Genomic DNA, 72,089 nt, shown 5'->3' on the forward strand with positions numbered 1-72,089 from the left:
TCCCAAAGCGCATGACTCCCTTCATAGGAGACACTTTGAGTAGAACCTGATCTCTAACCTGAAACTCTAAAGCACGAGTGTGACGATCAGCATAACTCTTCTACCTACTCTGAGCAGTATGCATGCGATCTCAAATAAGAGCTATCTTCTCGGAAGTATCCTTGATGAACTTAGGACCCAAGAATCTGCTCTCACTAACCTCCATCCAACAAATAGGCGATCGACACAGTCGGCCATATAACGCCTCAAATGGTGCCATCCCAATAGTCTTCTGGAAACTATTGTTATAAGCAAACTCCACAAGTGGCAAATAATCCTCAGTGGCCCTTGAAATCAAGAACACACGACCGAAGCATATCCTCCATGATCTAATTCACCCGCTCAGTCTGTCCATCAGTCTGAGGATGATAAGTAGTACTAAGGTGCAACTTTGTACCTAAAGCCTGCTGAAAACTCTTCTAGAATCCCAACACAAAGCTTGAATCCCTGTTTGATATAATAGACAATGGAATGCGGTGCAACTTCACAATCTCTGAGATGTAAAGCCTTGCCAACTGCTCCGAAGTGAAGTCAGTATGAATAGGCAAAAAGTGAGCTGATTTCATCAGTCTGTCCACGATGACCCAAATAGAATTGTGATCCTTGAAGGAATTCGGCAATCCTTCCACAAAATCCATAGAAATGCTCTCCCATTTTCACTCCGGTATCGGTAATGGCTGTAGATCTCCTGGCGGCCTCTAATGATCAATCTTGACCATCTGATAAGTACTACAATGTGAGACAAATAGAGCAATGTCCCTCTTCATACCTACCCACCAAAACTGCCGCTTCATATCTTGATACATTTTGTCGCCTCTTGGATGAATAGAAAACTCAGAGTGGTGAGTCTCGGTCATCACATCCTTCCCCAAATCATCAGCAGAAGGTACCACTAACCGTCCCTTGTACCTTAAACCTCCATCAGTCCCAACATAGTAGAATGGAACCTCTCCGGAAGCTATCTCTGCAACTTTATCGATACACTGCTGATCGGTGAGTTGGGTTGGCAAAACCTTGCGAATGATAGAAGGTGTAACTACCATACAAGCCATGAACGCATCCGAAAATTCATCCACCTTATTCAACGCATTCCACTCAGTAATGAATAGAGCAAAAAGACTTCCAACAGGTCGGTGACTGAGTGCATCTACCACCACATTCGCTTTCCCTAGATGGTACTATATAGAAAAATGAAAGTCTTTCACAAACTCCAACCGTCTGCGCTGTCTCATATTCAACTCCCGCTGAGTGACCTAATACTGCAGACTCTTGTGATCACTAAATAATCTGAAGGATTCACCCAACAGATAATGCCTCCAAATACGTAAGGCAAAGACCACAACTGCCAACTCCAAATCATACGGCAGATAATTAAGCACATGAGGCTTAAGCTTTCGAGATCCATAAGAAATCGGTCGCTCCTCCTGCATCAAAACACATCCAAGACCCTACAACGAAGCATCCGTGTAGACAAGATACTCTATCCCGCTCTGTGGAGTAGATAAAACAGGTGCAGAAGTGAACTTAGTCTTCAGCTCATCAAAAGCTTTCTGACAATGTTCATCCTACATGAACCGTACACCCTTCTTAGTCAGATGAGTGAGTGGTCCTGCTATCTTTGAGAACTCCTGGATGAACCACCTGTAATACCCTGCCAGACCGAGAAAACTCCAAATCTCAGTAGCTGAAGTAGGCTGTCCCTACTCAACCACAGCTGAAACCTTGGCTGGATCCACCGCTATTCCTTTTTCTGACACTACGTGACCCAGAAACTTCACTTCCCGCTGCCAAAATTCACACTTCTCAAACTTGGCATATAACTGGTGCTCACGAAGCGTCTGCAACACCATCCAAAGATGTCTCGTATGGTCGTCCTCTGACCTCAAGTAAATCAAAATGTCATCTATGAAAACAATGAAAAATTGATCCAAATAAGCCCGAAAGACTCTGTTCATTAAATCCATGAACACTGCAGGTGCATTAGTCATCCCAAACGGCATGACACGGAACTCATAAGATCCATATCTCGTAAGAAATGCTGTCTTAGGAACATCCTGCTCCCTAACCCTTAACTGATGATATCCAGAATGCAGATCAATCTTGGAGAAGTATGTGGCTCCCCTTAACTGATTAAACAAATCATTGATCCTGGGTAGAGGGTACTTGTTACTAATAGTAACCTTATTCAACTCCCTGTAATCTATGCATAGGCGAAGCGAACCATCCTTCTTCTTCACAAATAGAACCGGTGTTCCCCAAGGTGATGTACTCCTATGAATAAAACCCTAGCTGAGTAACTGCTGAATCTGATCCCTCAGCTCTTTTATCTCCACCGGTGCCATCCTATAGGGTGCCCTAGCCATAGGCGCAGTGCCTAGAGCTAAGTCTATCACAAAATCGATCTCGCGACTAGGTGGCAACCCTGGAATCTCTTGAAATACATCTGGGAAATCTTGTACAATCGGAATGTTATCCAATGATACAGTAGTCCCCTCCTCCGTTTCCTCCTCCACATGGAACAAATAGGTGCTAGTGACTCCACTAGTACGCGGCATAGCGATGACATACATGTCCTGACCAGGTATGATAAACATAATAGACCTATCAAAATAACTAACTTGGGTATGGTAGTGAGACAACCTATCCATCCCAAGTATCACATCATAAGTGTGCATGTCCAGGACCAATAGGTTGGCTAGAAATCTGAGTCTGCCAATATCTAGTGTCACAGGCCCATCACTCTCATGTATAATAGCTGTATCGCTCAATGGTGTAGAAATACCCTGAGGTCTAATGCATACCCTTGTCCCTGAATCTGAGGAACCTGTGGAGCTGGTGGAGGCATTGGTGCCCTCTGCCCCTGCTGCACATGCTGTCCCTGCCCCTGTCTCTGTCCCTATCCCTGTCTAACTATAAGACACTACCTAGAAGTGTGACCATACTCTCCACAAGTATAACAACTACCCTAGAAAGTACCAAATGGCCTCCTCTGTCGATTAGCCTGTGGCTGACCTTGTCCTGCCTGCAGTCCCCCATTCTTCTGATGCTGAATAGGTGCCACATCCTTGGGAGCATCTGAACCACCCTTGTGCTTCTTCCAAGGCTGCTATCCCTAGAATCTGCCCTTGTCATTCTGTCGGTGTCCATTTCCATTCCCTTTCTCAGCTGACTGATTAGCAGAGTCTCTGTCACCCCGCTTCTCACCCTTGGCCTGTCTGATACCCACAGTCAACTGATACTACTGTAGAGCGGTGTCTAACACTTGAGCATAGGTAGTATAGGCTGGACTACCTGTAATAGCTCCCTTGATAGACCACATCAGTACCTTGACGAAACTGTTGCACTTCTTCTCCTTTGTATCCACCTCCTCCAGTGCAAAGAGAGACAAACGTGTAAACTGCTGCTCATACTCTGCCACTGTCATGTTTCCTTATTGCAGATTAAGAAACTCAGTCTTTATGGTTGCCCTGACTATATAAGGAAAAAAAATTTCTTCAAAGCGTGCACTGAACTCATCATAAGTCAAAGCCATCCTCTCCTCTATGGTGGTAACTGACTCCCACCACTGCATTACATCCCCCACTAGCTTGAAAGTAGCAAGCATCTGCTTCTGAACCTCCGTGCACTGAACCAAGCGAAGATGTCGCTCGATGTCCTGTTTCCACTGGTGAGCTGCTCTCGCATCGGTGGAGCCTGTGAACTCAGGTGGGCTCCTCATAGTGAAAGAACTCCTAGCTTTCTCCCAAGTATCAGTCTGAATAACCGGTGCTGGTACCAGTGCTAGTAACGGTGCCGGTTGTACCTGAGGCTGATTCCGAAGTATAGCCGTTACCCCTGCTTCTATAGCCTGAGCAATAAAGTCATTAAGGTGAGGAGGATACTCTAGATCTCCTCCCTGATCCTGAGCCTGCGGAACCTCCTCCTGCTCCTCATAGTACTGACCTTCATCCTCCTGACGCTGCCAATGGGCCGCTTCCCTTCGTTGCCAATTGTTCCGTCTGGTTCTTGCGTTAGCCATTACGTCAACACAGATAGACAGACATCAGTACGATTAAACCAAACCGTAAAGAATACAAAGAATCCTAAACTTACGCTCTAAACAATAGAGAACGCTACGCGGAAGTCTTATACGATAGAATCCTAGAGACACTTGAACCTGGAGTGCTCTGATAGCAACTGTGATACCCCTCGGATCTAAGACACGGGTTGATCAGGCCCAGGCCCAAACCCAAGGGAAATATCAAACAATCAATATGTAATTGAACACATAATACAAGATGAAATAAATAATAATAATAATAAGCTCGAAGAATGTTAATTGAAATCCTCAAAATATAATTATTGAAATCTGCTAAAACCAAACCCCAAAACTTCATAAGTTATAACTCGGGAATTCATTTAGGGGACCCCTTAATAAAATCCCAAAAACTAAAACATCTGAAATAAAAGCTAAAGGTAAACATAACAAAGATTCCGACGTAGTCAAAGGAATGAATATCTGTATCTGCTCTGCACGTCCAAGCTCTAACCCTGGAACTGACTAACACTTGAAAAATAAAGGAGTGGGTCAGGCCCACATGCAAGTCCTGATCTACTACAATCCAAACAGTAATCTGATACGCAGATACATCCTAAGAAGACTCAACAATATCTAGAGTAGTCCATATATGTATATAGTACACACTATAGGACGCTCGCTAGTCCAATAGGTCTGTCTCAGCCTGAATAGAAGGCAACATGCAAATACGCACCCTAAGGTGGGCATGAGTACCTAGACTTACCAGGGAACAACACCTATGTCTAGTTATCCAACCTAGGCGATATACGTACCCTAACCATGGTCCTAAGACTCAAACTCATACCATGGTATCATATATTATATTTAAAATCCTTGTACTCCTAATACAAAATACCAACCATCTGTATTGTGGTTTGATATATGTATAACCAATCCATCTTGAAACCACCACAGGTCATTCAAGCGTTTTATTGATATGACACAAATATGAGATGGACTTAACCTTTTTGGTTAATCCATCATTAAATCTAGATTAGGTAGAACACTATGTTTGAATTAGTTCATACCTAGTATGCCACCGTCCCATACCGGTGCACACAATCCTCCATCCAACACAGTTAACAAACATAACATAATATACATTTATTAACCATACTCCAGAACCAACATACAAACAATCTAGTATGTGTATGATTCAATTATATATCTAATATCAGATATAGAAATCCTATTCCAGTCCTTCAAATTTACAAAGAAAGACTACACACATAACTCCTCCAAAACAGTACATTAACTGATGAAATTTATAGTAGATTTAACCATCTATTATTTCCAACTAAGCATACTTATTTATTTTTTTCTAGATAAATAATTATATGCTTACAACATAAGGAAGACATGATTAATAATTTTGAAAACATGCAAAGTATCCAAAATTTCTCAAAGCAGGAAGCAGTTTTAATTAATTAATTAATTAACCTTCCATATACAGATTTCCTGTTTAACCTTAGAATATGTCATGCTTCAACATAATATCATTGAAATGCTTCCCAACAGTTTATACATCTCTGGAATAATTATACAGATCATCCACATTCCCTGAACCAACCTAGAAACCTTCCTACAGGCCAAACTGAAGTCAGAACGTGGAAAAATCACAAAAACAAAGGAGGAGCCGCCTCCACAAAGTGGAGCCGCCTTTCCCCTTGGTGGAGCCGCCTCCACCCTTTATTGGAGTTGGCTCTACCCTTGTGGAGCAAGCTCCACCCCTGTGTGGAGCCGCCTCTCCTCCGTTGAGAGCCGTATCCCACTATTTTGTGCATCTTCTTCGCCCCCAGCGAAGTGTAGCGACTCTGTACAATTTTTATAGCTTATTTAAGGGTTCAATTGAAGTCCTAGAGTCAAATAAAATCATGCATTTAATCCCAAATACATAAGGTTAAGCAAAATTAAAACTCACGCAAACAGTTTGTTTTTTTTTTAAACAGAGCAACTGCCTACAAAATAGATTAATGCAACGATTTAACAGTCGATTCAAACATGCTTTCAATATTAATATTAACTTTAACTTAGTCTGTTTAATGCTTGATAAAACCCTGGAGTCTATTAGGCATGCACAGAACACGAATTAACGGGAAAGAGAAGAACAGAGACTTGCCTGTAGTTTCAGATTTTGAAACTATAATCCACCGTCTCTAAAGTTTCCGACAACGTCCTAGACTATCGTTCTACTTCTCCATTGCTTTTGGTTCAACCCAGAAGCACTCCACTCCTTCCACCTTAAGCCTCTATGTAAAATACTCAAACTCCCTCTCTGTTTCTCTGCCCTCACAACTCTCTGTATGACTCTATTCTTACCGAAAATCTATGTTTTGTTTTGTGTTGTTTTAAACCCTAAGCCACTGTAACCTACATATTTATAGACCTAACATTTAACCCTAATCCATATACAACTCGGCCCATTGAACAACCTAGGTTTAAAACAATGACGGCTATGAGAACTTACGTAAGTTTATAAGTACCCGAAGTATAATAACAATGAATTAAATAAATAAATAGAAACAACCATTAACAATTAATTAATAATTAACAATTAATCAAATAATTGAAACAAATAAATAATTAACAATTAGGCAAATAATTAATAAATAAAGAATTAACAATTAAACAAAATACATGCCATTTAATCAACACAATAAACAAGTAAACAATTAATCAAATAAAAAGACAATTAAATCAAAAATTAACTACCAGAAATATCCTTTTAAAATTAGGGGTATTACAATTAGAGAGTTCACTTCATATGTGGAGCTTTCAATGTCAAAACCACATCTCTCATACATTTTCGAAAGGCACTCTACAAGAAGGCCCTTGGAGAGAATAAAAGGAAGGTTTTCTTCAAGTTTTCTCTCCTTTACCTCTATAGTGGTCAACATCTCCTCACTCTCAAAAGTATTAATGGCCGGAATTAAATTATGATCAAAATAAGGAAAGTCCTCATAAGTCATGTTGGCTCTATTTGATTAGCCATTGGTGGACTCATCAACTCCTCAAATTGCTCACTTGTTACTTCTTCCTCACTCTCCTCATCCTCATCTATATAAATTGGAGTTCTTGCCATTTGTTCATTTGCCTCTTCCTCCTCCTCTTGAGGAGAAAGAGTACTTGCAATTTGCTCAATTTAAGCTTCAAACTTAGCTAAGATACGAGAATGAGAATTAATAAGTTGAGTTTATGAAATATGCATATTAAGTAAAGCTAACATTTTTTCTTGAAACTCGAGTGAATAAGGTGATGGAGGTGGTTTATTCATAAAATGGTGGGGGAAAGTAATAGTCATAGGCAGGATTAAAAGAGTGATTAAGTCCATAAAATGATGCATATTGAACATTGGACTCAATCTCATAAGGATTAAAATATGATGGAGGGGCATAAGGTGAAGGGATGTAATTTCCCCCCAAACTTGGATCAAACAATTCCTCCTTTCATAATTAAAATCCAAATGCAAGAAAAAAATTTTAGCCTCCACACGGGCCAATAATATTGCAATAAAAATAAGGCCTCCACACGGGCCAATGTTTGGACAAAAATAGAGCAATTTAATTAGCCTCAACAAGGGCTCTCTCAAGCATGCAAAGAAGTGAAACAATTAAACTACAAGATTTTCAAGAAATGCAAGCAACTTCAAATTCCAATACTAGCTTTAAGCTCCAATGAATGCGTTAAGATCCAATGTTTGCCTTCCATGTAGTCAAATACCTAATTGACAAATAATATCAAGAATGAGAAAAGAATATATTAAACAAAATAAAATAAAAATAGAAGCAATCAACTGAACACTATTGTCTAGTCTAACTCCAACAAAATCGTTAATCCTCGGCAACAGTGCCAAAACTATAATGCGACCCGAGCGTGTGCATGAAATAATGCATTACACTTTGAGTTTGGAAATTAGTATCACGTGGACATCATACTTTAAATTTATAAACCGCTTAACACTTATACTATGTAATATGAGTGAGAAGGGATTGTCCCAAGAGATTATAAACTAATGAAAGATAGGGCATAGACTAATGAAAGATAGGTATTTAAGAGATATGAAGAGGAGTCTTAGGGTGTTGGAATCACCACTAAGCTCATGTAATTAACCACTGGCTTTCCATTAATGGGGAATACATTGTTGCAATCTAGATATGGCCACAAATATAAACACAATTTGTATGTAAAAGTGTGAAACCAACAAGTAAACTAAGTGTAGAACAACCCACCAAAACAAAGGCATAATCCATCAATTATTAACAAATGTATCTAATGAGAGTACACATCAATCTAGAGAATCATGGAATTTGCAATAATAAGTGTGGAGTATCAAATCAAGCATAAATTGTTTACTTACCTACAAACATGAATTAAATTGTTGAACAACCCATCAAGTGTAAGCATAATCCATCAAATTAATTTACAAACGCATTCAATGAAAACCATGCTTAGCCATCACTATATCCTTAATTAATCACGTATAGACATGCAACCTGTTGGGATTATATGCCCTACAAGCCAATTATTTCTTTGATATTTTATTAATAAATGTGATATTCATGCATTGGGCCTTACATATTTTTGTATGAGATGCATTCTAGTCCTCAAGTTGCATTATAGGTGACTTAAGTATGTAAATGAGATTTACATGCAGGAGATTTGGGCTCACCGGTTTCTTGCACTTTGGCATTGTTCGCAGTCAGTGATAAAAGTTGGGCACTTTTATCTATAAGACTGTAACACACTTGACCTCTATAAGATAGGATGATTTGTCTCTACCATTAGGGTAGTTGACTCTAAGGCAGTGTGTTAGTGTGCTTGGAGTATACTGAACTGGATCACCATAAGATCACACCATACAATGTACTGTCATTATTTTGGTGTGTTTCTTATCTACTAAATTCATAGGCTCTAAATCTTGAGGGATTTAGTGAACTCAAGTTTTAGTGTTAGTCACTTTGACTTACCAATGTGTAAGATCTTTTTAAGGTCAATACCACGGTATCTTGGGTGGCTAATGTTGGAGCTCTAGGAAAAAAAATGCTCAACATGGAATCCACACTTGTTATAAGAATTAGAATATCCCCTTGATACAATTTAATAATTTTGATCACTGGAACCTAGCCAGGGCATTTTAGTAAAATATTTACTAAATTATTTTTCTATTATTTATTTAGAAAAATATTTCTTTTGAAAAATTCTTTTATAAAAGAAATTCAGTGATCATAAGGATTAAATTGGTTACTCAAGGAATATAAGAAGTAAGCATGTCTTAGGTGGGACAATATTTATTTTCCTTAGGGCTACTTATGGATATTCGGTAGTGGAGGGATTTATATGTAGTTATTTAGTATGACAGAGCCCTGTTATAATTTCTGAATCCTAGAGTGCAATTACAATATTATTATGGTGCTTATTGTAATTAATTAGATAGGATAGAGTTATGGGATAACTCTATCTCTATCTAATTGGAGCTAGGATAAGAATCCCTTTTGATCCTCATCTCTAGCCCCATCTATATACGTAATATCTCTCAGGTTGATTGTTATATTATTTTTACGCACAAACTTACAGTGTAATAACCCGGTCATTTTCCTCCCTTTCATTTTTCTCAAATTTTTTGGATAATTTTTTTTCGTTTAATTTTCTTTTTTCAAGTTTTGTTTCTTGTCACTGTGTGTCATCTTGAGTGCTTGGAAATGGTTTCTGAGACTCTTTCATTTGGATTGACAACTTCCTTTAAGGACCGAGTCATTTCCACATTTTCATTTTTTCTGACACTATTCACTTTTCGTCTTTTTCCCGTATGTCACTTTGTTAGCACAACCTCACTTTTCGTGTTTGGTCTTGCTTCCACTTTTGCATGCACTCATGATTTATGATTTCTTAGAAATGTGTATTTTTACTTTCCTAGAAATACATGTCATTTGTTCACTTTCTTCCTTAGGGGTGTGGATGCACAATTTCTTTGGAAACTTTCTTGTTTTTGGGGTTACTTGTGTAATAACTTAAAGTAATTATTTTTCATCTTAGGGACCATTTTACAATTTAATTTGGAAGATATTTTCAAAAAGGACCTTTTTATAATTTTCGGAAAGTGTGACAAGTGTAGGCTTGAGATTAAGCCTATGAAGGAGCCTTGGATTTGTGACAAGTGTAGGCTCACAATGTAGTCTTGTAATTATTTTTTTAGGCCACTTTGGGATTATGTTGTTAAAGAAAGATTTTGTGCAATTGACCAAACTTGTGTGTGTTGACCTTGGTGTAAGACCACATAGTAAGTGGAGGATTTCTATTTCCTCCACTCACATTCTTTCACACACACATTTCATCATCTCCCTCTCTTGTAAAGAAAACCCTAGCCTCTATGGATGAAGCTTAGAGCCTTAAGCTTTGACCTTGATTTTTGAGAGCTTTCCATTGATTTCCAAGCTTAACCTTGGGAATACTTTTTGTTCCTCTCACTTTCCTCTTCATAACCCTAGAAGGATTTACTATTTTGTGCTTTCTAGCCTTGGATTCAAGAGGAACAATCCTCTTGTGAGGTAGGGGGTGTTATAATTTATTTTTCCAAGTGGTTTTACTTGCTTTTGTATGAAATACAAGTTATATGCATGTTTTATATCAATTTGAGAAATTAATGATGTATCATAACTTGCATATAACTCATTTTAGACTTGATGTATCGCATGACCTTGACTTAATCTTTGTTATATAATTATTTGGAGCCATTTGAATGAGTTTTCAAATCTATAGATTTAATGGATTTAATTTGATTTAAATTTTACTTAATTGTACCTTACTTGTATTCTATTTTTGACTTGATAAATGGCATGGCCATAACTTAATCCTTGTTATATAATTATTTGGAGCCATTTGAATGAGTTTTCAAATATAGAGATTTAATGGATTCAATTTGATTTAAATTCTACTTAATTGTACCTTGCTTGTATTCCATTTTTGACTTGATAAATGGCATGGCCATGACTTAATCCTTGCTATATATTTATTTGGGATCATTTGAACAACTTTTGAAATCTAGAGATTTATTTACTTTTAATTAATTAAATTCCACATGATTATATTTTGCTTACTTTGTGAAATTGATGTGATATTTGCAATCACCATGGAATGGACATTCACATATATTATTTTGAGAATTTTTGGACAACTTTGATTTCTAAAAAAATTAATTAATTAGGTTAATTAATTTCTACTTAGTGTTCTAATGAATTAGACTTGTATTTCATGGGGCTTTTACCTTTTTATCATGTATCGTGACTTATTGCAACTTAGCTTCATTAATGTAGTTAATGAACTTGCACCCTTACATTAGAATGATTTTATTGTTCAAGTGTTGTTAAACAAATAATTAAATCGTTAATCTTATACTTGCGGTATATTTACATCAATGGATTCCTTGTACTTTAAATCTTAATTTGTAGTCTTTGTAGATGCACACTATGATTTCTTGACATTTCATATGCCATCATAGTTGAGAACTTAGGGCATGACTTGTGTGTTTCCAAAATCATGGTTGTGCATGAAATGTGGTTAATGCATTATTTGTATCTTGATACTATCTTGACTTGCACAACTTGTTGATTTTGGAACTTGGGATATCAATCAAGAATTGACATGGTTAGGACTTAGTTCTAGTACGGGAGATAGAAAGCTCCCTACACCATAGTGCGCACTAGGGGAAGGTACCCATGGGTTAGTAGCCCTAAAGTGATCCTAAGAGTACGGTTTTAATCCGGGTGACATCCGAGTATCCATATTGGTTGATTTCACTCTTTAAATTTCAAGTTGTTATTCCTTGAAGATTTAAACGTTGTCGTTTACGTGAAATGCTCAAATCTTGTTAATTGCATAAATTTTATGCTTCATCCGTGATTTCACTCCTTAAATTTCAAGTGTTGTATTCCTTGAAGATTTAAGACATTTCCGTGTTAATTGGAATGTTCCAATCTTGTTTAATTGCATAGATATTATGTATTGTTCTTGATTTCATGTATTAAACTTGTCGTATTGTGTGGAATGTTCCATTCTTGTTTAATTGCATAGATATTATGCATTATCCTAGATTTCACGCCTTGTCCTTGTCGTGTTAATTGAATTGTTTCAATCTTGTTAATTTTCTTAGTTATCTCGTTTCATGTTATTTTATGCTATCATGACTTAGGAATGATCTTATACATGTAACTTGACTTAGATTCTAGGTGGCATGGACCACATGTAATAATTTATATCAACATACAAAATCTCTAAACCCTTAGATTTCAAGTGTAATCTTTTGAAGATCTAAGAAACTTGTCGTGATATATGGAGTATTTCCTACCTTGTTTAATTGCATAGACATTATGCTTATTTCGTATATTTAGACCTCATTCAGCATACTTGAAACTGTACACTTGCTTCTTGTATCTAGATTTCATTTAGTATACTCGTGTCTCGTATACTTGCCTTTTCGTGTTTTATGGAATATTTTATCCTTGTTTAATTGCATAGATATTTTGCCTTGTTCTTGATTTCATGTATAACTCTTATCATGTTAATTGGAATGTTCCAATCATGCTAATTGCATTGATAATGTAATTCTTGTTAATTTACATCCGAGTATTCTTCTCATCATGTTGTATAGATTATTCCAAACATTACTTAATTGTATTGATAATGCAATTCATGTTAATCTATATTCAAGTATCCTTCTTATCATGCTCTTTGGATTATCCCAACCTTGATTCATTTCATATATGTCTATATATCATGATTCTTGTTGATTTATACTCTTAGGTAGTTTAGGATACTCCCTGAGTCTCACCTTGACATAGACGTTAGGTGGCATGACCCTTTTGTATTGTTTCAAGTTAATGCAAAAATCTATAAAGAAATCGAGTCTATATATGCTCATTCCCTATGAGTAAACTTGTTTACTCCCCCCCAAGTTACTGGGGGTTTTGTTCATGTACAAAGACTTGGTTCGTGATGTTTATCATTGCTTGAATGATTGTAGACTTGAAGGTTTTATTCCTTGTAAAGGTTGGCTTGAAATGCCACTTATAGCTCTTTATGTCAAAATGTGTATATTTGATTCTATTTATGTAATGTGTACATAAATACACCTTTTGTATTGTATTTGACATGTATGAGATGAGGCCGGAGGCTAATGACATGTATCTTGTATCCTATGTAACTTTTAACTTTTTAGAATATTATGAAAATATTAAAAAATCACAGGTCATTGTATCACCATGTTTGCATCGGGTGTGGGAATTCTATTTCTATTCCCTCATAGAGTCTCATTAATCATGAATGAAGTGTGGCCAAGGGCCAAATAGTCATTCGACTCCATTTTATAATTTTGGATTTCAAAAATTTCCATTTCAAGTTCATTTTAGCCTTTTTGGCCGTCGGGGGGTTGGATTTTGACTCGGCCAGATCCAGGAGCTGTGGACCATTCCAGTGTGCTCAAAATCACTATTTATGTCTATGTACATGATTGTTTTCATGAAAAACCTCTTCCTTGGTGAAATGAGCCTCCAGTGGACTCGTTTCACACTTTTTTTGAAAAATCTTGTTCAAGGTAATTTTGGGGATTTTCTTCAAGAAATAAATTTTGTTCTCAACTTTGTTACATAGAAAATGTTGTTTTAGGGGGAGTTTCTTCATGACATTTTTCCAAAAAATGTCATCTTGATATCGAAAACCGCATTCCAAACTCATTTTTTTGTATTTTTACTGTTTCTGCTGCATTTTTTGTGTTCTGGTGCAGTTGAACCGGTTCAAGAATTGTTGAACCGGTTTAAGGTGTCAAATTGGTCCAACATGGATGTTCTTCCCATGTTGAACCGGTTCAAGTTGTCCAGATCCTGTTTGTAGGTTCAACTTTGGTCTTCCAACTTTGAACTGACGTAACTTCTTCGTTTCAATTCCGAATTGGTCCGTTCTTGAGTCTAAACTGACCGCGTCAAAGTAAGCTTTCCAATGGTATCAATTTTAGTTTCAAATTCTTCTCACAGCTTGAGATATCCTTGTTTTAGTGAGAGGGTGTCAGATTTGGTTTGAATCGGGATAGGGTTCTTTTGGGATTTCACTTCCTTTGGCCTTGGGACTTTATGTGAAGTTACCAAATGATGTTTTTGGATGTTTTTGATCTTATTTGAGTTAAGTCAAATCCCTTCCTCTTAGGGTAAAATTGCCATTTTACCCTTGGTCCTTCTTTCGATAGGGTTTTGATACCTTTGTCTTCGTTTTGTTTCCATTGAGCCTCGAAACTCTTTGAAAGTCCATACTTGTGTCCTAGGGATAACGTACATCTCTATGGACTTGTTTTCATTTTGCTTCCGCATGCTGGATCCACTTCGAATCATCACAGGGCACATTGGGTTGAAAAATTCAGAGTCGCCACATACAGAATACAGAACAATTGAGTGTAAGAGATATAGGGTTTCCACAAAATTGTGTATTTTGGGGATATAAAGGTGAAGGTTTGCTGGTGTTCAAGGCCAAAGGATGAGCAATCTAATTCACTATTATTTTCAGAGTGTTGACGATTAATCAATCGTTCAAAGGTATGAAATCCCTTTTCAGTATTTCTTAATTTGATGAAATATCATGTGGATACGATCCTGAAAATTTTTAAATCGCTTCCGTTGTGCCTTCAATTGGTATCAGAGCCACCCATATGTTTTTCATCAAATCATTATAATGATTTGAATACTTGATTATTGTCCATGCACGTGTAGATTTTATTCATGGACTGTTCTGCATATATGTATGTATATATATATATATATATATATAACCGGTATGGAAGTTGTTTTGAATCTTTGCCAATTACTTGCTTCAATTGGTTTCCTTAGTCTTGACATCCATTGGTGATCTAGGCAAAGTCTCTGACAATTATGAATTAGGTAAAGTCTTTGATCCAGTTCAGTGCTGCTGTTTGTTAATGTTCATTCCCATGTGATGGGTATCTATTAAAATGGGATTATATATATAGATCTATGGATGCATAGTGTAGCCGAGGGTAAAGAAAAGAAAATGCCTATTGGTGTTCTCAGTTTTAGTAAAAATAATAAAAAAAAATATAATTATTTTGATTGAACATTGTGACTATTCAGAGGGAATCACTGAGAACATATAAAGGGAAAAATACCCATGTGATGGGCTCATGCCTTGCATGGATGAGCAGTCACAAATAAGAAGTTTGTATACTTAATTGGTTTGATCTATTTTAATTTTTTTTAATTTTTTATTTTTAATAAAAGGGATCATATGATCTAGTGGCTATTTTTCTATGGTGATTGGAATATGCTCATGTGAGATAGGTTGTTCATCACGCAGTAACCAAAAAAAAAAAAAAAAAAACAAAATGGTAAAACTCACCTTTTCAGTTTTAATTGGAGACATATTCTTTGACCAGTAGTGTCTTTGGATTTGATTAATAGGATGTATATGTATGTATATCTATATATATATTCTGTATATCTATAGATATATTCTGTTGATTACTTTTGAATCTTTGTGATGGGCTATACATAAAGGGATATATATATATATATATATATATATATATATATATATATATAATATAATATAAAAACTAAGTGGGCCAGGCATGAGAATGACACCAAAATGCTTATGAATCTGGTATTCAACTTGTGGTTAATGGGTTTATAATTAATGAATATAATATTTTGTTATTATATTTGTTTGGAGTTGAAATTATGCACTGTTTTAACTTACTTACGGTACTGTTCATACCAGTTTTAAAATGCAATTAGTTTTCATTTTCAATTTTTCATGGAAATATGCATGTATTGCTTTGCATATCAGTTCGATTGCAGGTGCAGATTAATTAAATTAATCTCTCTCATGGCCCGGTTGAGTTTTAGTTTATTATTTAATTGTATGTGATGTAATTAATTAATTAAAGGTGGCGTTTTAAAGGGCTGACCCATTAAAGGTTGGTTTTCCCTAGCTGAATAGGACATATTTATTTTATCTTGTTTAGAATATTTTGTAAGCCCTAAATTGGGTATAGGACAAAGTCTTGTACTGCATTCTCAAAATTTAGGGTTGAAGTTCTTGAAGAGTTCAAGAAAATATTCAAACAAGATAAGAGTCAAGACTTCCAATGGAGGAATTTGGAAGCACAAGGTGATCATGAGATGATATTTAACCGGCCTTGCGAGGGGATTAGCACTATTTATGGTGCAACATGATTTTTATTTGCATGCTTATATTCATGTGATGATTATATACTTGAATGTCTTGCTTAAATCATAAATTGCTCTAGTTATGTTTTAGTTAATTTTAAACTAAATAAAATTGAATTTTTTTTATTTGGGTTGTTTTGGGAAAATTAGCACTTTCCAAAATATATTTGAAAATTTGATTTTCTGAAAATTAAAAATTTTTATTTTTAAAATTTTGTGGAAAGTGTGGGAATATCCCATAGTTAAGCTTAAGAAATTGAGCTAAGTTGACCAAAATGGATTAGGCTTACTGAGTCTAAAAGAAATTTTTAAATGGATTCCAATATTATTTAGATTAAAATTAATATTGTAATATGATGATATTATGCATAGGATGTATGGAATTTAAAACTCTCTAATTTCAAAAGTTAAGTGGGAGCGAGATTTAATCTTAAATTCAACAGTCTTCTATTGTCGATCTATTGTAAGGTGGAACAAGTACCTCGCCACCAATCTTGGGTGCTCCTCCATAGGGTATTTGTTTAACTGGTTATTAGATATAGATCTCGCATGATAGAACTAGCGGCAGGCGGATGGGGACGATCACTATTAGGAGACGGGCCTCATTCAATTGCACTACTTCTAGACAATGGTATACACTTGACTAAGTGGGAGTACGCTCACCTCAGGGGATATTTTCACTTAGTTGCCAAGGTTAAATCGGTTGCCATATTTTCACTTAGTATGCCATTTTATTTATGTGTGAATGTTTATACATATTTCAGATGTCGAATGTTTTTAGCCCACTTACTGCTATACTTAAGGACAACAAATTAACCGGGCCAAACTATATTGACTGGAAGAGAAATCTTCACATTGTACTCACTACACAGGAGTACAAATTTGTGTTCACTCAAGAGTGCCCTCTTATACCTGGCCCTGATGACAGCCATGAGCTAAAGGAAATGTACGAGAAGTGGCAAAAGGCTGATGAAATGGCCAAATGCTATATTTTAGCTTCAATGTCAAATGTTTTACAACATCAGCATCAATCTTTTGTCACTGCTTGTGACATTTTATTGAACCTTAAGGAAATGTTTGGGGAACAAAGTAGAGTGGCACGACAAGTCGCAATGAAACAGATTATGAACACTCGTATGCCCGAAGGAACTCTAGTTGGCGAACACCTTTTTAAAATGATTTCTTATTTCAATGAATTGGAGGTTCTTGGGGCAGACATAAATGGTGAGACCCAGGTTGATATAATTCTGCAATCATTACCAGAGTCATTCAATCAGTTCAAACTAAATTATTCTATAAATAATATGGCTTATTCTTTATCAGAACTGATGAATGCTCTGTAAGCTGCAGAAGGAATTTTTAAGGGTCAAAGGAGTGTTCATACAGTGGAAAAGGGTTCTTCTTCTCATGGAAAGCTAAAAGGTAAGAACCATAATAAGAAGCAAGGTTTCGCTATCCCCAAAAGGTTGGTACTAGTGTTATTGTCAAGGCTAAGGGAAAGGCTAAAATCAAAGGAAATGGTTTCCATTGTGGTAAAGAAGGGCATTGGAAAAGGAATTGTCGGGTGTATCTAGCAAAGAAGCACTCTGAAGGTATGCTTCAGTCACTCATTATTAAGACATGATATGTGGTTGAATCTATAGATTGTTTGTAGATTCTGGAGTCACTAACCATGTTTGCAATTTATTGCAGGGTTCCAGGAAGCCAGAAGATTGAGTGAAGGGGAGATATCTATCTTCATCTTGCGCACAAGCAAGGATAACAGCAGTATTAGTAGGAGTAGTTATTTTGAAATAAATGATAGGAGTTCATTATTAAAGGTTGTCTTTATATACCAGAAAGTAGAAAATACTTGATTAATATTTCAGTTTTTTCAAAATCTTGGTTTTCAATATTTTTATTTAGAAGTTTTAATAAATAAAAATAAAAGGTTTAATTATTCTGGTACATTGATGGATGATCTTTATTTAATTACTCCTACACCTCACTCCTTGTATGATATTAAAATAATTGTTGTGTTGTCTTACCATCAAAAGGAAAGATTCCTTTGAATAACTCTATGTGTTTTGGCATATGTGGTTAGGTCATATTAATCTAAATAGGATCCAATGACTGGGTTGGGTCTTTGGGCTCTTTAGTGGTTAAACTACTTCCAGTTTGCGAATCCTACTTAGAGGGTAAAATGACTAAAAGGCCTTTTAAGGCCAAGGGGCATAAAATCAAAAGAGGTAGTAGAGTTGGTGCATATAGATGTATGTGGTCCTATAAATGGGATCATATCCCAAACTTCTACACTAGGCTTACCATAACAAAATGGTGTTATGAAAAGAAGGAATAGAACCTTACTCAACATGGTAAGATCAATGATCAGTTATTCAAGTCTACCAGTATTATTTTAGGGCTCTATCTAAAGCAAATCCAAACACTCCTAAGGAATTGTAAACCAGGTGTAAGCCTAGTTTACAAAATATATGTAAGTGGGAGTGTCCTGCACTTATGTGGAAGGAAAAGCTTGAGAAGATAGGACCGAGATTATATGTTTATTTATTTGTGGGCTACCTAAATGGTACAAATGGTTATTCATTTTATAATCCTAAGGAGCAGAAAGTGTTCATTAGTACGAATACTACTTTTCTCGAGGAGGGTTATATAATGAATCACTATCCTCGAAGCAAGATTGTTTTAGAGGAGATGATAGATACACCAATCAATTCAAGAGTGGATATAACAGTTATAGATGATGAGACATCATAAACTATGCGTAATGACCCAGTCATTTGCCTCCTTTTCCTTTTTCTTGAAATTTTACGAATGAATTTTTTTCGTTTAATTTTCTTTCCTAAGCTCTGTTTCGTGTCGCTTAGTGTCATCTCGAGTGCTCAGAATTGGTTTCTGAGACTCTTTCATATGAATTGACAACTTCCTTTGAGGCCCGAGTCATTTTCGCATTTTCACTTTTCGGACACTATGCGCTATTTCGTCCTTTTCCCTATTTTGTCTTATCTTCGTTTGTCACTTGTTTGGTAAAACCTCACTTTTCATGCTCGGAGTTAGTTTTTAACTTCACGTACCTTCATCTTCTATGGTTTCCTCGAAATACATATCTTTACTTTTGCAAGAAAGTACTCTGGTTGCTCCCGGTGTCTATTGGGGCATAGATGCACAATTCTTTATAATCTTTTTCATTTCTTGGGTTATTTTTCATAAATATCTTTTGAAGATATTTTATTTCAGGGGTATATAAGAAAATATCTTTTGGAAGATATTTTCATTCTGGGGCAATTTCGTAGTTAACCCTTTTTGTAGGGTCATTGTGCAATTAACGAAAGTTATTGCAAAATGTCTCATCTGGAGCCTGGATCCTCGTACAGGATGCATTTTCACATTTCGTTGAGTCATGGACTCTTGGAAATTCCTTCTGGCCATTTTTATCCAGTTCCAGAGTTTTTGGACCCGGTTGCTACCGAACTTATTCGGGGCATAACTTTCTGCTCGGGACTTAGTTTTTAACGCTGTTTCTTTCGTTGTTCATATTTTTTCATTTTGAATCTTTTTAATTCACAATGTTTTGCCATTTGAGTGCGTTTGCTCAAATTCCACTTTTCCGGACCTTACGGGGCCCGTTAGGGGCACTTTTTGAGATTTCTTTAAAAGGGGGGTGAAATATTTTATTTTTTATCTTCCCCACTCTCCTTGCATGACCTGAAGTAGCCATGGATGCCCATGGAGCTTCCACCTTCTCTCTCCTCCTTTGATTTACTTTTCCTAAGTGAAAAGTCTTTGGCCTTCACGGTTTTTGTTCCCCTCGACGTGTTCTACCATTCCCCCTTCTTAGTATTCATTTCTGACCACTTCTTGAGTTTAGGTTTGAAGTCTAGTTGTGATTTTCATGGGGCTTCCCTCGGATTCATGTAGATCGTGTTGTCTTCGTCAAAACCCTTCGATTACGGCGGATTCGGAACACTTTTCTTCCGGTGGGGATTTGGGGTTTTCATCTCAAATTGAGGTAGGGGGTGTTATAATTTAATTTCTTGCTATATTACATGCTTGTGATGCTTATACAACTTGATTACATGCTTGAATCACAAAATCTAGAAATTTTATTATTTATTTTTCTTGTGAAGGATTTAATTTTCCTGGTTGTCCATAGCTTTGTTTAATCATGTGGCATTTTAGAATATTACCTCTTAATATGTAGATTTACATATATTAAATCTAGATTATTTGGACAAGTAATGAAGATTTTATTTAATATTTATCTTGAATAAAATATTAAATCATGTGGCCTTATCTAGCTTTAAATCAACATGTGATAGCATATTATATTAGGCTTTAGCATGCTCTTCAACATAGATTAATTTGAGAGTAATCGGAGAAGTTTTGAAATCTAGTAATATAAATTAATTAGATTAATTAAATTGCTCCAAGTGTACTATTCATCCCGTTGAATTTCCGACTTGAAATTCTTGGTATGCATGTCATATAGTTTCACATATATAAAATCTAGAATATTTGATTAGATTTTGAAAGCTTTCAATTATTAATTTTTTAGTATTAAAGTTTAATACTCGTGGCCGTACCTTGCATGAAATGTACTTGTACCGTGTTCTTAAATCAAGTTATGACATGTTATATAACATATATTAAATTGAGGTCATTTGGATGACTTTCAAAATATAGAGATTTTAATTAAATGAAATAATTAAAATCCATTTAATGGTTCTATGCACTTGATTAAGTTTCTAACCTTGTATTCATGATTTTCTTGATAAGTTTCTTCACGCGTATTACTTTGAGCATAATCGGATAAGTTTTGAAACTTACATTTATTTATTTCCCTTGTATGGAACTTGGCTCACATGGTTGTGTCGTGTATGAAATGGACTTGAAACTTGACATTGAACTTGCCCTTGATATGATTCTTAACATAATTTGTTCGTAGAACATTTGGACTTGTCATGTAACCTTGATAATTTAATCCCTTAAGTAGATTAAATTTCCTTTTATGCCTCCCTCGAGTTAATCATGTCTTGATATCATGTATCTAGACTTCTTGTATCTTGGTTTCATTAATGTGCTTAATGAACATCCTCATTTGTTTCGGAATGGTTTATTCACACATGTGTTGTTTAGTTACAATTGAATCATGTATTTTATACTTATGGTATATTTGCTTCGATGGATTCCATGTGTTATTTATCTTGGTTCTGGTCTATATAAATGCACACATTGATTTCTTGACATTTCACATGCCATCATAGTTGAGAACTTAGGGCATGACTTGTGTGTTCCAAAATCTTGGTTGTGCATGATATGTGGTTAATGCATTTCTTATATTTTGATACAATCTTGACTTACACAACTTGTTGATTTTGGGACTTGGGATATCAATCAAGAATTGACATGGCTAGGACTCGGTTCTAGTACTGGGGAATGTCCCTCTACACTATAATGTGCACTAGGGGAAATGTACCCATGGGTTAGTAGCCCTAAAGTGATCTTAAGAGTACGGTTTTAATCCGAGTGATATCCAAGTTTCCACATTGGTTGATTTCATTCTTTAAATTTCAAGTTGCTATTCCTTGAAGATTTAAACTTGTCGTGTATGTGAAATGCACCAATCTTGTCTTATTGCATAGATTTTATGCTTCATTCATGATTAAACTCCTTAAATTTTAAGCGTTGTATTCCCTGAAGATTTAAGACTCTTTTCGTGTTATGTGGTAGATTCTACCCATGTTTAAATGCATATATATTATGCCTTCTTCCTTTTCGTGTTTTATGGAATATCCCATGTTTGTTTAATTGTGTAGATATTATGCATTATCCTTGATGTCATGTGTAACTCTTTTCGTGTTATGTGAATGGTTCCAACTTTGTCTAATAGCGTAGATATTATGTCATGTTCTTGATTTTGTGTATTAACCCTTTCGTGTTAATTGGAATGCTCCAATCATGTTAATTGTATTGATAATGGAATTCATGTTAATCTATGTTCTAGTATCCTTTTGTCCTGTTGTATGGAATTATTCTAAGCCTTGCTTAATTGTATTGATAATGCAATTCATGTTAATCTATGTTCAAGTAACCTTCTTGTCATGTTCTTGGATTATCCCAACTTTAACTTGTTTTATATATGTATATATATCTTGATTCTTGTTGCTTATACTCCATGGTAGCTTAGGATGATCCCTGAGTCTAATCTTCGACATAGACGTTAGGTGACATGATCCCTTTTGAACTATATCATGTTAGTCCTAAAAAAATCTCTAAAGAAATCGAGTCGATGCATGCTCATCCCCTACGAATAAACTTGTTAGTCTTGTTTATTCACCCCAAAGTTACTGGGTGTTTTGTAGGTAAAGAAGCTTTGTTGTGGGATACACAACTCTCTTAGACATGCTAGGAGTCTTGAAGTATTTTTGATGACATTGAATATGCACATGTTAGCATATCATGTTTACTTTCGTTTATTTTGATAAAACTTGTATTCTTCGATTCCATATATCTAAAGTGTGCATCAGCACACTCTTTTCATTGTAATCCATGTATACTAAAAAATGTAGAATTTTGCCTTTAATGAGAAAAGCATGAAAACTTGGGTTTCAATATGTCATTTTCGCACCGGTGTGTGCATTGTGTATGTAATTCATCATTTAGCATTCATTTGCCATATGTGAGGTGTGGCCAAGGGCCAAACACCATTTAGTTTTCATTTTTACATTTCAATTCACATATTGCATTTTGGTCTTAAATAGTAGAAACCAATCCTTTAAGGGTTTATTTTCAAATCAGGGAGTGCAAAGTGTGTTCCGGCACCTCCACTAGGTCTCATTTATCTTGTATGAAGTGTGGCAAAGGGCCAAATGGTCATTTGAAACCATTTCCTAATTTTAGTTTTCAAATTTCCAATTTCTAGTTCATTTTTGCCTTTTTGGCCGTTGGGGGTCAAATTCTATGGACTATTGTAGCACATCCTAATAGGTAAGTTACGTTTGCGTGCATGGTCGTTTCTGGGCAAACCTTCTCCTTTGGTGAAATGAGCCTCCTATGGATTCATTTTGCACTTTTGTTGCATAATCTAATTTTAGGGAATCCCGGGGTTTTCCTTCGGGAAATAAATTCCGGTCTTCATATGGTCTCTTAGAAAACGTGATTTTAGGGGGGTTTTTTTCCATGTTTTTCTAGAAAATGTCGTCTTGGTGCCGAAAATCGATCGCAAAGTTCAGCTTTCTGTTTTTTTTTAGTAGCTTTTTGGACCTCCATGACCAGATTTCATGGAGGGGCATTTCGGGCATTCTACATTGCGTTTTTTTTGTTTTAATTCTCTTGCGAGTCACGTAGAAAGCTCCATTTTGAGGGGGGTTTTTTCTTTGTGTTTTTCTAGAAAAATTCATTTGGTAGCCCGTTTTCACTCTCAGTTGTCGGCAGATTCTGAAAAAATTCATGTAGCAGCTTTTTGGGTCCATCTTGACCTATGCTGTTCAAGGGGCATTTTAGGGAATTTACATCATGTTTTTTTTGGTTTCTTCCTCATTGTCAGGTAGAAAACGTGATTTTAAGGGGGGTTTCTTCTTCATGTTTTTCCAGAAAAACTCGTTTAAGGGTCCGTTCTTAGCCTCGGTTCTGGGAAAAAAATCAAATGTTGCTTGTTGTAAAAATACTATTCCTGCCTAGATTTCTTACCCGGAAAATAAGTTGATTTTTTTTTAAACTTTGAGGCTTCATATCTTCATCATCCGGACTCCAAATCAAGTAATTTTTGAGTCTAAGTTTATTAACTTTTACTTGTCTGTCCAATGGTATGTACGGTTGCATTCAATTCTCTCTAAAAGGACCATTTTACCCCTCGCCAAGTACCCTTGCCGCACAGTTTTGAAACCCGAAAGTTAGTTTTTATGAAACTTTGGAGTTTCATATCTTCTTCATCCGGACTCTAAATCAAGTGATTCTTGAGTCTAGATTTGTTAATTTTTTGTTGTCTTTCCAATGGTGTGCTAGGTAGCACCTGATTTTATATTTATCAGAAATGACTATTTTGCCCCTGGGGTTTTTTTGGTCATATTTTTAATCTTTGCTTCCGCATCAGTTCTCATTGAGTTCTACGACCTCATGGAAGGTCACTTTGACTTCTTAGAGTCTTGTTTTTTGTTTTTGCTTCTGCCTTCGGATCCGTTATCGTGTCAATCTTTGGTTCATCACAGGACGCACTGGCTTGAAAAACCAGGGCCATCACACTATGAGTCCATAATCTCTTATTATATCAGAACCTTAACATAGTGGGAGGGTTATCAGGCCATCTGATAGGTTAATGCTTTTGGGAAAGTCTGACGAGGCAATCCCAGAAGAGCAAGATCCCTCTATACTTATGAAAAGGTTACGAATGGTTGTGACTTGGAACATTTGTTTTGATCGTGGTCAAATCATTTGAATATGATTAGAATATGAATGGGCCTTGTGTATACAAGAAGAGTAATGGAAGTGTGGTGATGTTTTAAAGAGATAGTTTAGCATGGAGATATTGTTGTCATTAAGATTGCATCTGCAAATAACCATACAGATCCTTTCACTAAGACTCTACCTACTAGGGTTTTGAGTCTTATATTGAAGGGATAGGTATTAAATGTAATGGTAATTGGCTTTGAGTACAAGTGGGAGATTGTTAGGATTATATGCCCTACAATCTAATTATTTATTCGATATTTTATTAATAAATGTGATATTCATGCATTGGGCTTTACATATTTTTGTATGAGATGCATTATAGTCCTCAAGTTGCATTATAGGTGACTTAAGTGTGTAAATGAGATTTACACACAAGAGATTTAGGCTCACCGGTTTCTTGCACCTTGGCATTGTTCACAGTCAGTGATAAAAGTTGGGCACTTTTATCTATAAGACTGTAACACACTTAATCTATATAAGATAGGATGGTTTGTCTCGACCATTGGGGTAGTTGACTTTAAGGCAGTGTGTTAGTGTGCTTGGAGTACACTGAACTGGATCACCATAAGATCACACCATACAATGTACAGTCATTATTTTGGTGTGTTTCTTATGTACTAAATTCGTAGGCTTTAAATCCTGAGGAATTTAGTGAACTCAAGTTTCAGTATTAGTCACTATGACTTATCAATGTGTGAGATCTTTTTAAGGTCAATACCATGGTATCTGATAAGCGCCGAATATTGCATATTCAAACGCCCTTAATTGCATTATTTATGTCCATTGTTTGCTTATTTTATGTAGATTATCCCCATTTGTGTGTTTGTATATATTTTCAGGTCCTTTTGCCAAAAAGGAGTACAAATAAGACTTTGTGGATTTTAGACCATCAAAAGGCACAAGGCTGAATTTCTGGCAGCAGTGGAGCCATGACTTTGCTCGCCATTTAGACCTAGAAACCTCAAGAACTGGAGTTCCCTCATAACATAAAAGATTTAGATCTCTGAATCAGCTTTCCAAATCTTCAAACGGTTTGTCATTCAGAGCTTGGAACAGAGAGTTATGGCCTTGTTACCAGAGGTGCACAGAACTGCCTGGCAGCAATGAAATTCTGCCTTAATCTTCATTTTCGACCAACCATCCTTGAGAATTGGATCTCCACCAAAACATAAAGTATTTAAAGCTCTGAATTAGCTTTCCAAATCTTCAAACAGTTTGTCATTCGGAGTTCGTAACGCAAAGTTATGGCCATTTTACCAAAGTAGGTCCGGGCGAAGCAAAACAAGCATGGGGCATTCTGGCCAATTTTCGAGTGCTCGAGGCCTTATTTCGAGTGCTCGAAATTAGGGCAGATTGCTTCACGAGATCAGCAGTGGAGTTAGGACTTTGCTCGCCATTTTGACCTAGAAAGCTCGAGAACTGGACTTCCATCATAACATGAAAGATTTAGAGCTCTGAATTAGCTTTCTAAATCTTCAAACGGTTTGTCATTCGGAGCTCGGAGCAGAGAGTTATGGTCTTTTTACCAGAGGTGCGCAGAACTGCCTGGCAGCGATGAAATTCTGCCTTGATCTTTATTTTCGACCAACCATCCTTGAGATTTGGATCTCCACCAAAACATGAAGTTTTTAGAGCTCTGAATCAGCTTTCTAAATCTTCAAACGGTTCATCATTCGGAGTTCGGAGCGTAAAGTTATGGCCATTTTACCAAAGTAGGTCCAGGCGGAGCAAACCAAGCATAGGGCATTCTGCCCAATTTTTGAGTGCTCGAGGCCCTATTTCGAGCACTCGAAATTAGGGCAGAATTCTACACGACTCAGCCCACTTGTGCTCAGATTTTACCTACTTTGGAAGCTCTCCTTTATGAGTTGGTTGGGGATGTTTCTTGGAGGAGAGAGAGGGCTTTTTGGGTGGATTTCTTATCTAGATAAAGAGGGGAGAGCCACACATTTACATATCCTACATTTCTACAAAATTAGAGGAGAGAGAGGAGAGCAAAGAGGAGGAGTTCTTGAAGCTTCAAGGAGGAAGCTCAAAAATGGAGGGGAAAGCCTTGCTTCTTCCTTCATCTAGGGCCACCATGGGTAACTAAACCTCCTCTAGGGAGGTGATGAAGCTCCATTTTGTAAGCTTTGCTTTGTTTTGATTTATATTTGGGGGTTAATATATGTATGTAATCCTTCCATGAACTAGAGCTCTTCATTTGATGTAATGAATTTCAATACCTATACATAATCATCTTGAGTTAAATATCTTGTCTTAGATAGTTTTTCTCCTATGATTATATTGCTACATTTTCATGGTCATAATGGAATGGAGTTTATGGAAGTGTTGTTAATGGCATGATATTTAGGAGATTTGATAATCTATTACTTAGGATCTTCCTTTGATAGATTATTCTTGGATTCTATGTCATGTGCTTCTACTATGTGATTAAGGGCTTGATAACTCTATGCTTAGTGAGTATGTCTAAGGTTACAACCTAGTTTAGGTAACCAAAACATGCAATGCTTTGATAGGTTATTCTTACCTATTGATTTCATAAATTTCTTGAAGGGAATGTAATAATTTGTGTTGTTGCATCCCATGGTTATACATATATGTTATTCCCCTAAGTAAATCATATCCTAGCATGCTTATTGATGGTTGTGGAGTCTCTTCCCTAGTCTCTTCTCTATTGTTCTATTTCATCCTAAATTCCTTGCAAATTAGTGTTTTATGCACTTTGAATTCCTAATTTAAGTGACAACAAACAAAACCTTTATGAACAATCCCTCATCATTCTAGAAAGATTCTAGACACTAAGGTTGTCGTAAGACTAGTGTAGTCCCAGTGGTTCGACTTACCTGACCAATAGCCCTATTTTACAATGATTCGTGCTATTGCGAAGGTTGATGTATGATTGACCAACCGATCAATTTTTGGCGCCGTTGCCGGGGATTTGCATACGGTTTAGCGACCAAGGTTCTAGGGTTAATTTTAGTTTGATTATGAATATTGTGTCTTGTGAATATTCCTTGCGTGTTTTGACCATCTTTGTGTTTTAAGTGTTGTAAGATTCTAGGGACTTGAAGTGCCGTGGGAACGCTAGCAAATTGTAAGTCTAGAGGACCCCAGGTAAGTCTCTTGACTTCTAGTTTCAACTTGTAGATACAGTACATGTGTTAATTTTAGAAGTAGTTAATTTCGTTGTGAAGCCCTTGTAGAGGCTATTATCTTGTTTAAATTCATATACAAGCATCGGTCCTTGTCGTGGCCATTTATTTTTTGTCTTGATAATTGAGGAGAAAGGGAACATCGTATGTGGAGTATTGATGATGAATTGTGTTGTTGAATATATGCTTTGTTATTGATGTTTGGCCGTAGGTCATTCTCTCTACCCACACTTGACTCGCCTAGTGATATAAATTCACTTGAAAGAACTCTTAGACGGAACCTTAGGGAACCCACTCTTACAAGGGATCTTGAAACTGAATTCAATACAATGGGGGATAACGTAGGAAATCCGGGGAATGAAAGGGCTGAAATTCCTAATGTAGAACCAATGACTCTTAGAGATCATTTCATTCCTACCACCTATGCTTCTCCTTCTTGCATAGTAATGCCAAATATAGATGCAGCTCAATATGAGATCAAATCAAGCACCATCCAAATGCTTCCATCATTTCATGGCTTTGATAATGAAGATCCATATAAGCATCTTGATGAGTTCCTTGAAATCTGTTCGACCATCCGGTTAAGAGGTTTTCCGGACAATGCACTTCATCTCCATCTTTTCCCATTCTCCCTAAACGATAGGGCAAAATATTGGTTGAACTCCCTCGCTCCCAATTCCATTACTTCTTGGGCTCAATTGCAACAAGAATTCCTTAAGAAGTATTATCCGGTGAGTAAAACCAACCAAATGAGGCGTTCCATTCTAAGCTTTTCTCAAGTTGATGGAGAATAACTCCATGAGACTTGGGAAAGGCTACAAGATCTTCTTCGAAAATGTCCTCATCATTTGATCCCAAAATGGCAATTAGTGCAAGCTTTCTATGCCGGCTTAACCGAAACCCATAGATTCATGGTTGATTCTTCTTGTGGTGGGATGTTCATGTCCAAGAATGCGGATGAGGCTTGGACCTTACTTGAGAATTTGAGTGAAAATTCACTTCAACACAATTCTCAAAGGGCTCCGACCGCAACCACTCCAAACAACACTAACCCTTGTCAACCAAAGTCAATAAGGGAGGAATCATCTCAAGTGGATGCCATCGCTCATAAATTCTACCAATTGATGGCACCACATCTTCCTCCTTCATTGTCTCAAAATTCGGCAAGTTCAGTTTGTGCTTCATGTACTAGTCCATTCCATCTCTCGGAAGATTGCCCCACACTGGAGCAATTTCCCAATCCTAATCAAGAGCAAGCTAATGCCATGTTCTCGCGGCCCGGGAACAATCCATATTCCAACACCTACAATCCGGGTTGGCGAGATCATCCGAATTTCTCGTGGTGGCAACAAGCCCCACAAAATTCCCAATTCCAAAACCAAGGGCGGCAAAATCTGCCCTTTTCTCAATATCAAGGTAGACCTTTCCAAGCTTCTTCAAGCTACCGTCCTCCTTACAATCCAAATGTCTTCAATCAACCTCCTGTGTGTCCAACTGACGAGATAGTAGCTGCAAACAAGCAAATGATGGAATCATTAAATAAGCAAATAATGGATGCCAACAAGCAACTCTTGACATCCTTGCAGCCTACTCTCCAAATGGTTCACTCTCATACTCAATCCATAGCTAATCTCGAAAATCAAGTGGGCCAAATAGCTAACTCGGTGAATCAATTGCTTCAAAAGGATAAGGGCAAGCTTCCCTCTCAACCTTTTGAAAATTCTAGAGGAATGCATGTGATTGACGAAACCCCTCCTCCGAGTGGGCCGACTCATGAACAAGTTCAAGTTATTACCACCCTTCGGAGTGGTAGAGTGGTTGACAACAAGGTCGATGGAGACAAAAGTGAGGAAGTTTCTCCTTTGAAAAATCCGAATTCAAGCTCTTCTAATCCAAATTCTTGTCCAAATACCATTCACGAAAATCCCACACATGTCACCCCAAATGTGGAAACTACTTATGAGCCAAAAGCTCCGTTTCCTCAACGTCTTCAAGAGTGGACACATTTTGGAAACAAGAATTGTAAAATTCAAGACATGTTGGAAGTTTTCAAGCAAGTGAAGATTAACTTGCCCCTCTTGGATGCTATCAAGCAAATCCCTCCCTATGCAAAATTTCTCAAAGATTTGTGCACTCAAAAGCGCACCTCTAAAAATCATTTGCCAAAAAAGGTGAGGTTGACTGAAAATGTTAGTGCTATCATTCATCACAGCACTCCTCCGAAGTATAAGGATCCGGGCGCCCCCACAATCTCTTGCGTCATTGGTACAGCAAAATCGAAAGGGCCCTCCTTGACTTAGGAGCTAGTGTGAATTTAATTCCATACTCAGTCTACCTACAACTTGGTTTGGGAGATCTTAAGCCGACTTCTGTGGTTTTGCAACTTGCCGATAGATCGGTCAAGCATCCACGAGGTATTCTCGAGGACGTTATCATCAAAGTGGACAAATTCTACTTCCCGGTAGATTTTGTGGTTCTTGATACGGAACCGGTCCATGACCCAAAAAAAGCACATTCCCGTGATCCTTGGTAGGCCATTTTTAGCCACGGCTAATGCATCAATTAATTGCCGAACCGGGGTGATGGACATTGCTTTTGGAAACATGCAAGTCAAACTCCACATCTTTCATGCAACTCAACATCCCTCCAATGAGGATGATTGTTTTCTTGTGGATGTCATTGATGAAGTGGTCGAAGAATCTCTCCCCTTCCTTCTAAGCAAAGATCCTCTTGAAACTTGCATGTCCCATTTTGACTTCTCAAACTTTGATGTTGATCAGGCCATTCAAGAAGTCAATTCCTTGCTTGATATTAATGCTGTCATGGATGTACCTCCTTGGAAAATTCCAAAAGAACCACTTCCCCAACTTTCCACCACTCCTCCGGTCCCATCATTGCTATCTCCGCCACAACTTGAGCTTAAGCCGCTCCCGGCCCATCTCAAGTATGTGTTCCTTGGTCCAAAGCAAACCCTTCCGGTCATTATTGCCTCGGACCTTCAAAAAGACCAAGAGACCAACCTTTTAGCGGTGCTCCAAGAGCATAAAGAAGCTATTGGTTTGACAGTGGCAGATTTGAAAGGAATTGACCCCTCCATTTGTATGCACCTCATTCATATGGAGGATGACGCAAAGCCTACTAGAGAGGTCCAGCGCCGGTTAAATCCAAATATGAAGGAAGTGGTCATGAAAGAGGTGATCAAATTGCTAGATGCAGGAATCATCTATCCTATCTCTGATAGCAAGTGGGTGAGCCCCACACAAGTTGTCCCCAAGAAATCCGGTCTCACCGTTGTTGAAAATTTAGCGGGTGAGCTCGTGCCACAACGAACCACCACCGGGTGGCGTGTGTGCATTAACTATCGGAAACTCAATTCATCAACTAGGAAAGATCATTTCCCACTCCCATTTATTGATCAAATCTTAGAAAGGTTAGCCGGCCAAAGCGTCTATTATTTTCTTGATGGTTATTCCGGCTATAACTAAGTGGCAATCGCCCCCCAAGATCAAGAGAAAACAACATTCACATGTCCCTTTGGTACTTTTGCCTATCGACGCATGCCTTTTGGTCTATGCAATGCACCGGCAATGTTCCAAAGGTGCATGATGTCCATATTCTCCAATATAGTTGAAAAGTTCTTGGAAGTTTTCATGGACGATTTTTCCGTATTTGGCTCCTCCTTTGACTTGTGTCTCAAAAATTTATCTCTTGTGCTCCAAAGATGCAAAGAGATGAATCTCATTCTAAGTTAGGACAAAAGCCACTTCATGGTCCAAGAAGGCATTGTTTTAGGACATGTCATTTCTAAGCGGGGAATCGAGGTAGACAAGGCAAAAGTTGAGTTAATCTCTAATCTTCCTCCTCCGAATTCCGTCCGTCAAATCCGTTCTTTTCTTGGCCATGCCGGATTCTATCGTCGCTTCATCAGAGATTTTAGCAAAATCTCACGGCCCTTGTGTAATCTCTTAGCTAAGGATGTTCCGTTCAATTTTGATGACGCTTGCATGGAAGCTTTCATCAAACTTCGCATTCTCCTCTCATCCGTCCCAATCATGAAACCCCCTAATTGGTCTCTTCCCTTTGAGATCATGTGTGATGCATCCGACTATGCATTAGGGGCGGTTTTGGGCCAACGTGTGGATAAACTTCCGCATGTCATTTATTACGCTAGCAAAACTCTCTGTGATGCCCAATTGAACTACACCACCACTGAAAAAGAATTGCTAGCTGTGGTGTACGCCTTGGATAAATTTCGCTCTTATCTTCTTGGCTCCAAGGTCATCGTCTTTTCAGATCATGCTGCTCTTAGGCATTTGTTAGCGAAAAAAGAGACAAAACCCCGTTTAATTCGATGGATCCTCTTACTTCAAGAGTTTGACATTGACATCCGGGACAAAAAAGGGACCGACAATGTTGTCGCCGATCATCTCTCTCGTTTGCTTATTGAGAAATCTTCAGAATTCGCAGCCATCCGTGATTCATTTCCGGATGAGCAACTTCTTCAAGTTTCACATTCTACTCTTCCATGGTTTGCGGATATTGTCAATTATCTTGCGGTTGGCAAAATTCCAGCTCATTGGTCCAAACAAGAGAGGGACCGGTTTTTCTCCCAAGTCAAGCATTTCTTTTGGGAAGATCCGGAACTATTCAAGTATTGCCCGGACCAAATCATCCGGTGCCAAAAAGACCGCTAACAAAGTTCTTCAAAGTGGATTCTTTTGGCCTACCTTGTTTCGGGATGCATACAATTTTTGCAAATCATGTGAACGATGTCAAAAACTTGGATCCATGTCCCGAAGAGACATGATGCCCCTTACCAACATTTTAATTGTTGAAATTTTTGATGTGTGGGGGATTGACTTCATGGGACCATTTCCATCTTCTTATGGCTATGAGTACATCCTTGTAGCGGTGGATTATGTGTCTAAATGGGTTGAAGCCGAGGCTACCAAAACCGATGATCATAAAGTCGTGATCCATTTCATTTAGTCTCACATCTTTAGTTATTTTGGTACGCCCCGAGCAATCATTAGTGATGGTCGATCTCATTTCCGAAATCGTTATCTAAAATCCGTCCTCGCTAAGTATTCCGTCATTCATAAGGTTGCTACACCTTACCACCCTCAAACGAGTGGTCAAGTAGAGATTTCTAACTGGGAGATTAAGCACATTTTGGAAAAAACGGTTAGACCGGACCGCAAAGATTGGTCATTAAGGCTAAACGATGCGCTTTGGGCTTACCGGACAGCTTATAAGACACCCATTGGCATGTCACCATATCGACTTGTCTTTGGCAAAGCATGTCATCTCCCGGTAGAATTAGAGCACCGTGCTTATTGGGCCATAAAAAGGTTCAATTTTGATCTCAAACAAGCCGGCTCTAATCGTGCGTTGCAATTAAATGAACTTGAGGAATTGCGTAATGACGCGTATGAAAGCGCAAAAATCTACAAGGCAAAGACTAAAGCTTTTCATGACAAACACATCGTCAAGAAGTCTTTTGCCCCCGGACAAAAGGTTTGGCTTTTCAATTCCCGCTTGAAACTCTTTCCCGGTAAACTCCGGTCAAGATGGGATGGTCCATACATTGTCACTACTGTCTTTCCTCATGGAGCAATCGAACTTCATGACCCTGCAAAAGGATCTCTCTTCAAGGTTAATGGCCAACGGCTTAAGCCTTGCATTGATGGCACAATCCCAACCCGAAAAGTTGAGGAAGTCCTCTTGGCTGACCCAATTTATGAGGATTAGTGCCAACTCTAACTTTGTCTAGCTATCGACATTAAATTTAGCAAAGCAAGGGAAGCAATTCTTTCAATTTCCAAGCTTCCTTCTCTTTGAAATTGCTCGTGCCTTGCAAAAATTTTCTGGGAAACGGTTTAGAAAAGCCAAAGATTTGATTTTTCTTAGACCTTCTCAACTCTAATTTTCATTCCCGGAAATTTCCATCGCTTCCTAGCAATTTCATCGGATCTTGGGAATACTACTAATGTGCATAATGTCTCATTTGTAATACATTCTTGAAAATTTTGGCAAAATCATCCATGCATTGAAGAGATGTTCCAAAGCTTGAAATTTTTCTCAAAATTTCCTATGCATTGGATTGGAATGAATTTGCAAAGTCTAAAATTTTTTCTCCAGAAATTTCATTCATCCATGCTCTGTGTGATGTTGTAAAATTTGGAAATTTTTCCATGCAATTTACATTCATGCATGCATCATTAATAAAAAAAAAAAAAAAAATTTCTCCAGAAATTTCATTTTTCCATGCATTGCATTGAGGTATAAAGTTGAATTTTTCATCCTTGCATTCGAATGACATGATGTTGCCAAGTTTAAATTTTGTTGCAATGTTTCAAGTTAAAAATATTTATATATTTACAAATTTTTGCAAAATTTTCATGAACTTGAAACATTGCAAATAAAAAAATAAAAAAATAAAAAAAAATTTTACGTTGATGTCAACTTATTATTATTATTATTGTTAATAATAATAATAATAACGCAAATTTTTAAGGTTCCAGTTCAAAGTTTTCTTGCATGCATTGCATTCATGCATCATAATACCTGCATTCAGCTCTCAGTGCATGCATTGCCTTCATGCATGCATGCAAATTCCATGTAGCAATTCTTGCATGCCTTAACACCTTGCATGCATCGGACTCAATGTTACATGGCATGCCACTGTCGTCATTTGCTCACTGGCATGCTCACTGTCCCTCCATGGTTCAATGGTTTCAAGAACCAGCTTCATCCTCATGCCCAAGCCCCGAGTGCTCAAGCTCACCCTCTGCTCTTATTTCAATCCCAACAGCGGAGCCCACTGCCTTATTTTCGAGCACTCTCACTCCCTCTTCTGAGTGCTCGAACTCCCCATACAAACCACCCGAGCCTACTGTCTCCATGTCGAGCACTCGACCTCCCCCTTGCGAGTGCTCGAAGCACCTCAACCCAACACCTCCACTTCGAAGCAAACCCACTGCCTTCAATTCGAGTGCTCGTCGGCTCATTTTGAGCACTCGAATCTGCTTCCTCACTCCTCATCAACCGACCAACCCAACTCATCAACCCACTTTCCTCCTTGCTCGAGCCTAACCAACATCTCACCTCACAAACCAACTTCCCTCTCCACCATGCCTCCTTCTACACCCCAACACCATCCCAACTCTCTGCAACCCACTTCTCAACTCACCCATGCTTGCACCACTTCATCACCTCGCACACACAGAACCATGCAACCATGCATGCATCAACTCAAACCTCAACTCCTAGCTCTCTCCTCAACCCAACCATCCCTCATCCCTCCTCAACCATCCACCACCCAACCATCTTCACCATTCACTGAACCACCAACCTTACCACCTTTCTTCCTCCTCTCAACCCACAACCCTGCATGCCCATGCATGCAAACCCACGCAGCCCTCCCCACCAACTCCCTCTCTCTCCCTCCCCTTGCAAGTGCTCGAACACTCCCAACCATCCAACCAACTTTCTCTCTCTACCCAAACCAACCAACCTCACCACCACTCTTCATACCATGCACCTCAACCCCACACAACCAACCCCACCCATGTAAATAACCTCCTCTCGGTCACCTTTACTTCTCTCTATCTCACTCGCCAACTCCATCACCAATCCACAACTACACCATCATACAAACCATCCCCATGACCAACCATCTCCCAAGCCACCTCCCTACTGCAACCAATCATGCCAACCATGCATGCAAGCTCCATTTTCACTCTCTGCCGGTTTCTAGAGCACTCGAAGCCAAGCTTCGAGTGCTCGCCACTGCTCGAGCTCTCACACACAAAACAGCCAAGCACACTGCCTTCACTTCGAGTGCTCAAAGTGAAGCTTTGAGCACTCGAGCACACCCACTTCCTCCCTCTTTTAAAACACCATCTCACTCGAATCTGCCTCATCTCTCAACCCCAACTCTCAACTGCACCAAGCACCCACTCAACTCTACCTCTCAGCATACAAACCCAGCCACCATGCACCCACGACCTCACCACCCCTCCACGCAACCAACCGAGCCTCACCCATCAACCAAACCACCCTCCTATGCATGCATGCCCCTCACTATGCACCAACCATATCAACCAAACCAACCTCACCTTCTCTCTCTCTCTCTCGGCAATCACCTCATGCCAACCTCGCAACCCCCCACCTTCTCTCTCAACCAAACAACCACCCAACCACCCATGCTCACACGACCACCCTCTCGGCATTTCAGTTCCGCAGCCATTGCCAGTTTTTCGAGCACTCGAAGTCCAACTTCGAGTGCTCGAACCCCCTCTCAACCTCACCCAAGCTCTCTCACTCACCACCCGAGCACTCAACCTCTCGGCATCTCTCCATCCAGGCCAACCCCTACATGCCAACTAACCACCACCCTGCCACCAACCTACCCACACCAAGCAACCCAACCCCATCACTCCTCTCGGTTTGCACCAATCAACCCAACCCCATGCAAACCCAACCACCATCAACACCGACTCCACGACCTGCATCACCCTCTCTCTCAACCTCACACTCCACCTCCACGTTCAACCAACCCAACTCACAAACTCAACCTCATCTCCTCTAACCACAACCACCTCACCACCCCCTTGCATGCACACCACCCTCTCAACCAAACCAACCTCTCATGCGACCAACCCCTCATGCATATCTTAAAAAAAAAAAAAAAACAAAAAAACAAAAAAATATATATATTTATGCACTAAATAAAATAAATAATACTAATAGTAATAATAATAATACTAAATAAATAAATAAATCAATTTTTTTTGGCATTATTTTGTTTTTCATCTTGCACTAAACTTCAGGTTAGAGTTTTTATTTCTGTTTTGGTTTTTCTTACAGGACCTATGCTTTTCCATATATATTTTAGTTGTGTTTTGATAGGTCTTCATGTCCAATTTTGGGGGACGCATTTGCGCACTCACATGGCTGAACATTTACGTCGTTGTCACTCCACTTGATATTATTGTTCTTTTCCCCCCCCTTTTTTTTTTCCTTTTTTTGCTCTTATTTTGGTATGCTTGTCTTCACACCTTGAGGACAATGTGTCATTCAAGTTTGGGGGTGCATTTATGCATTTTTGGTTTCATAATTTTTGCTAAGCAATGATAGTATAACTTGGAACTTGTCGGAGACAAAGCATATGTTTAATACCTTGTGTATAGAAGCAGTTGAGAAAATTTTGAAAATAAAGAAATTTGAAATTGAAGTGATCATGCAAATACAATGTAGTCTGTATAAATGCCTCAATTAGATTCTTGCTGGATTTACACTCTTATAAGCTTCACAATGCACAGATGCACATTGGAAACTTAACTGTGAGGCATGCAACTTGATCGACCTTGACCTTGGCCTAGTTAATTTGATTTGATGAACCTGATAGATGAATATCTTTGGTATGATTTAAGTTGGACCTAATGTAAAAAAAAAAAAAAAAAAAAAAAAAAAAAAAAAAAAAAAAAAACTGAGAAAGAAAGAAAAAAAAAATGATGACCAGTTGACGTTCGTAGCCTTTCCAACTCAAGCTATTAAGCCCTAGGAGTGTCTCTACACTTAGCACCCTAAAGCCGTCTGGTTTGGGAGTTGTTGGCCTAACGCTTGCTACAAGGGTTGGTTAGAAAGCTTAAAGGATTTAAACATTGCACGGTCATTCAAAAAAAATTGTAATAAACATGGTTCTTTGGAGTTCGTAGCCTTTCCAACTTGAGCTATTAAGCCCTAAGAGTGTCTCTACACTTAACACCCTAAAGCCATCTAGTTTGGGAGCTGTTGGCCTAACGCTCGCTACATAGGTTAGTTAGAAAGCTTAAGGGACTTCAGCATTGCACAACCATTCTATGTTTCGCTTATGAGTTGAAATAAATTATCAACAAGCAACAAAAGTTGTCTTGTAAATAAAATCATGCCTTAGGGACCTCATTTAAAGGGGAATTCAATGATTTGAAAACTTGTGCTTTGGAATTGGAAAAGAAAGTAAAAGCCGCATGTTGAGAATTCAATTCACTTTCATTGGAGTTTGAGTTATTTCCATTTAAGAGATGACAATTGAGTTATTTATATGGACTATGATGTTGATGCATGCATGTTGAAATGTGTTTAGTATCAATGCTTCATATATGCAAGGTAGTCTTCCCAATGACCCCATCTCCAGCTCTTTTTCTGTTTCAAGTTATTTTTGAGCTATATATATATCTCATTTTACCATGGATGATATTTTTGTAGTAGCATGCCCATGGTTGTCTTTTCATTAAGTTTTTCATTCTAGTTTTGCTAAGGGACTAACAAAATGTAAGCTTGGGGGTGTGATAAGCGCCGAATATTGCATATTCAAGCGCCCTTAATTGCATTGTTTAAGTCCATTGTTTGCTTATTTTATGTAGATTATCCCCATTTGTGTGTTTGTATATATTTTCAGGTCCTTTTGTCAAAAAGGAGTACAAATAAGACTTTGTGGATTTTAAACCATCAAAAGGCACAAGGCTGAATTTCTGGCAGCAGTGGAGTTAGGACTTTGCTCACCATTTCGACCTAGAAAACTCAAGAACTGGACTTCCCTCATAACATAAAAGATTTAGATCTCTGAATCATCTTTCCAAATCTTCAAACGGTTTGTCATTCAGAGATTGGAGCAGAGAGTTATGGCCTTGTTACCAGAGGTGTGCAGAACTGCCTGGCAGCAATGAAATTCTGCCTTGATCTTCATTTTTGACCAACCATACTTGAGAATTGGATCTCCACCAAAACATAAAGTATTTAAAAATCTGAATTAGCTTTCCAAATCTTCAAACGGTTTTTCATTCGGAGTTTCAAACGCAAAGTTATGGCCGTTTTACCAAAGTAGGTCCGGGCGGAGCAAACCAAGCATAGGGCATTCTGGCCAATTTTCCAGTGCTCGAGGCCTTATTTCGAGTGCTCGAAATTAGGGCAGATTGCTTCACGAGATCAGCAGTGGAGTCAGGACTTTGCTCGCCATTTTGACCTAGAAAGCTCGAGAACTGGACTTCCATCATAACATGAAAGATTTAGAACTCTGAATTAGCTTTCTAAATCTTCAAACGGTTTGTAATTCGGAGCTCGGAGCACAGAACTGCCTGGCAGCGATGAAATTCTGCCTTGATCTTTATTTTCGACCAGCCATCCTTGAGATTTGGATCTCTACTAAAACATGAAGTTTTTAGAGCTCTGAATTAGCTTTCTAAATCTTCAAACGGTTCATCATTTGGAGTTCGGAGCGCAAAGTTATGGCCATTTTACCAAAGTAGGTCCAAGCGGAGCAAACCAAGCATAGGGCATTCTGCCCAATTTTCGAGTGCTCGAGGCCCTATTTCGAGCACTCAAAATTAGGGCAGAATTCTACACGACTCAGCCCACTTGTGCTCAGATTTTACCTACTTTGGAAGCTCTCCTTTATGAGTTGGTTGGGGATGTTTCTTGGAGGAGCGAGAGGGCTTTTTGGGTGGATTTCTTATCTAGATAAAGAGGGGAGAGCCACACATTTACATATCCTACATTTCTACAAAATTAGAGGAGAGAGAGGAGAGCAAAGAGGAGGAGTTCTTGAAGCTTCAAGGAGGAAGCTCAAAAATGGAGGGGAAAGCCTTGCTTCTTCCTTCATCTAGGGCCACCATGGGTAACTAAACCTCCTCTAGGGAGGTGATGAAGCTCCATTTTGTAAGCTTTGCTTTGTTTTGATTTATATTTGGGGGTTAATATATGTATGTAATCCTTCCATGAACTAGAGCTCTTCATTTGATGTAATGAATTTCAATACCTATACATAATCATCTTGAGTTAAATATCTTGTCTTAGATGGTTTTTCTCCTATGATTATATTGCTACATTTTCATGGTCACAATGGAATGGAGTTTATGGAAGTGTTGTTAATGGCATGATATTTAGGAGATTTGATAATCTATTGCTTAGGATCTTCCTTTGATAGATTATTCTTGGATTCTATGTCATGTGCTTCTACTATGTGATTAAGGGCTTGATAACTCTATGCTTAGTGAGTATGTCTAAGGTTACAACCTAGTTTAGGTAACCAAAACATGCAATGCTTTGATAGGTTATTCTTACCAATTGATTTCATAAATTTCTTGAAGGGAATGTAATAATTTGTGTTGTTGCATCCCATGGTTATACATATATGTTATTCCCCTAAGTAAATCATATCCTAGCATGCTTATTGATGGTTGTGGAGTCTCTTCCCTAGTCTCTTCTCTATTGTTCTATTTCATCCTAAATTCCTTGCAAATTAGTGTTTTATGCACTTTGAATTCCTAATTTAAGTGACAACAAACAAAACCTTTATGAACACCCCCTCATCATTCTAGAAAGATTCTAGACACTAAGGTTGTCGTAAGACTAGTGCAGTCCCAATGGTTCGACTTACCCGACCAATAGCCCTATTTTACAATGATTCGTGCTATTGCGAAGGTTGATGTATGATTGACCAACCGATCAGTATCTTGGGTGGCTAATGTTGGAGCTCTGGGAACACAATTGCTCAACATGGAATCCACACTTTTTATAAGAATTAAAATATCCCCTTGATGCAATTTAATAAGTTTGATAACTGGAACCTGGCCAGGGCATTTTAGTAAAATGTTTACTAAATTATTTTTCTATTATTTATTTAGAAAAATATTTATTTTAAAAAATTCTTTTATAAAAGAAATTCAGTGATTATAAGGATTAAATTGGTTACTCAAGGAATATAAGAAGTAGGCATGCCTTAGGTGGGACAGTATTTATTTTTCTTGGGGCTACTTATGGATATTCGGTAGTGGAGGGACTTATATGTAGTTATTTAGTATGACAGGGCCTTGTTGTAATTTTTGAATCCTATAGTGCAATTACAATATTATTGTGGTGCTTGTTGTAATCAATTAGATATGATAGAGTTATAACTCTATCTCTATCTAATTAGATAGGATAGAGTTATGAGATAACTATATCTCTATCTAATTGGAGCTAGGATAAGAATCCCTTCTGATCCTCATCTCTAGCCCCATTTACATACGTAATATCTCTCAGGTTTATTGTTTTATTATTTTTATGCACAAACTTTCAGAATACAGAACAATCGAGAGTGAGAGATATAGGGTTTCCACAAACTTGTGTATTCCGGGAATATAGATGTGAAGGTTTACTAGTGTTCAAGGCCAAAGGAGGAGCAATCTAATTCATTGTTATTCTCGGAGTGTTGACGATTAATTAATCATCCAAAGGTATGAATTCCCTTTTCAGTATTTCTTAATTTGATGAAATATCACATGGATATGATCCTAAAAATTTTTAAATCGTTTCCGTTGTGCCTTCACAACCAACATAGAGAATCTAGTGTAAATATCAATTCCCAAATAATCACACATAAGACAACAAGTAATTAAAATAGAGAACCATTAGGAAGAATTAAATTAACAATCACTAGGCTAACCACTAATCAAATAGAAATACAAGCGTTTAGATTACACAAGACTTAAGGCTTATCCAAGCCCTAAGTGAAGATCTAGCCCATGGTGGTAGAGGTGGTCAAGGTGTCAACGAGGTCCTCCTCCAAGTATGGCATCATCTTCTTCTTCTTTTTCTTTGAAGCTCTTTAGAGAGAGTGTGTGTAGATGTTCTTTAAACCCTTGTGCCTCCACTTCCCTCTTTTCTTCTGACCCCAATCTCTCTCTTTCTAGAGAGAGAAACTAACTATTATAAATGAATTACAATGTAAATTAAAACATAACCTTTTACAAATGGTTCAATTGGCCTTTTATATGTCGCCCTTGGAGTCCCAAACAAGTTAGAAATATGCCCAAAAATGGTCCAAACCCGTATCCCCCTTGTCCATGAAGTATAAGCCTGAACTGATATTAAAACTACTTTTACCACGATCGTTCAAAGGCATAGTTCGATCATTCAGAGCTTACTCGATCGATCAGAGATATGGTTCAATCGATTGTAGCATGTCAGCGCATAATGTGGATAAGGACAAAGGCTGAGATATTTATGGGGATAATGACAAAAGTAGTTATGAGGAAAAGATCAAAAGGTTTGATCATTCAAAACTCGATTGTTTAGAGTTCGATCGTTCAAAGCAAGCAGTTTTCAACATCAGCCTCCTTTTGCTCCAACTTCTCACCAAGACTCAGTTTGACTCCAAAAAGGCCTTAATGGACTGAAATTAGCCTATTTGAACCTTATTGACCTAAAATCAACAAAAACACAAATTAGAACTAAAACGAAAAAATAAAGATAGATGAAAGGGCTAAAATACCCTAATTTAGGTGCTAAAATATGCAACATTTGAGCACTTATCAGGCAGGCCCACAAAGGCTCGGAGGCTGGCTTGAGGAATAGCATGAGCATGAACCTGATTGTAGAATTTTTGTTTTGTTTTTTTTTTGGCCAAAATGTGGCGTTTTGGGGACAGCGGCTATTTTTTCTTTAACCTAGCAACAATAGTTCCTTAAGGCACTATTTGCATAATAGCTTTTTGGGAAAAAAAAAAAAAAAAAAAAACCTAAAAAAGGGGGTTATTTTGAACTTTTATATATAAAAATAAAAAATTAAAATAAAATTCATTAAATAAAAAATATATTGTTTTAGGCACTGTTTATCCAAAAAAAAAATCTGATTTGTGCCAAAAGTAAATTTAAAACACTATTTTTTCCCCTTAAAATTTGATTTTTAATTTATTTAAAAAATTCATTTCTCTTCTATAAATGCCTCAACTCATCTAACCCATCGCTATTCTCTATCATTCAGATTACTTCATCTTCTATTTTATCAATATTTGCTTTTATTTTTAACTTTTTGTTTCAATTTATTTATTTATTTTTATTAATCCATAATGGATAATGTACTATTGAAAACTGTAATATCAATCCTTACCTTTTTAATAATTTGTAAAGATATTGTTTGATTGAAAAATATTGTCGTTGAGAAATAAATTTATCATTTTAAATCTTAAAAAACTATTACATAATAAAAATTCTAGTCATGAAATGTATCCACTAAAAATATAGCAGGTATAAATATAGTTGTTAGAATTATAGCAATTGCGAAATGGTTAAAAAAAAAATAATTTAATTTATTATTATTTTTTTCAGAGAGCGAAAATTCGAAGAGCCTGATAGTGCGTATTTCTGGAGAGCAAAAGTTACTGACGTGGCTCTGAAAAAAGCTAAAGTGACATTTTTGGAGAGCCAAAATCTAGAGAGGCTAGATGCTCTAAATCGATCTCAAGTGGTCCCACCTAATGTCACCAAACCAAAGCCAATCATTTCACTCCATGTTAGCCAACCTAGTCCCTAGACTCCCCACGTGGTCCGATCTCCCTCACGCCCTTCCTTTTAGGGCTGCAATTAGGGCGGGTTGGGCGAGCTTGACACTTATCTCATGCTAGGCCCATATAAAAAATCTTCAGCCCAAGCCTGCCTTAAGCCTGAGCCGAGCTGCCTAAGCCCATCCTATACATAATTTGTCCAGTCTGAGCCCGCACTAAGCCTAACTCAGAAGAATTTGTGTGTAAAAAATGAATCAATCTATGCTAGACCCTTAACTTAAACCTAAAACCTTACTCATAAATCCCAAACACACTAATAACTTAGCTACTACACTCTTATGACTTAAGTATAATTATAAATATATATAATATTCTCAAACTCGGGTTGGATTTCAGGCTTTATCCATATCAACATAAGCCCAACCCGAATTAAATTCGGGCTCAAATTATATAGCTCAGACCCAAACCGAAAATAGAAAAACATTACTGTGGAAGGAAAAATCCCCCTCCAATAAAAGTCATCCACGTAGCCACAATAGGAGTTTTATTTTTAATCTCTTGATGGGTTACAAGAGCCCAGCCCTGTTCAAGCCGGGATAAAGACGCCAACCGCCCAAGGTCGCTAATGTTGAACTTCCGACCCATTAGGAAAGTCATTTGGACCAAGTTGCATTTGGCCCAAATTCATTTAAAGAAGGAACTAGTCCTGCTAATCAAAGGATCCAACATAGAAGGAAAGTTCTATGTAGGGAAAGTTTGACATGGAAAGAATTATAAAAGGGAAGAACTCTACTTTTAAAGAATGTTGTATACGGAATGAATTGAAGGACAAGCAAGGCGAGTCCTACCATAATTCCACCACTATTTTGTATATAAATGGAGGCTTAGTCCTCCAATAAAGATCATCAAGTAATATACGCTTTTCTCTGAATAATTATTGCTGTCTATTATTTTCTTTGAGTAAGTTGTATTTTTTTCTTTTAACTATTTCATTTGATTGAAATTTTGCACCTACACTTTGGCGCCATCTGTGGGAAACGTATAGAAATATACTCCCAGAATTGATTCAATTCTTTTATGCTACTATAATCTAGAATGTTAATCGGAGGATCCGCAGCAGCAGTTGATCAATAGATGGAGTTGATGCAAAAGATGCGAGAAGAATTCTTGCACCAATTTGAAACGCTTCATCAGGCGAATGAAGCCAGCGCAGCTCAGATTGCGTTGCTTCAACAGCATAATGATGCCCTTCAAATGGCGATGGCTTAGTTAGCACCATAGCCACCACCAGGTGATACGACAACACCTCATCCCAACCAAAACACTCCTCCAGTTAATGAACCTCAGGCCAATGAGGCATGGCCTAATCAAGTTCGGCCTAACAAAGTTTAAAAGGAGCAGAGGACAAGGATTGAGGTGGTCACTTCGGACAATCATCCTTGTCGTACGTAGGATGAACAGGTCGAGTCTAGCGATAAGCTTACGGTATGGACTAATAGTATTCCGGTTGGTACTGGCATACAAGAGGCCTTTGATGAAAAGAGGCTCCTAAGGGTTCAGACGCCCGCTGAGATAGCCAGAGAGCATAAGAACTCTCTAGTGAAGACTCCATTCACCGATGATATATACCATACTGACAGACTAAAGAAATTCACTGTGCCTTCCTTCACTCAGTTTGATGGTACAGGAGATCCTCCCGTTATCTCGATCACTACTCACAGAAGATGGCACTAGACAATCACAATGATGCGTTCATGTGTAAGGTTTTCCCGACTAGTTTAACGGGAGCTACATTGGAATAGTTCAAGAATTGGCCACACAAATCCATCCCAAACTACGAAACCTTGTGCGCTATGTTCCTAGCACAATATTGCGGAAACAATAAGCAGAAGAAAACCATCTCTAGTCTCTTCACCATACGGCAGAATAGAGGAGAAACGTTACAGGATTACCTATCCAGATTTAACATGGAGGCCTCAGAAATAGCAAATTGTCATCCTGAGACTGCTATGGAGACATTCAAGATCAGTATGATTCAGTGTACCAAGTTCCATACCTCCCTAGTCAAATATTCCCCTCCAGACATACAGACTCTCAATGCTAGGGCACAGATCTATATTCGACTTGAGGAGAATGTAGCCCATCGAGCACAGCATGCCACCCTCGTCATAATGGAAAATAAGCCTCGGAAAAAAGCCTCAAGTTCAAAAAGTCAAAGAAGCCAGCATGCCTCAGCACCAGTCGCTTAGGTACCTAAGAAGAGGCAAAGGACAGAGGAAAGGTTCACACCTCTTCGTACCACCTTGGCTCGGCTATTACAAGAAAACAAGGTGAGATTCGCAGCCCCTCAGTCAATGAGGTAACCCTTAGAGTAGAGGGACAAGAGCAAGCATTGCGCCTACCATAGGGATTACGGGCATACCACCAATGATTGCAGATCTCTTAGGCGGCAAGTGGAAAACATGATAACTAAAGGTGAGTTGGCAGACTACCTCACACCAAAAGAGTACGTGAAGCCTCAGGAGGTCAATCTTTAGAAAGTAGAGGGCAATCAAGTGAAGGTTATCCATGCAATACTTGGGAGGTCAGAAGACGACCAAGAGTCGGAAGAGGTGTACCGATCCAGACTGAGGACAACCCATAAGCTAAGGAAGTTATCCTCGATAAACACTATCACTTCGGGAAGTATCAGTATTCGGTTCGGCGATGGAGATTTATCCAGAGTTCAGCTTCCCCATGAGGATCCACTAATCATCTGTCTCCTGGTGGCAAATTGCATAATTAAAAGAGTATTGGTAGACCCAAGTAGCAGCACCAATATTATCACAAAGGTGGTCTTTGAGCAATTGGAGATCCCGTCATCATTAATACGACCCACCTTTAGTCCTTTGATGGGGTTCGATGGTACAAAAGTGGACCCCATTGGGGTCTATTCGTCATTGTAGCAAAAAGGACATTCAAGGAAAACTTTGTTCTAATAGACATCCATCCTTCTTACAATCTCATTATGGGAAGAGGTTGGATCTACCGAATGAACGGGGTCCCCTCCACCCTTCATCAGGTGATGCGATACTTGTCTCCAGACGGTAAGGAGGTTATTAATCTTTGGGGAGATTAGGTCGCTGCCAAAGAGTGCTACATGCTGACACTGAATGAAGCAAAGAAGATAATCAAACAGTCCCAGCAAGATGCGATCCTCGGAGGTACTTCCGAATAGCAATTACAGAGCCCTTTGCCTAAGTATCTAAAAGTAGAGGAGGAAGCTGAAGTTACAAAGCATACTGATGAGTGATGAATATATGCATATTTGAGCTCCTAAATATGTATATATTAAGGCCTAAAGTGATACTTTTATCCATAGTTAGACTAACTTATGTTTAATGTGTGTTTGTAGGTATGTTCCCAGAAAAATGGTTAAAACCGGGACTTTATGATGATATGAAAGCTTATAAAGTCATTGCCAGACATTCAGAGCAAACCGAGAGCTTAAATGGTGAAGTTTGAATAAATTCAAGCCCTAGAGCTTGAGCCCAAGTGTTAAGGCTCGAGCATCACAACAAAGAAAAGAAGAAAAGTCAACAAGACCCATAATTCAAGCGTTGTACCTTGGTGCTCGAGCCTTACTCTTGGGTGCTCGAGCCTTGACCTTCATGCTTGAGAATAAAGCGTTGAAAATAAAAGAGTTGATTTAATTGAAAGGCTATGCTCCCAGGTCTCGTGCCTCACCTCTAGGATCGAGTACCATCCATTGATGCTTGAGCCTTGAGCCCCAAATGCTCAAGCCTGGTACCTAATGCTCGAGCCCATGAAGCTTCAATCGAGCAATGTTAAAAGAGTTCAACCCCAAAAATATTCTAAGTGTTGAAGAAAAAGATGCTTCGGAAAATAGTTGAAGAAAATTGGCTAAGTGTCAAAGTGAAGATCGAGCACCATTTATTAAAGCTCGAGCATCCATCCAGAAAGGCTCGAGCCTTATTTTTTAAGCTCAAGCCTGAACCTTAAAGCTCGAGCCTTTGTTCCTTATGCTCGAGCCTTCCATGACATGTCATATTAATATTATGGGATTGCTCTCTTTACTAGCTGTATCTTATCCCAGTTGGGCCAGAAGACCTAAAAGCCCATCAAATACTTATTTTCTTCTATAAAATAAGGCGTAAGCCTTAATAGAAGAGGTCTAAAATTTTAATCTTTTTCTACAGTGTTATTTGGTGTGTCGTTTGCTGAAGCAACCAAATTACAATGAAATGTGGTCAAGTTTAAATTTATAAAATGCCACTACTACCTCTCTCTACTAATATAGCTAGGGTAAGTAGGGATTGTCCCAAGGGATCGAATGCGTGTTTGAAATGGAAACAAGGTCGGATTAGTAGGTCGAGTGATCAAAAGATGGTTTGACTGGTTAATTAAACTACAATGTAAATAGATTCAACACAAAACAACTAAAATAGATAAAGGGTAGAGAATAAGAGAGAGAGGTCTTGGGATGTAGAGGTAACCACTAAACATCACCTTTCTAGACACTCAATGTGTAATGAATGAGGGGAAATATGTGTTGCTATACAAAGAGGTGTGATTGACTGAATCAACAAGCATGGATGACTAATTAAGCATATAATGTCTAGACAACCTAACAAACAGCACAATATATCAAACTAAGCAATTATTCCTTCCTTTTAGCTTACAATCAAACACATTAACAAGCTAGAGAATTATACTACTTGCATTCATAAGTATGGAACATCAAACAACAAGCATGGATTGTCCTCACATCTAAGAAAGTAAAGCAACTACACTACATCTAAGCTAAGGACATGAAAATTAAACTAATTAAACTAAGGTAGAGGCATAATCCATCAAAAAATGAGTATGAACCATCAAACAAATCACAAGAGTATTATATTTAAGCACTATGCCTTGACAATCTCTAGATTTATAGCATTAATACACATAGACATGCATCAATATCACAAAACCAAGAGATAAACACATGAACATCTATTCTAGCATACATAGACATATGAATAGAATGAAATGATCAATTAGAAGTATTAAACAACACAAATCATTGTAAAAACACGATTCACATATAAATCAAATGTCAAGACAAGATTACAACACAAATCCCCTCAAAATGCAAAACATTAAGGTCTAGAAGGCATGCTTTGGGCTAACTCTAGCCCCAATAAGATGTTTAGCCACTCATTGATATAGTCATCTAACCCTCAAGGGCCATTTCTATGGTAGGAATGATCTTCTTCTTGATGATAACCCCAGATGAATGGAAGAACTCTCAAATAGTGTATGTCTGTCCAATCTCTAGCCTCCTTTCCAAGATTGTATATGATGATATATGATGTAAAAATGGCTCAAAATCCTTATATAGGTAGGTCAAGTGTCACACCCAATGGTCAGGTCTCGTGCACTAGGGTCCTCTTAATGATTGCACCACGAGCCATCGAATTTAGATGAGATCGATCGAACTATGGCCAGATCAATCGAAGTAAGGCTAGATTGATCAAACCTTAGCGGTGCCTTTTTGGAAAGAGACAAATCTGAGATATTTTTGGGATATTTTAGGAAAAAGACAAAAGTGGTAGGTGGGGATAAGATCAAAGAAGTTCGATCAATCTGAAGAAAGTTAGATCGATCGAAGATGGAAAGTCTTAGGGATAAGGACAAGGGGTTTGATCCATCTTGGCAAAGCCGGATCGATCACTGTGAGATCGATCGAAAATATGTCTGATCGATCGAAGCTTGTTGTTTTCCACCACTTTGCTTCCACTTTGTTCCATTCTTCGATTTAGCTTGAGATTGCTTCTTTTATGCTCTAATTTGGCTGAATTGACTTTTTTAGGGATAAGCATCTGAAAAGGACAATAACATGAAATTAATTTAAAATGGGAAAATAAGATAGATAAAGGTCCTAGAATACTCGAGCTTAAGGGGTTTAAATGTGCACTTTTCAGCGCTCATCACACCCTCAAACTTAAATATTACTAGTCCATGGTAATGAACTACAAAGTAAAGGAATGAAATGAACATCTATACAACTATGATCTAGAAAGCAATAAAAGGATAACGCCACTTTGTAGGGAACACGATTGCATTTAGCATATGCAACAAGCCTTTTAAACCCCTAGGTTACCCCTAGTGGATGAGTGAAATCTTGTGAGGGTTTCCAGAAATGATACCCACAAACATTAAGCTCATTCTCATAAAAGAGATACCAATATTCCAAACAAGCATTGGGAGAAAACTACTTGAAGCATGCAATTTTTAAACTATTTCCAAGCAATCTCCCAAAATTTTATCATCAAGCAAGCAAGTATGGTCCTCCACACATCAATAAAATGATCATGTAAATCAAAACAACTCTATAATTCTTTTTGAGTGGACCGGCATTAAATATGTTACTATCTAAGCCAACTAAAGAAATGATCACATCCTTACCCTCAAACTAGCACACAAATCTAGTACCGATCATCAAGACAAAGAGTGAACCTTTTATTAAAGCTTTATTGATCTAGGTGCGCTTATTCTTTTCACTCGATTTTTTCTTTTTTCTTTTTCTTTTTCTTTTTTTTTTTTAAACTATCCCTAAGGATTAAAGATGGAAGCATAGTGCAATGTGTTGATCTATTAAGCTTTCTAGTGATCCATGAGGTCGAGCGTTAGGTCAATGACTCTCAAACCAGACCGTTTTAGGGCATTAGGTGTTTAAAGACCCCTAAGGACTTATAAGCTCAAATCAACTAAAAAAACCACCATCCAATCATTTTCCACTTCTCACCTTTTAGGAGAAGTCCTCACTTTTTATTGCTATTGCAATAATTTTTTTTTTTTTTTTTTTTTTTTTTTTTTTTTTTTTAGAAACTTCAATTATTAATCTAGAGTTTGGGCCCTCCACTTTTCAGCGTGAGAAATTCAGTGCTTGATGAGGCTAGAATCCTGGCTACTTAGTGAAAAGGTTTTGTTATCCACCTTTATCAAGAATGAAAGCTCTCAATGCACTACTAGCTCAATTAGGATATAACCAATTCAATAATTAACAAAGCATGTACCCCACAAATGAATGCTAGTGTGTGCCTGTGCTAGTATAGAATCCTAGATTGAATCTCAAAACAATCACAAAATCAGGATGATGTGGACCATAAATGGAAGTAAGACATCAATCTTTCGAAAAATTTACTCCTAAATGGCATCGTCAAGGCTTACAAGGAGTATTGGACTCTCAAGTCAAGCAATTTTTAAATTTTAAGCAATATAGTCCTTAAAAGATCAAAATCATTGCTAGTCATGGACCAATCATAGAAAATCTCTCAAATACACAAGTCATGCTCAAAATTTTGAATTGAAAATAAATACTGCAAATAACACCCATTACCCCAAAACTTAAACGTCCTCAATGTGCAAAGAAAACAAAGGAAAGAGTATACCAATGTAGCTAAGGCAAAGGGTGGCCGGGACACAAGTATCCAAAGTGGGTGATGTAACCCTCTCAAACTTGGGATTGACTGTGGTCCTGAAAAGATGGCACTGAGAGAAAAGCTAATCAAATAATAAAAGGAATAATAACAGTGCACAGTGGACATGCAAGTGTAAATGGGATTATAAATGAACTAAGGAGAAAGAAATAAGGATGGTCCTGAAAAATTTTGGGTAGCACTCTCTCACTGAAGTCACTGGAAGGTACCTGATAATGGAGTCAATCATAGATAAATATATCAATATAATAACCTGACATCTAAAAATAGCATGCATATGATAAAGAAAATAAAAGTAATGTAAGGTACAACACAGGATCTGGGCCAACAGATTGGTCGCACAAATATAGTAACAGTATCAGAATAATAGTCAAGTATCACAGATATATAAAATGAGGAAAGAGAGATAGAGATCAAGCATAGGAGGTCGGTCTGGAGGGGCGTGATCCCCAAATATCTCTAGAAATACCCTACAGCGCAGTCAAGACGTTTGTACGGAGTCTAGTCACATCTACTCAGAGAGAGACAATTGCATCCTCCAAGGTCTAGATACGCTCTCCTAGGCTAGGCGTCTGAACTAGAGCGTCAAGGATGACTGGATCATGAAACTGAGGTACATCTTGACTCGGCTCCTGAAAATGTAATGGCGACCCTGCCGGAGAGTGATGTGGTGACTCTACTAGAGGCTCCCGCTCTAGGTCTATATCCATATACGCGTCTGCAGCCACCGGTGGGTCTACTGGATCATCTACTGCTGCTGCTGCTCCTACTGCTGCTCCTACTGCTGCCTGCTCTACCATCTCTGCTAACTCTGCCTCTACAGCCTCCTCAGCTGCTAAGATGGCCTCCTGCTCTAAACTCTTTATAAGAGCATTGTAGCTCTTGTTCCAATCCTTCTTGCCATAGTGGCAAGCCCCTGACTCAGTATGCTCTGCCGTATAAAAAGGATAATGATGCTCTCGGAGGATCTGGGTAATAAGATGTCCGAAGGGAAGGAAAGTGGCTAGCCCAGGCTTGGTCTTGTTGATGTAGTTCGTATACAATCTCATCATAACACTCCAGTAGTGTGCAGGAACAGAAAACCAATGGCCTGTATAGAAGGCATAGAGAGCTGCAAGAAAATCTGACCACCGCTAGATCTTATGGCCTACCATAAATACATTTTGGTACAAGACTGAGTCGAAGAACCATAAATCATTGGGCAAAAAAGTCCCGGTGGCGAATGTCTCACCATCACTGTAATGGCCAGTCATAACAACGGCCATATCTGCGTTAGATGGCCTCTGGAGAAGAGGATAATAAAGGCTGGGAGTGTAGACGTGTGGGCATCGAGAAGATATGGCCAAAGTCTCAACAGTGATACGGATGAGATGCCCATCAATAGTAGTCCAGAACTCCTATAAATTACTCGGGGCCGGCCGGAGGTTTTGGTAGAACAACCGGACGAGCCGCGGGTAAACCGGGTAGGTCACCGGGGCTAAAATAGCTGAAATGCCACGGCGGTCAATGTCATCAAAAGCTGCCCTGGTCAGAATCGACCAGGAGAAGAAAGCAATGTCAAAGACAGACTCGTGCGCCACTGTAAGGCATGAATATCTCCTGATAGGTCTATTTTGGATCTGGCCGAGCAGTGCGGGTGGTGGTAAAGGAGGTGGTACATGCTCAGCCTCATCAGCCGATGAAAAAGATGAAGATATAGAAGTAGAAGAAGAAGAAGAGCGCTCAGACTGAGCTGGAGCTGGCTCCTCATGCTCCTCTACACACTGTCGCACTCTACACTCATACTACCGGCAGGCAACAGTCTTGACTCGAGCCATGGCCTGCAAAAGAAAGAGACATTTGCAATAGTAGTCAGTATAGAAAATAGTATAGGAGATGTAGAATTAAAGCAAACAAATAGAAACATATTTGTCAAGTTAAGATAGACAACTCAGAATAGATCACATGATTTTATGCAAGTGATGATACAACTAGGTATATACATTGAATGTTTGGATAAATGAAGCATGCTAAACAATATAAGTATGAAATGCATCCAATGTGGAAAATACAGGCATTAGGCATAAATAAACTAGCATGAACACTATGGAGGGTGCAGGGGTATGAATATGCAAAGTATTGAAGTTCGATTGATCAAGGAAAAGATGAGATCAATCTAAGTTGGATCGATTTAGACATGGTGAGATCGATCTTGTTCTGATCGATCTGAGCACTACTCAGATCGATTGAACTCTGTAAAAATACGAAAAGTTGCAGATCTGTGACGTGGACAACACGGGGGGCACCTGAGCAAGCTCGTGGGTCCTTCTACACCTCAATAAGTCAATATTGGTCTCTTAACTAGGCACCCCCCTAAATCAAAATTGGAACAAATATGTATATACAAAATATATATATAAGTATATACACATACTTGAAAAGTCAAAAATGGCACCAATAGAATATGATAACTCTAGATTTAGGCATGATAACATGAGAAACATAAAGATTAAAGCTCGAAAATGACAATATAACCCAAAACTTACCAAATCTAAAGGAGAAAAGTGGAGACCGAGAGAGAGGAAGATGAGATCTGAAGCGAGAGAGAGATTGGAAGCTTTGGAGATGTCATCGGAGGTTCGCCGGAGGTGGGAGACATGATGAACAGTGGCGGGAGAGAGATGGGGTCTGAGATCGATGTTCAAATCAATCCAAATGACCCTTGGGTCATATTTTTAAAAATGATCTCCGACATATTTGATCGATCACTAGGAAATCAGATCGATCAAACTCAGATCGATTATGAAGGAACTCAGATCGATCAAATCCAGAAAATGACACAGTATTTTTGAAAATTTTTGAAAATTTGAAAATAAAACAAATTTCAAAAAATATATTTTTGATTTTTTTAAAATTAAAATTAAAAACAGAATTCAAAAAGAAGTCAAAGTCAACAAGAGGCATTCAGATCGATTGAACATAGATTGATCAAAGCTCGATCGATCCAACAAGTGAAAACCTGCAGCCATGTTCGATTGATACACAAAAAGGTGTTTTTTCATGGGCTCCAAAAATTTTTCTAAGTATGGAATGAAGATCGATCCAAGGGAAAATTGGATCGATCTTGGAATTTCAGATCGATCGAGAAAGAGGTTCGTACGATACATAGAGAGCTAAAATACGCAGGAAATTTACGCTCGATGGGACAGAGAGATGATTGGATGCTGAGATGATAATTCAATCGATAGAACCTATTTTGAGATTGATCGAAAAGGCAATGAATGCCTAATTTCAGAATAAAAGTGCATGCATTCTCAATCAAAATCCTAACAATGTGTATGAACCCGGAACATATCTAGACGACGCAAAAAATGAAAGGTAAAATAGAAATGAGGGAGGAATAGGGTTGTAAACCCTACGAATCACTAGTCTTTAGCGTCTATAGCAAGACATTGGGCTCTTTTAGCCCAGATCAAAAATCTTGTTGTGCATCCCATCCTTAATGGGGTGAAAAGCACTTTGAATCCCACCCAACAAATTGTTCCCTAGAGAACTCGTTGGATTTGACTCAAAGAAGATTGACGGTCCTTTGTCCATGCAATTCTTGGGATTCCATGCCCTTTCAACACTAGCTTTCAAAGCAACATTTTTAAGAGTCCTTTTTGAAGGCAAACTATTTGAAATTCCATCTTCAAGCAAAGACTCATGTTTTTGAAGTTCATTGTCAATACACTTTTCCACAACACATGCTTCTTCATGCTTATCTATTGAATTCAGGGTTGGGTTAAAGATGTTCAACTTCACTTTCATGTGGCCAAATGAGATTTTCATTATCCCCGTTCTACAAATGATGTGGGCATTTGTGGTTGCCAAGAAAGGATGGCCAAGGATGACGGGAATTTGGCTCGTGGGATTTGGTATCGGTTCCATGTCAATGACAACAAAATCAACCATGAAAAAGAACTTATCAATCTTGATTAATACATCCTTAATAATACCCTGGGGCTTTTTGATGGATCGGTTGGCAAGTTACAAAAATATCGACATCGGTTTCAAGTCTCCTAGGCCCAATTTAACATATACCGAGTATGGAATAAGGTTAACACTTGTTCCTAAATCTAAAAGAGCCTGATTAATGACATGGTCACCGATGATGCAAGAAGTGGTAGGTGAACCAGGGTCCTTAACCTTTGGGAGAGTGTTGTATTGTAAAATAGAGCATACTTGCTCGGTCAAGACCACTTTCTTTGGTGCTTAGCTCTTGTTCTTTCTCTTTTGGGTGCAAAGATCTTTTAAAAACTTGGGATAAGCCGGAATTTACTTAATTGCATCCAAAAGTGGAATATTGATCTTCACTTACCTAAACACTTCAATTATTTCATTCACTTTGGTCTTTTGTTTTTCAATAGAAATGGATCCTTTCAAGGCATCCAAAAATGGAGCATTTGGCTCAAAAACCTTTTCAAAGTCTTTCTTCAAAACATCTTTAACATAAGAATTTTTTAAATCATCCTTAAAAACTTTGTTCAAATCATTTTTCATCACTTTCTCAACAAAAGGGTTCATGCACATGCAATGAAGGAGGAATAAAATGTGAAACGAGACGGGTGTTAACTTTTGGTTGCACCAGTTCACTCTCTTCATTTTGGACACCAACTTGGTTGTCAACAATTTTCCCACTTCTTAAGGTCGCCACTGCATTAACATGCTCAATTGTGTGACCTTCATTGGTTTCTACAACAAATTATTGCTTTGGTGGGGCATTTAGAGACGTCTTCCCATTCTCTCTAGCATTCAAGGTACTAGCTATTTGCCCGACTTGGGTTTCTAGCTTAGCAATGGATTGAGAATGGGAATGAAACAATTGAGTGTTTGCCTCTAGAGTACCCAAAACGGTAAACACTTTCTCCTCAAAAGTGGGACTCCTAGAATTTCCTTGAGAATAAGATGATTGATTAGGAAAATGAGAATTAGAAAATTAGTTTCTATATGATGATTGAAATGAAGATCTATAACCTTGGGAACCTTGGCTTTGCATTGGAGGTGGAACATACTTTCCTTGAAAACCACCTTGGGGAGGGTTTGAGCCTTCTCCTTGGCTTTTCCAAGAGAAGTTTGGATAGTTCCTCTACCTGGGATTGTAATGTGAGCCATAGGGATTATTCCCTTAGTTGACAAATGCAGCATTAACTTGTTCATGATGCTCACTTTGTGCATGTCCATGTAGACAATTGGAAGTAGAATGTAAGATCCTAGAACAAGTCATGCAAGATTCATTAGATGCATGATGAACATGATTAGGGGAGGAAGACACTTGATTTGCCGAATTGTGGTTGATTAAAAATTGATCAAACCTTTGAGTTAAGGATTTCACCTCGGCGGTTATGTCATTTGAATTGTTAACTTGATATAAGCTGACATTCTTCCTTCCACCTAGAATTCTACAATTTTAGAGGACAAAGATCGATGCATAGAATTTTCACTCATACTTTCATATAATTGCCAAACATCATTTTCATATTTATCAAGATAAGAACCACCCATAGATGTATTTACCATTCTTTTTTGATTATCCGGTAAACTTTCAAAGAAGTATTGGACTAATTGCTACTTAAGAATGTCATGATGTGGACACTTCCTAAGCAAATCATTAAATCTTTCCCATGCCTCATGAAACAATTCCCTATCCCTTTAAGAAAATTCACGAATGAAAGTTCTCATGGCATTGGTCTTTGATGCCAAGTAGTACTTCTTCAAGAACTCTTGTTGCATTTCTGCCTAAGAAATTATCGAAAAAGGCCTAAGATTGTTCAACCAATATTTTGCTTTGTCTTTAAGGGTAAAAGGAAGAAGTTTGAGTCTTAAAACCTCTTCTGGCATGTCTGTGTATTTCACGGTGGAACATACTTCAAGAAACTCATCCAAATGCTTGTAAGGTTTCTTCACTTGGAAGTCCATGATAGTTAGGAAGCATTTGAATAGTTTGCAATTTAATCTCATAGTGATGTGCTCTAAATGGGGGCAATCGAATGCATGTTGGTGCATTGTATTCATTTGGAACATAATGATCGTGCAAAGCAATGGGAGGATTCCCAACCGATGGTGCTAAATGAACATTGTGATTAACTTGAACCATTGGAGGTTGTGGAGTAAAAATTGACCGAGGCATTCCAAATGGAATTTGGCCTTATTGTTGTGGTGGAATGAATGGTCTAGGCATGCCTATGGTACTTGAATGTTGTCATGAAGCACATTAGGGTGGATGATGCCTTGTTGGTCTATGTGACCAAGGTCCTCCACATGGTCGTCATTTTGCTTGTCCATTGATGAAATGGAGTGATGAGAACTACCTTTTCCCCTAGGATTATGAACAACTGATTCAAGATGGAAATCAAGTTGGACAAGGGTAGGATTTAATGACCTACGACCATCCATACACTAACAGAACAAATAATAAGTAATCAATTAAATAGCAATCACTTCGCGTCCATAACAAATCAATTAATGAACATCCTCCACATACATGGATCCCATACTCCCATGCTTTGAACAATATACAAAGAAAAGTAAATTGCCTCCACACGGGCTCACGATCTATCTAAGAATTTAAGAACTTGTCACCATGCGAGCCGACAATTTAACTAGAGATTGAGTTAGAAAGAGCTCACAAAGGGTCCTTAAACAACTTCAATTCAAATTTTTTTTTTTTTTTTTTCGCTTAGCTTTGCAATTTTTTTTATTTTTTATTTTTTATTTTAGCCTTTTTATGCTCAGCTTAGCTCCTTGCATTTCAATTCTCCTTTACTTCACTTCCTTGCTCAATTCACATAACTAATCAAGGACAAACATAATAAGTAACTAAAAATAAAATAAAGTAAAAACACGATTAAAAGAGTACTAATTCCTAATTGTTTCCAAAACACAGTATTGCCAAATCAATCCCCGGCAACGGCGCCAAAACTTGGTGTGTCGCTTGCCGATGCAACCAAATTGCAATGAAGTGTGGCCAAGTTTAAATTTATAAAGTGTCACTACTACCTCTAACTACTAATATAGCTAGGGTGAGTATGGATCATCCCAAGGGATCGAATGTGTGTTTGAAATGGAAACAAGGTCGGATAAGTAGGTTGAGTGATCAAAAGATGGTTTGATTGGTTAATTAAACTACAATGTAAATAAATTCTATCCAAAACAACTAAAATAGATAAAGGGGTAGAGAATAAGAAAGAGAGGTCTTGGGATCTAGATGTCACCACTAAACATCACCTTTCTAGACACTCAATGTGTAATAAATGAGGGGAAATATGTGTTGCAATACAAAGAGGTGTGATTGATTGAATCAACAAGCATGGATGACTAATTAAGAATATAATGTCTAGACAACCTAATGAATAGCACAATATATCAAACTAAGCCATTATTCCTTCCTTTTAGCTTATAATCAAACACATTAACAAGCTAGAGAATTATACTACTTGCATTCATAAGTATGGAACATCAAACAACAAGCATGGATTGTCCACACATCTAAGAAAGTAAAGCAACTACACTACATCTAAGCTAAGGCATGAAAATTAAACAATTAAACTAAGGTAGAGGCACAATCCATCAAAAAATGAGTATGAACCATCAAACAAATCACAGGAGTATTCTATTTAAGCATTATGCCTTGACAATCTCTAGATTCATAGCATCAATACACATAGACATGCATCAATATCACAAAACCAAGAGATAAACACATGAACATCAAGTCTAGCATACATAGACATATGAATAGAATGACATGATCAATTAGAAGTATTAAACAGCACAAATCATTATAAAAACAAGATTCATATATAAATCAGATGTCAAGACAAGATTACAACACAAATCCCCTCAAAATGCAAAACATCAAGGTCTAGAAGGCATGCTTAGGGCTAACTCTAGCCCCAAGAAGATGTTTAGCCACTCATTAATGTAGTCATCCAACCCTCAAGGGCCATCTCCATGGTAGGAATGATCTTCTTCTTGATGATAACCCTAAATGAATGGAAGAACTCTCAAATAGTGTATGTCTCTCCAATTTTTACCCTCCTCTCCAAGATTATATGTGATGTATATGATGTAAAAATGGCTCAAAATCCTTATATAGGTAGCTCAAGTGTCACACCCAATGGTCAGGTCTTGTGCAATAGGGTCCTCTCAATGATTGCACCACGAGCCATCTTTTAATGAGCTGGACTCTATTTTATTTCGGACTTGGGGAGGTTCGATCGATTAAATTCAGATAAGAGCAATCGAACTATAGCCAGATCAATTGAAGTAAGGCCAGATCAATCAAACCTTGGCGGCGCCTTTTTAGAAAGAGACAAATCTGAGATATTTTGGGAAATAGACAAAAATGGCAGGTGGGGATAAGATCAAGGAAGTTCGATCGATCTGAAGAAAGTTGGATCGATCAAAGATGGATATTCCTGAGGATAAGGACAAGGGGTTTGATCCATCTTGGCAAAGCTGGATCGATCATTGTGAGATCGATCGAAAATATGTCTGATCGATCGAAGCTTGCTATTTTCCACCACTTTAATTCCACTTTGCTCCATTTTTCCATTTAGCTTGAGATTGCTTCTTTTATGCTCTAATTTGGCTAAATTGACTTATTTTGGGGATAAGCACCTGAAAAGGGCAATAACATGAAATTAATTTAAAATGGGAAAATAAGATAGATAAAGGTCCTAGAATACTCGAGCTTAAGGGGTTTAAATGCGCACTTTTTAGCGCTCATCATTATTCAAAAAGCTGAAGGTGTGGCGGCTTTTAGGGTTCCTACAACCTTAAAAGTGAAGATCCTGAGAAGAGAAGTGTCGTCCATGACGATGGAGATGAACTCAACACAGATGATATCCAGCCTCGTCATAAGTAGCTAATTCCTCTCTTAAGGCACTGATGTAACCCAACCTAATATTATGGTTTGATTGTTTTAACTCTTGGTTTATTTTAATATATGATTATTTTCTTGATTATATGACTATGAGCACTTGAGACAACTCAAGTGGTTTTTATGCTTTACTATAATATAAACTGTTATTCCTTTGTCTTAGATGTAATAGTTTATATTCTATTCTCAAACTATCTTGTTGTGTGGTATCTGGCAGAGCCCTGCTGGACACAAGAATAGAGGTCATATAATAGTACTTTTATATTTTTAACAAAATAATGTTTTCATAATCTATGCTTAAGAAAGGTGGTTCATTCACAAAGTAGTTAAAGTAGGTAGAGTAGGTAGGCAGATAGTCCATGCTAACCACAGACAGGTTATAGTTAGCTAATCTTGTAAAATATCTTTCTTTAAAAGTTGAATTGAACGAATGCTATTGAGTTCAATTCATTTGAAAAATATCATTGTTAAATTCCCAGAGTTAGTATAATTAACCATAATATGATGGTTGTGGTGAAGTCAAAGCCCTAAGACTATCTCTCTCTGATCATTTAAATTAGTTTAATTCGCTCTAGTTAAATATTTTGTTATAATTTTAGTTTGTTAAATTATGACAACCAACAAACTTTCCAACCAAGTTACATATAAACCATAAAACGAAATTAAAGACTAATGTAAATCTCATCTCCGTGTGGGTTCGACATCCTCTTTACGTAGAGCAATCCTACATGGAATCATTCTATTGTGAGTGGTTAATTTATAATTGTAAGAAATAACAAATATCGAGGAATCTCTCGAAACTGTCAAAGTTATCCTCGGCGATCCTCAAAAAATCACTTATGTGGGCTCTTCCCCCACAGCCGAAGAGAAAGAAGCATTAGTTGATGTCATTCGACGGAACGCAGATGTGTTTGCCTGGGATCATTCGAACATGGTAGGAATCAGCCCTTCAATCTCATGCCAACTAGTTGAGTAAAGACACAGAAGGTTCGCTCCTGAGCGCAATCGAATCATTGCTGAAGCAGTAAGGAAACTGCTTCAAGAAGGCTTCATCTGAGAAGTGCACTATCCACAATGGCTCTCAAATGTGGTGGTAGTTTAGAAGAAGAATGGAAAATGGAGAGTATGCATAGATTTTACCAATCTCAACAAAACTTGCCCTAAGGATAGCTTTTCACTGCCCAGGATAGATCAGATGGTTAATGCTACCACTAGCTATGAGAGACTCACAATCCTCGATGCGTATTACGGGTATAACCAGATCCCTATGAATCCAGAGGATGAAAATAAAACCTCCTTCATAACAGAGAAAAGCACCTACTGCTACAAAGTCATACCTTTCGGACTCAAGAATGCTAGGGCAACTTACCAACGTCTTGTTAACAAGATCTTCGATGAAATGCTGGGAAGGACAGTCGAAGCCAACATCAATGACATGGTGGTTAAGAGTGTCAAGAAGGAAGATCATCCCAAGCACCTCCAGGAAGTCTTTGACACTTTAAGAAGGTACAACATGAAGTTGAATCCTTTCAAGTGTTCATTTGCAGTCACTTTAAGGCAGTTCCTCAGCCATATTGTAAATAAGAGAGGAATAGAAGTAAGCCCGGCTTAGGCTCAGGCCCTCATACAAAATCAGGTACCAAAAACTCACAAGGAAGTACAGGTTCTAATCGGCCGAATTGCAGCTCTCAGCTGCTTCATATCTCGATGATCAGATAAGTGCAAACCTTTCTTTGATGCAATAAGATCCAAGAACAAAGATATATGGGGACCTCAGTAGCAAATGGCTCTCAATTAATTCAAGTACTACATGGTTGAACCTCCAATTCTGTCTGCTCCAAAGCCTGGTGAAACTCTCACCATGTACTTAGCAATCTTTGGCATAGCCACAAGTGCCGTACTAATCAGAGAAGAAGTAAAGAATTAGTACCCAGTCTTTTACACAAGTAAGACGATGACAAATACTGAGACACTATACAACAAAGCAGAGTAGATCATACTAGCATTGGTGTATGCAAAGAGGGAGCTTCGGCACTATTTTGAGTCTCATAGCATCGTAGTCTTAACCAACTCCCCATGCGAGTTATTCTTTCCAAGCCAGACTTGTTCAGAAGAATAACTAAGTGGGTAATCGAACTCAATTCCTTTGATATATCTTATGAGCCAAAGGTGTCACATAAAGGCCAGGCATTAGCTAACTTCCTCCTTGAGTATGAAGATAAACCCGAAAAACCAGACCCTTCCGAACCATAATGGGAACTTCGGGTAGACGGTTCCTCGAACCTAACTAGTGTCGGGGCCGGAATCATAATCATAACCCCTGAAGGCACCAAGCTGAAGTAGTCAATCCGTCTGACTTTTCCTGCCACTAACAACAAAGCCGAGTATGAGGCCTTGCTCGCAAGGCTCTAGTTAGCAAACCAGCTCCAGGTAAGGTGTTTAAAGGTTTTTAGTGACTCCCAACTTATTGTGAATAAGGTGACAGGCAAATATCAGCCCAAAGAAGAAATAATTAAAGCATACAAGGAGGTTGTAAAGAGTGCTACACGTGGATTCGATCAAATTGAATTCCACCAAGAACCTCGTGAGGAGAACTCCGAAGCAGATCAACTGGCCATAGCGGCATCTTCCTCAGACGAAGATTTGGTCCAGATAGTCCCAATAGACATCCTGGATGAACCTAGTATAAGTCCTTGGCAGGAGATAATGGTGATCCTGGACATTCCACGAGAACCATGCTGGATGGATCTGCTGGAAGCTTACCTCAAACATAGAACTCTTCTGAACCAGAAAGCTGAGGAAAGGAAACTCAGGTTTGCCACAGCCAAATATTCTATTATCAATAATTAGTTATACAGAAAGTCCTTCTCAGGTCCTTACCTGAAGTGCTTAAGCCCTACTAAGGCCCTCGTAATATTAAAGCAAATTCATGACGGGAATTGTGGCAACCACTTCGGCAGCAGATCCTTGGCACATAAGGTCTTAACCCAAGGTTACTTCTGGCTATACCTATCTCGGAATGCTAAAGAATATACCAGGAGATGCGACAAATACCAGCAACATGGCCCAATAAAACATCAGCCTGCTGAGGACTTGCACACAATGGCGAATCTATGGCCATTCGTACAATGGGGGATTGATATGGTTGGACCTTTACCTAAAGCTGTGGAGTAAAAGGAATACGTGTTGCTAGCCATGGATTACTTCACAAAGTGGGTAAAGGCAGAAGCTTATTCAAGCGTGACCCATGAGCAAGTAAAGAGTTTTCTATGGAACAATATAATCTGCCGATTCGGAGTGCTGAAGGTTATCACGATGGATAACGGTAAGAACTTGGACAACAAAAGCACAAAAAAGTTCTTCGCCGAGCATGGGATCAGATAGAAGTTGGTCGTGGTTAGTCATCCACAAGGGAATGGGCAGGCCAAAATAACTAACCAAACCATCTTCAGCTGTTTGAAGAAAAAGTTGGAGCAGTTCAAGTAAAGTGGTACGAGAATCTGCCTAAGGTACATTAAGCGTATCGAACCACCCCACAACAACCAATAAGGGAAAGCCCCTTTCTAATGGCTTATGGGTTCGAGGCTATCATCCCCATGGAGTCAGCAGTACCTACTCTTCGGACACATTTGTTGCTCGAGGGGAACAATAATCAGCAGCTTGAGTATTGCCTCGACCTCTTAGAGGAGAAGAGGGATGCTGCAGCAATTAGGCTCGCTTCATATCAATAACAGTTGCATAACAGTTATAACAAGCGCATCAGGTTTAGAAGCTTTGTGGTAGGTGATTGAGTGCTGAAGCAGGAAACAGTCCACATAAAGAAGTTACAACCCAATTGGACCGGACCCTATAAAGTCACAGAAGTGGTAGGGAAAGAAGCTTACCGGTTAGCCGAAGCTGATGGGCATCCAATGGCACATCCATGGAATGCAATACACCTTAAAAGGTACTATCATTAGACAATATAGTCCACTTGCTTTTCTTTTACAAATAGACAATATGTTTGTCTTTCTACAAATATGACTACTTATAAGCCCACATAATAAAAGATTCTTATTACTTATACCTTTTTGCACCTTTTTTCTAAAACTTGTTGATGTGGGATATTACTTATTATTACTTTATTTTCCGTCATAGGGGGCAACATATATACCCTACTATTGATATTACGACAAAAAAAAGATATTATGACAACAAAAGAAAGATATTATGACAACAAAAGAAAGATGTTATGGCAAACGAAGTTATATTTTTTTCACTTTTTGGTTATATTTTTGTCCCACATTGATAATCTATTATTCTGCAAGTCCTTTTACATAGGGGTGGACTTTAGTATGAACGTATATTGCAAGGAGTGCCCATTAGAAATCAAGGCATGTATTTAGGCCATATATCCAAAGGACACTCTTTGCAATATTTTCTCTCCTTTTTGGACACAAAGCACAAATGTATGTAGCTCAAGGCATATATTTTGTTGCAGTCCCACATCGCTTAGACATAGCTTTAAGCTTCCCATTATATAAGGAGTAGTGAACGTATTTAAGTGTATTACAAAGAGGGCCTACTGGTAATTAATAATACCAATAGGCATTCTTTGCAATAATTTCTCTTTTTAACAAAACCCAGATTTTCTGGCCCAAAATATGAATTCTACTTTTCTCCCACATCGAATAAAAATAAGGAGTAGGGGTGGTTAATATAAGCGGAGTTTATTAAAAGCAACCACCAAGGAAGGGGTGACTGTGAAATAAAGGGTCCCAACCAAGCATTGGGGAGTCTGGCCAGGTCACTGTCACTCTTTTCCTTGGCTTTTTCTCGTTTTTGAATCTTTGGACCTATGAGTCTAAAGACATCAGCAACATTCCTCTAAAGCAAGAAGCTGAGGACACTACCTACTGTAGATCCCGCGAATCCAGTAGTTTCATTGCATTCCTCTCAGGCTCAAGGTCGAGGAAAATATCACCTCGGACCCCAAGTGTCTGGCTCAATAGATTTCCTCTCAAGCTCATGGCTGAGGAAAATATCACCTCTGACCCCAACTGTCCAGCCCAATACAATTCCTTTCAGGCTCATAACCGAGGAAAATATCGCCTCGAACCCCAAGTGTCCGGCCCAATGCTATTCCTCTATGGCTTATTGCCAAGGAACTCTATGCTTCGGACCCCAAGTTTCCGGCCTAATACGATTCATCTCTGGCTCATTGCCTAGGAACTCTATGCTTCGGATCATAAATATCCAGTACAATACAATTCCTCTCGTTGCCAAGGAACCCTACGCTTCGGATCTTAAGAGACCAAAAATAACAATGAAATATTTCTCTAAGGCATACACAACTACCGAAGAATTTAACACCTCGAACCTTATGAGTCCGAAGGTACCCTAATAAGTTCAAACCCAAAGGGGGGCAAATATTCTTTATGGTCACCTTACTTTCAGGCCCAATATTTAGCCTAATAGTGTTAGGAAATTTGTCCCACATCGAAATAATACAAGACAAAATGAGTATTGATATACCCAATCCATACAAGTTAAGGACAAGAAGGGTTTCATTGATGGTTAGATCACTAAATGGTAGAACACTCCTCAGTTAGTGACTGAACTGTCATAGGAACTCCCTTCTTACCATCCTCTCGATTTTTGCTTCGGACTATAAAGAGTCCGAAGTTTTCAGAGAAAATGAATCTTTCTCAAAGGTATAAAAAATTACTCAGCAAGCATGTGCAGCTCAGAAACATTCATAGATATGCAAATTTTCAAAAGTAAATATAAAAATTATAACAATTACTATCTACAAGCAAAAATATGTTGTTCTAGAGAAAATATTATACAAGTTCACTTCCTTTTGGGGTCAAAAAAAGTAGAATCAAAAGCCTCCACCACATTCAGACTTGAGGCTGGAGGAGTTAATAGGTTTGAAGATGGATGAGCTGACTAACTTGGAGCTGGATGGTCCTTTTGGTGAGACTTCACCAGCTCAGAGAATAACACCTTAGCTTCTTGGGCCTGTGGACCCTTAGCATAAGGGAGGGACACTTCTATGTCAACATCAAAAGCCTCTGGGTCCTTCAGTTTGTCACCTGAGCCTTGGTTGAAGCCGAACCTGAAGGCTTTGCGCTGGATAAGCATACCAAGGCGGAGTAGCGTCCTTGCATCTATTTCCCAACAATGATGCAGGTGCCAATTGTATCCTTCAAACGTTGGTTTTCAACCTCCAATGCCTCTACCTTGGCTTCAAATGCTGCCAAACAATTCTTATAAACATCCCTCGCCTCAGAGGCTATCTTGACATTCAGCGCTACATTAGAAGCCTTCCTTTTAGCATTAGCAAGGTCCCTTTCTAATTTCTTGATAGAAAGAGACTGAGTCTCAGTAGTGGCGTATAGGGCCATAGTGTGCTATAGGCTCTACATAATCAACAATAACAATAACAGTGTAAGTAAATTAGAAAGAAAGCTAAGGAACTAATAATGAAGGGAAAAGAATAAACCTCCACAGCATAAAATGGAGCGGAAGGAAGAAGCTGGTCCAGCCCCATGTTGCCCATAATCTCTTCATCTTTGTGCAACCATACTCCTCGTGCAATTGCCAGCATTGCAGAAGGGTCTATAACAACTGAATCCCCAGAGTGAAGGACTGATTTATATGCCTTAGAAAAGATAGGCCTCCAAGGCTCACCTTTCTCAGCCAGGAAAAAAGCCCTCACCTCCTCCTCAGGGCCAGTTTCTCTAGTTTTCTTACCCGTGTTTTTTTAAAGAGTAACTCCCTTGGTTTTTGCTGTTAAAGAAAGGTTCAGTTTCACCTTCTTGTGCAAATGAGGTTCCTCAACCTCTTTCTCTGGCTCAGTAAAGCGTACAATAGCAAAAGGCTTATTTTCTGCAGTTTTCTTTTTAAGGGCTTCAGCCCTTTTCTTCTCTTCCTTAGTTAACGGGAAGTTGTCAAAAAAGGGGAGCACCAAGTCCAAAAGATCAGTAGCTAAAGCACTGGAGGCAATCTCCTGAAGGTTAGATGAAGAAAACAAGTCCTTAGCAGAAGGAGGATAACTCCAAATGTGACGGCTCAAGTTTTATAAACCCGGTGTGTCAGTGATGACCTAAAGATGACCCAAGAATGGATCCAAAATGTGGAAGCAAAAGAGTTAATATGGCCTCTAGTGATGTACGACATACCTAAGACACCAAAATAACTTGCCATGAAGTGATGAAACTTAAATGAGTTAAAAACTGAGGCAAGGAATTCAAACTTGATAAGGAATGGACCAAGGGTAAAATGTTCATTTCAAACTAAAATAGGTACCACCGTGCACACCATTGGAAAGACAACAAAAAATGAATGAAGTTAGACTCAAGAATCATCTGATTCGGAGTCCGGACGGAAAAGATATGAAATTAGAACGAAGTGGCATTCTCTGATTAGGAGATTCCACGACCTTATCTCACTAAAACTGCTATAACTCTCACTAGGATTGGAGTTTTGAGGTATAGTTGGTACCATCGGAAAGCTAGCTTCAAGCTCTTAAGTTTAAACTTAAGAATAACTTGATTTGGATTTAAAACAAGTGAGATATGACCCTCTGAAGTTGGTGTATGAATGTTGTCCAAGAAAAACTAAAAAGGAATGGTTCCAGGGAGGATTAACCGACTGATGACAAGGACCAGCCAGCTAACCCCCAATCGTCAGCCAATCGAAATGACATTTTCACTTACAAGGCTTTTGGAATTGGTCTTGAACAGTCATCAGCCGGCTGATTTCTGCTATCAGCCGACCGATGCACCTTGCTGCAATAGAAAAAGCTATTGCAAAGCATGGGAAAGGTGCTTGGTCCAGTTCTAAGGTTCTACATGCATTTCCATATGATCCGAACAGCTTAAAAACTTCCCTTAGCCCCATACAACCTTCTATGACACGCTAAATCAAAAGGAAACTTTAAATGATGCCCAAATGCATGATTTTTTCATGAAAATTCATAAAATTGCCCAAAAATAGTTCAAAAGTTGAAACTCAAGAGTTTTGTGAAGTGTGAACATGCACACAAGCGTAAAATGATGAAATAGACGCGCTACAATAGCCTACGACCTCATGGCATGTCATATGCAAAATATAACCCTTCAATCCTAGAAATCACATGACTTCCATAAACAAACTATGAAGTTAAATTGGTATACATGTCTTATAAATGTCTTTGGCCCTTGGCCTCATTACATACACCTCTATAGAGTAACAAAAGGTGCACTTAAGTGCACATTACATGGTTTGAACAATAAATACAAGTTTTGATGCAATAAACCAAAAAGGAGCAAGATACGTTAACAAGTGCATATTCTAAATAACAAAAATACTTCGAGTAGTCAAGCAAGCCTAAGAGTGTTGTGCATCCCAAAAGAACGTTTCCTTACCTGAAATCACCCGGTAACTTTCGGGTGAGTAAACAAGTTTACTTGTAGGGAATGCCCATGCATAAATTTATCTTTACACAACTTTGCAATTCATGTAATTTAATCCAAAATGTTAAACTGACATTGGAACTTCCAACATAATACAATAAGATGCAAACTCACAAAGTTATCAACTTGGAATTTAAATGCGAAATCAAACCAAAGTAGATACTTGGACATTATGCCGGATCAGACCGACACCATAGTTACTTTAGGGTTACTAGCCCATGGTTAACCTCCCTATGTGCGCACTAGACTTGTAGAGGGACAATCCCCCGTACTAGAACCATGCCCTAGCCATAGTCATAACAACAACATCCAAAGTTTTTGGTGTGACTCCAACCAAAGCATGCAAAAGTGTGTAGTGTGGCCAAGTTTAAATTTAGAAAATGCCACTACCACTTCCAACTAAAAATATAGCTAGAGTGAGTTAGGATCGTCCCAAGGGATTAGATGCGTATTTGTGATGGAAACTAATGTTGAATTAGTAGGTTGAATGATCAAAGATTGATTGGTGATTTTTTAATTAAACTACAATGCGATTCAAAGATTGATGCAAGTAAAAAGAGCAATCTAGAAAGTAGGGAAAAGATATAGGAGAGAGGTCTTGGGACATAGAGTCACTACTAAGCTTCACTTCATCAAACACTAGCAATTGTACATTAATGGGGAAATTTAAATTGTAACTTGTATGTGTGTGACATTAATTGAAACTAAGCATGGATGGCAAATAAGTATAAATTGTCTAGCCAATTTTAATGAATAGCATAACCTATCAAATGAGACCAATACCCATTCAATTACACCACAATTAATGCACACACAAATATCTAGAGATATGCACTCTTTACATTCATGAGTAGAGAACATCAAGAAACAAGAATGGATTGTTCACCTACCTAAGAAATTAAAGCAATTACACTACAACTAGGCTAGAGACATGAAATTAAACCAATTAAACTAGAGATGTGATACAATCCATAAAGAAACAAGTGTGAACCATCAAATAAATCGCAAAAGTGTTCCACTAAGCACCATACCTTGACCATCACTAGATCAACATCATCAACACACATAAACATGCATCAACTTCATTAAATCTAAAGATAAAAACATGAACATCAATTCTAGCATACATAGACATATGACTAGAGCCAAATGATCAATTGAAAGCATTAATCTATACACTACAAGTAGAAACTACAAGATATATATTTATTCAAGGTCAAAACATTTATTACAACTAAAATCCCCAAAAATACACAAAATCTAGGTTTGAAAAGCAAGCCTAGGGGCTATCTATAGCCCCAAGAGAAGGATTTAGCCACTCATTGTAGTGGACATGGAACCCTTAAGGGCTAGCTTAGAGGTTAGCATCATCATCTTCATCTTTGCTTTCTTCTCCAAAACCCTAGTTCCAGAGAGAAAAATTATCTATTCTATATTTGGTAATATCTCTATCTACTACAATGATGTTCAATAAATCAATTACACACTCCTTTGAGTAAGGACCAAGTCAGAATAATAGTCTCTGATTGGAGGAAATTCACAGTTATGCACTGTAGGTAGAAATCTGCGCACTCGGGAATTAGACAGCTCACTGCAGCAGCATTTTCGATCGATCGAAGATTTTCAATCGATCAAACACTTGGCTTTGATCGATCGAAGCTAACGTGGCTTGAAAATATCTTTCAAACTTGATCCAATTGGCTGAGCTGGCACCGCCTTGTTTCGATCGATTGAAGACCACTTCGATCGATCGGGACTTCCCTTCGATCGATCGAAGTTCCCCTGGTGCATTTTTTCTTGGCTTTTTTCCAACTTTGCTCCTTAGCTCCAAAAATGATCTAAATGGATCTTGTTAACCTATTTGAATATTATTCTCCTTAAATAGGCAATAACACAAATAAGTATCTAAGACATGAAAGTAAGATAGATGAATAGACTAAAATACCCTAGCTTAGGTGCTAAAATGTGTCACATTTGAACACTCATCACACCCCCAAACTTAGATATTGCTAGTCTTTAGCAATGAACTAAAAGGAAAATAAAGAAATAAACAACTATACAACTATGAACTAGAAAGCAATAAAAGGATAATGCTACTTTCGTAGGGAACACGATTGCATTTAGCGTATACAGCAAGCCTTTTAAATCCCTAGGTTACCCCTAGTGGATGAGTGAAGTCTCGTAAGGGTTTCTAGAAATGATACCCACAAACATTGAGCTCTTTCTCACTAAAGAGGCACCAATATACAAAACAAGCATTGGGAGAAAACTACCTCAAGTATGCAATTGTTCAACCATTTCCAAGCAATTTCCCAAAATCTCAACATCAAGCAAACAAGTATGGTCCTCCATACATCAAGAAAATGATCATGCAAATCAAAACAACTCTAGAATCCTTTTTGAGTGAACTGGCATCAAATATGTTACTATCTAAGCCAACTAAAGAAATGATCACATCCTTACCCTCAAACTAGCACACAAATCTAGTCCCGATCATCAAAACAAAGAGTGGACCTTTTATTAAAGCTTTATTTAACTAGGTGCGCTTAATCCTTTCACTCGATTTTTTTTTTTTTTTTGACTAACCTCGAGGATCAAAGATGGAAGCATGGTGCAATGTGTTGATCTATTAAGCTCTCTAGCGATTCATGAGGTCGAGCATTAGGTCAATGACTCCGAAACCTAACGGCTTTAGGGCATTAGGTGTTTAAACACCCCTAAGGACTTACAAGCTCAAATCGACTAGGCTACAAATAAAAACAATCTCCATCTAATCATTTCCCACTTCTCACCTTTTGGGAGAAGTTCTCACTTTATTATTTGTTTTTGCAACTTTTTATTTATTTATTTATTTTTATTTTTTTTAACATTCAATTATTAACCTAGAGTTTGGGCACTTCACCTTTCGGCATGAGAAATTCAGTGCTTGATAAGGTTAGAATCCTGGCTACTCAATGAAAAGGGTTTGTTATCCACTTTTGTCAAGATGAAAGCTTTCGATGCACAACTAGCTCAAATTGGGATATAACCAATTCAATAATCAACAAAGTATGTGCCCCACAAATGAATGCAAGTGTGCGCTTGTGCTAGTATAGAATCCTAGAGTGAATCTCAAAATAATCACAAAATCAAGATGATGTGGACCACAAATGCAAGCAAGAAATCAATCTTTCAAAAAATTTACTCCTAAATGGCATCCACAAGGCATACAAGGAGTATTGGACTCTCAAGTCAAGCAATTTTTAAATTCTAAGTATCATGGTCCCCAAAAGATTAAAATTATAGCCCTAGATTCTCAAATCATACTACATACATAGAAATCAAGTGCGACATGTAAGATATGCTAATACACCCCCAAACTTAATATGTGCATTATCCTCAATGTACAAAGAAGCAATAGATAATGGAAAGAGTATACCAAATGGGTGAAGCAAAAGGGACCCGACAACGGAAGCTTAGCTTTGGAAGGCGTACCCCCAAACTTAGGTTCCGAAAACCTATCTGAAAATGTGTCACACTAACAATGGTCAAAGCATAGACATCAATGATATAAATGAGAAGTGATACTGAGAATTGGGCAAAAATCATGGCATATAGCAAGATATAGAAAAGGATGGCCAAAACTAATATCAAAGATCCAAAAATCCATATATAGGAAATAAGTGCAAGGTCAAATATCCAGTGAAGCAAAATATCGAGAAATATCCAAGAACAAATATCTAAATAAATATCCAAAAACCAGTGTAAATATCCAAATAGTGCAAAACTATCACAGTCATAGCAATGCAGATATAAGATAGGTAATGAGCAGGAAAGAGAGAGAATGGTGGCATCAGACAGTAGGATCAGGGGTAAGCATGTCGGCAATATGCTGTAGCATGGTAGGCATCTCAGTGCTATGGCGAGTGAGCAAAGTGGTAAGGTTGGTCCTCAAAGCTCCAAGCTCATGTCTCACCTCAGCTACCTCATCTCATAGCACATCGGATCTCTGAACTAAATCATCATGTCTCCCCACCAGATCATCGTGTCTCCTCA

General features: G+C 38.1%; 2 pseudogenes; both read left to right on the top strand.

The window, feature by feature from the left end:
• Window positions 1–17,084: 17,084 nt before the first annotated feature.
• Window positions 17,085–44,961, top strand: LOC132304929 (uncharacterized; annotated as a pseudogene).
• An 11,346-nt stretch (window positions 44,962–56,307) lies between these two features.
• On the top strand, window positions 56,308–56,405 carry LOC132305861 (small nucleolar RNA R71; annotated as a pseudogene).
• The last annotated feature ends 15,684 nt before the right edge of the window (window positions 56,406–72,089 follow it).

This window comes from Cornus florida, unplaced genomic scaffold (assembly GCF_030987335.1).
Source record: "Cornus florida cultivar Cherokee Brave unplaced genomic scaffold, ASM3098733v1 CherokeeBrave_3.0.0_Hap2_Chr04, whole genome shotgun sequence".
Lineage (NCBI taxonomy): Eukaryota > Viridiplantae > Streptophyta > Magnoliopsida > Cornales > Cornaceae > Cornus > Cornus florida.